Source organism: Choristoneura fumiferana, chromosome 25 (assembly GCF_025370935.1).
Source record: "Choristoneura fumiferana chromosome 25, NRCan_CFum_1, whole genome shotgun sequence".
In the NCBI taxonomy this organism is placed as follows: Eukaryota; Metazoa; Arthropoda; class Insecta; order Lepidoptera; family Tortricidae; genus Choristoneura; species Choristoneura fumiferana.
In genome coordinates, this window is record NC_133496.1 from 11717198 (window position 1) to 11788641 (window position 71444).

Consider the following 71444-nt stretch of genomic DNA (forward strand, 5'->3'; position numbering starts at 1 on the left):
TAGAGAAGAAGACTATCGAAGGATTTTGATTTACTAGATTGATTTAGATACATACTATATCCTACTAATCCTACTAATATTATAAATGTGAAAGTTAGTGAGTGAGTGAGTGAATATGTTTGTTACTTCTTCACGCTGAAACGGCTGGACGGATTTGGATGAAATTTGGCGAAAAGTTAGATAACCTGGATTACAACATAGGATACTTTTTATCCCGATATTCCCATGGGATAGGGATAAAATCTTGAAATAACAACCGCTCAGCTTAGAGTCATGAAAATTGGTATGTAGATAGTTTGACATCTGGAATAACACATAGCCTACTTTTTATTTCGATATTCCCACGAGATAGGATAAAATTTCGAAACTAATAACCGCTGGGCTAGAGTCATGAAATTTGACCATGATTGTTTTTAATGTAATGTCAATGAAAACAACGATTTAATTTTCGGGAATTCCCACGGCAATTTTAAAAATCCCGGTATTTCAGCTGCTGGACCTAATGATTTACGTGTGCGAAGCCGCGGGTAAACACTAGTTGGACGATAAAAGAGTATTATAGTAGAAATTATGTAGATTTCTATTAACTAGTATCATATTTACTGTGGAGTCCATTGTTGGACCAAAAAATCATTTTGAATCACTTCCCTGTGTCTACTCTCATTTCCCTGTCTTGTGTAAATTTAAAAATGCCTCTTCTAAATTATATCGAAAATACAAACTGAGACATGGATGCACAGAAAAACCAGAAAAAAGGGACCAGCGCTGGGAATCGAACCTAGGTCCTCAGCAATCCGTACTGCGTACTATAACCCCTACACCACCGTTGGACAGGAGTCAAGATACAAATTTCTCCTATGCACACATATCTCAGGTTGCCTTTTTCTACTACGCTACTTAAGCAGCAAAAAAATCTAAATTAATTCATATTTTGACTGACCCTTTCAATTCTAAAATACTCCATCATAAACCTTGGGAAAATATACGTCAAAAAATATAAGTGGATATACATGTTTCACCATTTTAAAAATTCTACCCTTAAAGGGGTATAAAAGGGAGTGTAAGTTTGTATGGAAAAAACGTTAGGTATATATATATTTGAAGATATAATTCTAAAACTTCGTGAAAATGCTATTAAACATTTTAAGTTAAAAGGGACATGGAAACATTGTGAATGACTCTTGAACAGGACTAAAAGAATACGTGATTCGCCATTTTTAAAAATTAAACTTAGGGAAAACATTAAATAATGAAATATGAGTAAATTCAAAATATTTATTTACTGCTGATTGAAGTATCTTAAAGAGCTTTCACATCACTAGAGCCAACGTCAGTCAGTCAGTCAGCCAGTCGTCAGTCAAGTGTCAATGTCAGTCACCACATTTGTTTACACAATTGATTTTTTCCATTGAATAGTACCATATACCCATTAATTTTTCAGATATCACCTGCAGAAAACTACAATTCAGTATCGAATCCGGTCATGAACTCTCTGGTGTCACCCACAAAAGTTATTCTCAACGAATCAATACAGAACCCCATTATACCGATGGCGGCTAACATCGCTCTGCCAAACGAAATCCCAGTGTCAAGTTTACCAGTCCCGATGCTAGGTTTGAAAGTACTTGATGAAAATGTTGAGAAAAATGAAGACCAAAGCATGGAGAGCGGTCAGGATAAAAATGATAGCGTAGCGAATGACAGCGTCCTCGAAACGGCCAGTTTTATAGAAGACATGAAGAAGGAGGAAAAGGATGACCAGGATACGATCATCGTTGATGATGAGAAGAATGAGGAGCAGCAGCAGAATGGAGAAATGAGCTTGGGTGGTAAGTGGTGGTTCAGTTTTTTGGCCTGCAGACTGTTACTTTGCTACTCTGCTACGAAGGACATTGGTTCTACTTTGGCAGCGAAGTACTAAGGTAAAATGTATTTTTTTTTTGATGTAGAAAAACAAAGCAACGCATGAATCAAGAAATGGCTTAATTTTTTTGTTATTTCATATTTGCTTTGGACAAAAAAGCATTATTAAATAATCCGTTCCCACCGTGAAAATAGGGAATATTAGTGCAATTTTATCCCGTCAGAGTGCAGCACTAGCACATACCATATGTTTTTTGAGTATCTTAAAAAATGTCCGTAGGATGCCGTAATGTCATATTATTTCAATTATATTTTTGGAAATATAGCTCTATCGCTACTATCGATGTATAGTATATAAAAGCAGAGTATTTTAATACCTATAGTTTCTATAGGTATTAAAATACTCTTTGGTCATGATCCGGCATGGCGACAAAATATAAAGAGAACTGACGTTGTCATGGCGGTTTGTTTACGGTTTGTGCTAGTGTCGCCCCCTGCGCAGAGCTTTGCCTAATATGCCCTATTCGGAACACACCACTACTTCCCAATGCTGCCGACTTGTCTATGAATTATTGTATTAAAGGTGACACATTTGTATTAAATAAATAGGGCACACACATAAGTATTAGTGACAAATGCCAAACCTCGAGTTTGAAGCATATCACACTGAGACAGTATAACCTCCACAATCAAATTAAATAGAGAATGTAGTATTAAATGATATTGTAACGGATAACTCACGTCTTAAACCGAGTTTAGCTCGACATGTTTCGGGCTATTTCGTAGCCCTTCTTCTCAGGAGCACGCGACTCGGCGGCTGCCGCAACACGCACACTACGCGCCACCGCTCTGCTCGCGCGACAATGCGCGAGAGAATGTAGTATAAAAAATCAGATAAAAATCGTAACTTAGGTGTTAACTACTCTATATCGATTATTATCGATTAATCTCTCGATTCGACATTTCCCTACGCTGTCTATTATATGAAGATACTGAGCTGACTGCATGGCAAATCCGAAAGATTCCGAAAAAAAAAAATGACTGGAAAGGATTATTCACTACACTGTATGTATGTTAAGTATCTATGTTTTATGATGATGCTTCTCAACAGATACCCCCCAAACGCTGAGCCCGAGCCGTCCCTCGCTGCCGGAGGCCGAGCCACTAGACGTGGACCCCCCTTCGGCCACCACCACAGACACTGACGTCGTCATGAACGATCAACTCAGCGAGGTAAGATGTATTTTGTTTTTATTTAATGATATTGATAAACCTTCATTGAATGCGTGTTGTGTAGTGATTGTGTAGCGAGTCCTGTTTGATTAGCAATTGAGTAGTTTCCTGGGTAAATAAAATAGTATTCTACTAGCGTTTACCGGCGGCTTCGCACGCGTAAATCATTTGATACAGCAGTTGAATTGACATTCCGTCGTGAAATTACATCGTGGTTTTCATTGACATTAAATTAAAACACCCATGCCAAATTTCATGACTCTAAGCCGAGCGATTGTTATTTCGAGATTTTATCCCTATCCCGTGGGAATATCGGGATAAAAAGTAGCCTATGTGTTATTACAGACGTCCAGCAACCCACATAGCAAATTTCATGACTCTAAGCCCAGTGGTTGTTATTTAGAGATTTTATCCATATCCCGTGGGAATATTGGGATAAAAAGTATCCTATGTTTTTTTCTAGGTTGAAAACTAACTTTTTGCTAAATTTCATCCAAATCCGTCCAGCCGTTTCAGCGTGAAGAAGTAACAAACATACACTCACAAACTCACATTTCTATTATTAGTAGGATTAGTAGGAATAGGAACTAGTAGGATTTAGTCCTGTAATTAGATTATTAGAAAATGTTGGACACGTATGAAGCGCGTCAAAGTTCGGGAGTGGGGGCCTGTGTGTGACGTCACTCCTTAGTAAAAAAATACGTAAGTGTGACGTCACACGGAACTGAACCCGACTATAGGTCCATAATTTTTGCTTAGGTAATTGACAAAAGGAAAAATACGTGTCCGATTTTTTTTTTAAATCGTAACTGACAGAAATTATTATATTTTTAGCACACTATCTAGCCTATTGTGTACTTACTTTGGATAGTTTTTACCTCAACTTCCCAAAAGCCGCCGAAATGCGGAGTATTGCCTTAACTTTTAGAAACAAGAGTGTTACAGTAGGTACAGATTGTAGAAATAAAGTTATTAAAATTATTAAATTTTGAATGCGCCTTGTATAGTGATTGTGTTCGGTTTATTTAGCAACTATTCTTATTTTGTTTTTATTATATGTATTTAGGATAACAACAGGTATAGATGTAAAACTAAGGAATATAATTGGCTGCAACAAAAAGAAAGGCCTATAACAGCTATCCACTACTTACTTAATCTATGCTATCATAGTGGAAATTCTCAAAGCGAGTTACAATTACATTTGAGCCAAGATAACTGTGTGTATGGTTGGTTTTACTCCGGCTTCCCAAAAGCTACCGAAATGAAGAGTGTTAAATGGAACGTTAGGTTTAAAAATATATTAATAAGTGTATTAGTTTGGGGCTAGGTCAATCGGTGTCAAGTGTTCTATTTTTTTTATTGATTGTGTATTTGTTGTTTGATTAGAACGGGTCGATGCAAGTAGAGCCAAGCAACAGTCCGCTAAGCACTGACATGATGGTGGAGTCAGTGGACGCCGCGGAGCCAGCTGACGAGTGAGTGTTCATTGATAAAAACTCTTAAGTTAAAATTTAATTGATCCGTTAACCAGGGATAGTAGTAACTTTTTGTTAGGGAAATTATTTTGGGAATCGGTTCAGTGGGTATAGCTGTTTAACAAATTGTAAGTATCTTTTCAAATTCAAATTGTTTATTCTGTAAATAGGCCGCAATGGGTTCTTTTACACATCATTTTAAACAGCAAGAGTTAGGCCACTAGCGTCATGGGAAAATTAACTTCGTTTGACCTGTACCACTACCATGAGTTTACAGTGACCGTACTCGATAGCGACGGCGTTAATTGTTTGTAGAGGCGCTGTACAATTCTCCATACAAATAATTTACGCCGTCGCTATCGAGTACGGTCACTGTAAACTCATGGTAGTGGTACTGTTGAATGTTCCCATAAACTTACCGGAATTCAAAAATAATACACGTTGTATTTTTATACAACGGAGTTTGCTTTTGATTTTTTTAAAGTTCATTTGATCATTAATTCTAATTCTTAATTCTCTAGCCCTGTCGAAGAATCATCCCTAGATTCGAACGCCCTCACCGAGGACGACTTAGTGTTGCTCTGTGATCTCTTCTACCTGCCCTTCGAGCACGGGTCGCGGGGGCTGCGAATGTTGCACGACTTCCACTGGCTGACGGGTCACGCTGCTGGGATGCTGCCGAGAGGAAACAAGCCTGAGGTTAGAGAATACGCTGTATGGAGGGTACATGGATAGAACATGTCTACTCGTAGTAATGACACTTTAGTATGTGTTATCGCTTTTTTAAGGTTACGAATGATTTTAATTAATTGTCAAATATATTTAGCCGTTTGTAAACTACAAATGTTGAATTCATAATAAGGTAGGTAAATAATGCGGCACGGGCTAAAACTCTTGCGTTTTCCCAGAAATGAGATCAAACGATCGATTGTTTGACCCCGAAAACCCCGACATAGCACTTTGAAATCATTAGTGCCGTTTCCGTTTAAATGTATAAAGGTGCGGTCACACGCAGTCGCTAGTCGCTCGTTTGCAGCGATAAATCTGGTCACGTGACTCCATTTTGCAGGTGATTTTGAATTTCCCGCGACTAAATAAAGTAGCGTCAAGTCGCCGCGTCGAGCAGCAGCGACAAGATGGCTTCTTGAAGGAATGATCTTGGCCTTGGAAGCTGATTTCTTAATCTCATTTAGTAGCAGTCGTGGCAATGGTACAAATAAAAGAAATTGGAGTGAATTAAAAAATAAATAACAGTGTTTTTGCCGAAATTGAAGAGTTTTTTTTTCTAGCGATAAAGCTCAACATTTTCAATTTTATCGCTATACGTCACGTGACCTGATTTGACACTGGAAACGAGCGAGCGTCGAGCGATTTCATGTGGCCGCGCCCTAAGATAAAGAAAATTGGTAAAAAGTAACGCTATTATTAGTACCAAAAAAAACTAGCCAAATCCCTGTTGAACTCGAAAGATCATTAAGACTTTTGTTGCGCTGTACAGGGGACGAGATGAAGACTCGATAGTGTTGTTCGCAGACGAGCGAGTGGCGCCGCCGTCGCAGCCGGTTCGCGTGGTGGGCGGGGCGCGCGCGGCGCCTGCTGCGGCGGCTGGAGGGCTGCGCCAACCGCGAGCTGCACTCCGAGCTGGCGCCCTACGCCTGGGAGCTGGCCGGCGTGCTGGCGCTGCTGGACGGGCTCGTGCGCTGGCTGGGTGAGCAGTTGAGCACACGACGCTCGCGACGGCTATTGAAAGAAAGAAGACGTTTATTCACATTCACAAAGACACACAAATACAACAAAATTAAAAAGAAACATAAATATAAATACACACACGATTTTGTGGGGACAAAAGTGAAACGGCTGGTGACTCAGCATTATGCTAAGGTGTTAAACGCCTGCAGCGCTGATTTTCTGTAGTTTACGCGTGCGAAGCCGCGGGTAAACTCTAGTAAAGTATATTTTTGTTGCAGAGTTGGGCAAGTTTCCGCAGAACATTGCGGCAAATACACAAGGCAGCTACACATGTGAGTATCATAACCATAGACGCTATAGCTCCGAATATTTAACAAGAGAACATAACTTTGTCGATATTCATCCCCTGGTACCAAAGAAATCACATTTTTTCTTAATTCCCACATTATAGAGTTGTTCCGGTTCTTCTTATAGAGTTATTTCGTTGTTCTTGTTTTCATCTTACTTTTGGAAATCTGAAGAATTTGCAGTCACTGTTCTTGTTAGCGTTTTAACTATTCATAAGAACACATCTTGTTAAGACCATATTTGTCATAAAAACAATCAATTTTAATTGCAAAGCAAAACCTTACAATCTGACAGCTCATGATAGCACCATAGGTTTCATTTTTAGCCGCAGCTGTCGCTGTGATCGTTTTGGCTCCCCCCACCACCCGCTTTGCCCTTTGCACTTGCAAATGTCTAATTTGTTAGTACAAAGAAAGCAACAATCCAATAGATCGATTGATTTCCATGCAGGGTTCTCAAAAGGCTGGCGCGAGGCGTTCGAGAGCGGTGCTCAAGAACCGTGGGTGTTCCGAGGCGGACTCACGGCTGATTTGCGGCGGCTTCTTCCAGTCGAATGTAGCGGGGACGCGCTAAGGCCGACTGTGATCCCTAGCGAGCCGCCCCTTACGGTCAGGCCGTATATACCCTCTGATGAGGAAGCGGTAAGTTTTACCACCCGCATCTGTTCTGTACTGCTCAAAAGCAGCTGTTTTAAGTAGCAAGTGGTCTAAGAAGCAACTGGTCTAAGTAGCAAGCGGTCTAAGAAACAACTGGTCTAAGTAGCAAGTGGTCTAAAAAGCTAGTCCTAACCTGTTCTAGTCAGAAACTTGAAAAAACAGCTCCGCTAGCTCCGTCGACTTTATTTAGGTCATAGAATTTAGAATGAACGGAGACCGATTAGATTTATAAACAAAGTGATGCCAACCCATGTTTTGCATTATCTACACGAATATTACAGAGAGAAAAGTTTTGATTGTGTATTTCTTTGTAATGGCAAAATCAAAGACTATTTTAACCGATTTTCAAATATCTTTCACATATGGTAAGAGTTGTCGTCAGCGTGTATCATAGGCTTTTTTTAACCCCCGACGCAAAAAGAGGGGTGTTATAAGTTTGACCGCCATGTGTGTCTGTGTGTGTCTGTCTGTGACACCGTAGCTCTTAAACGGGTGGACCGATTTGAATGCGTTTTTTTTTATTTGATAGCAGGTTTTCTTGCAATAGTTTTTAGACATGTTTTATCAAAATCGGTTCAGCCGTTTTTGAGATATTGACTTTAAAGTGACAAAGTCGGAGGTTTTCCAACTTTTTGTTGGTTAGGTTATTTATTCTAGTGTGCTTTGACTATATAGATTGCCTTAAAAGAAAAGAACCTCTAAGGCAGCGTTTCTTAACCTGTGGTCCGCGGACCCCTGGGGGTCCACGAGTATGTGTATGGGAGTCCGCCGTCTTATCTATAGACATTTGAATTAATGAAAATTGACCTAAATTTATTCCTGTTTTTTTATAAAGCGGGTCCTTGAAATCATGCTTGATTGTCTAGAGGGGTCCGCGGACTGAAAAAGGTTAAGAAACGCTGCTCTAAGGCAAGTTTACACCCATATACTTACTTGAAGCAAGGGCATGTCTACATCAAACAGGATCACGGCCTCCTAAGTCCAGGTCAAACTAGCCTCTTGGTTAAATTCACAAAGTGACTTGTTTGTCTATAGGTATGTGCGATATGTCACAAAACGTGCCGGGACGGTTCCGACTGCAGCGACCTCTTCCCCAGCGACCTTCAAACGTTACCAGCTGATAGGTAAGTACTACTTAATAATATTGTCTAGTAAAGTACCTACACGTAGAGAAACTGAATTTATGTATGCGATTGCGTATAGTGACTATTAAGTACTAATATTAATTTGTAAAGAAAATTTTGACGGTTTTTACCTTGACTTCCCAAAAGTCACCGAAATGTGAAGAGTTAAGTGGGATGCTAAGATTACTATTTGATCCAAATTCGACAGAAATAAGTTCTTACTTATGTTATATCTGCTGTCTGATAGTCTGTTTGTCTGTTACCTCTTCGTGCTTCTCGCTGAACTGATTTAGATTAAATTCGGTATGAAGATAGTTCGAGACTGGGAAAATAGTCGTGGGCTATAGCTAGTAATAATAGATGTTTTGATAAGATTCAGGTGCCGGAAACATGCTGATGTCTATTGTAAAAATGACTTTTTTTCTTAGGTTAGTGCAGCCATTCCTAACGTTAGTGCCAAGTCTATGCATGGTGATTGAAGAGGACGAACAATACGTGAGAGTAGAAGATGGAACAGAAGAAGTTGTTAATGGTGAGTGAATTGCAAACTGGTTAAAGATATTATTATTTTATACAAAACATCAAACACCATAGTATGGAAAGCATTGTATAAGATTATTGTACGTAAAACATAATAATATTAAATTAATATTTAACGCGTGAAAGAGATGTACAGTCAAGGAAACTGAATCTGAAACTTCGCTGTGATTTCTTTGGCAAATGTATGGGATGTCCCCACAAAGGTTCCACCTGGTACGTGATTCAGTTTCCTTGACTGTACATCTCTTTAAATCAATAGTGGACTTATCCCTCAAAGGATCTCTTCCAGTGTTCCAATAAGCGAAGCGCGAAAATACACTATTTACATAACTCTCTAACCTCTATATTCTACTTCCGATTAAACCAAGATTTTGTATTTCCTTGCTCTTTTGCTGTCAGTCTGGAAACTAAAAGAAATTTAGGTCGAGTTTACTTCGTCTAGCTGAATTAAGTTATGCATGTACTCCAAACCACCGACTGGTTAAAATTCCCAATGTCCATCCACGAGTGCATATCGGGGCAGCTCGGTGCCCACTTAAGCCTCTTATCACGGAAATCATTTGTTGAGCAACATTTTTGAATCAACGTGTTCCAGAATTGCTCACTTGCTGAAAGCTCAGCGACACGTTGATTCAACAATGTTGCTCAACAAAGTTTACCATGAATACGGTTTTAAGCAATAAATAGTAGCATAATCTATTTGTTACAGGCGTAAAACCCGGCATAGTGGGTTACGCGTGCGCAGCACTAAACAGCAAAGAGTTCTATAAGAAGCAGGAGGTTGCATGGATACCAGAGATGTGTAAGAAGTATCCCGAACAGCTGACCGAGAGAGAGGACCTAAGTCAGGCTGCTAAGGTGAGTTCAGGATATTTTCACGCGGCTACGGACATGATCGTCAGAGTAGGCAGAGTGAATTTGCCTTTTGTCTTAGTCAATTTATAGTTTGCGGAAAGAAGTAATATCGAGTTGTAGTAACATTCAATATTACTAATAGTTCTCGGGAGAGAAGTAATACCTCCGAAACCTGGGATTATGAAATTTAACTTTAATTTTTGAATGCCGGGATCTTACCAATCTTTTTTGATAATGTTTTTTGATAATAATCTAACTGACGGACTAATTAGATTTAGAGCCGACAGAAATGTTTCTTTCCTTCTAAGTGCTTCTGTTCTGTGGGCAGGAGTGCATCCGGCACTTCCACCAGTTCAGCGCGTCGGAGCGCGCGCCGGAGTGCGTGACGCGCGCGCACCCCGCGCTGCTCACGTGCTGCGTGCTGGCTGCGTGCCGCGACCCGCACGCCGCCGCGCGTCTGCTCACCTGTCTGCTCGCCGCGTTGCGGGCTCACGGTCACTACATTTTTATTATCATCCGATACAGCAGTTGAATTGTAATGCCATAGTGGTTTTTATTGACGTTGCATTAAAAACTAATCATCCTACATTTCTTGACATGACTCTAAGCCCAGCGGTTGTTATTTCGAGATTTTATCTCTATCCCGCACAGATAAATAATGTTCTGCCATCGTATTTTGTTGAAAACTCGTATTTTGTTTTTTTTTTTATTATTATTATCTAAAACCGGGTTTAGACTTGCATGAAAAATCATGCAAGTTGCATTACAATGCGGCGCTCGATGGACCACTACAAACTCGTTGGCTTTACGGCCTCACAATGTAATGCAACTTGCTAAATTTTTCTTACAAGTCTAAACTCTGGTCAAAAGCAACGCGTTCCGTGCCCTCTATGTTGAGGATTGTGTTGCAGGCGCTAGCGGAGTGCACGCATGCATCAACGCCACGGATCATTACCTGCAGCAGTTCTACTCGCGGCTCGGGTTCGCGGAGGTGGCTCGGTCGGGGGCGCGGGTGTTCCTCGCGCGCGCCTTCTAGCGGCCGCGGCCGCGGCTGCCGCGCGCCGTGCTGCTGCGTCGCCGGAGGACCAGGTCGGTGTCGGTTGTGGCTGTGCAAGCTATGTAGACGACTGTGTGATCACTGATCAGGTCGTCGAAATGTCTTCTCGTCTGCTGCAAAGGGGGTGGGGTGTACGGGCCGCTCTCCCTGTCGGTGGCTTTATGGCCGGTTCACTAAATATGACTCCCTACCATCTATACCTACCTCTACCATCTACCACATATCGCTATGCAAAAAACATTTCTGAGTATTAACTAACGAAAGTAAGGCACTTAACAAATAAATTTATTTTTAGGGTACCTCCGATAGACGTAAAGCGGGGATGTTTTTTTTTCTCGACTAACCTTATAGTGTGGGGTATGGTTAGATAGGTATTTTAAAACCACTGAGGGGTTGCCTTAACGATTTTTCGATTCAATGGTCTGTTTGCAAAATATTCAGCTTTAAGTGCAAATTTTCATTATAGTCGAGCGTAAACCCCCATCCCCCCCCCCCAGCCCCTCTAAAATCTAAAATTCTAAACTGTTGGGTGGATAAATTTGAAAAAAATCAGGATGGTAGTAAGTATATCAAATTTGCAAGGAAAATTATAACGGATAACATTGCTTGAGAATTAGTAGTAGTTTTTTCTGCATGTTTTACATTCTATAACTCTCTACTTTGATGATGACTTTAGCCGGTTTATGATTGATATAGTTGGCGAGATCGCGCGGTTTTGTCCGACTTTACAATAATATTAAATGCAGTCTTTTTTCGTTGTTTCAGTTACATCCATGGTTTCAAAGTCTGAACGAGTTCGTTTTTGTATGGTGGTATTTAGTGAGTCTTTTGTATGTATTATCTGACGAAATCAGAAATTGTCTACTGCTCTCAAATGTTGTATGAAAGTTTGAGTCTAAAAATAGAAAAAAAAAAATGTGAGCAATACAAGTTTAAGTAATAAAGAAGTAATGTGTTACATCTATACATGTTTTGTTTAGCGTGCGCGCAATCACAGGCACATTCTCCATCTCAATTTGTCAACGGGTATCGGGTAAAAAGATTGTGATTGCGCGCGCGTTGGACAATGAGGTCATATTTTTTCATTCCGATTTTATATTACTTCTACGGCGGCGATCAGAGAAGCTCCGTATGTAAAACATACCTACATATTAAAAGTAAGTACATGCATTTAGTGGAACATATACACTAGCAAAACTAGTTAGAATAAAGCCAGTAGACAGTACCTACTAAAGAAGCCACGAATACTCCATCCACACTGGGATTCCTACTGCTGGACATAAGCCTCTCACAGTCAACCTCCCACAGGCTGTGGTTCCCACGCGTGCCCAGTGTGGGTTGGAAACTTCACACGCATTGGACTGCTTTGCACGTTTACCATCATCGAAAAGCTTATGGTAAATTTTCGATATAATTACGCTCATAAATTCCAAAACATTTAAAGGCGCTAAACCGGAATCACACTCATAGTCCTCTGTTTGAGCGGCTAAGGTATCTAGGCTACTTCGGTCTTTTCGCGGTTTTGAAATGTTTCGCTAAATATACCACTGTGTACACATATTTGTGATATTGACTGTCATATTTAATTATCTTTTGAAAGCATGCAACCAGTAAAGTAGACTCGATCTTTCATACAACTTGAGATATAATATTATAATAACGGTAATAACGAGTTGTATTTCATTTCATTTGTAATGTATATATGTAAATGTATTTTTTGTTATCGTGAGAAATGAAATTTTTTTTTTTTATTACAACAAATGTAATCTTTTTTTTTTTATTGTTTCGTGTAACTTGACCGTAAGTCTAATAAACAAATTTTAAGGCATCATATAATAATTTTAAATTGAATGTATATGAATGTGCTTGTTAAAGTCAATGTACTGTAGGTGCGTTTCACCACCCATTGATTTGTGCTGTTTCATCCACGATAAACTGTATTGATGGCGTTAATTGAAAAAACAAAACGAAAAGAACATAACCGTCAGATAAATTTAATCCTTGGATATGGTGAATAGTATTATTGTGCTATGGAAAACACGCGAGTTTGTGATATTAACGAGTTCAGAAATGAAGACGACAGTGGCAGTTAGACCAACTGTTCACGCAGACCGTGTGTAATACGCACTACATCGTCATTTGACGGTTCTGTGCACCTTTTTGTCATGCCGTAGAAAAGGACTAAACTGTATCCACGGTGCCGCAATGTTAAGGCGGAAACATACTATTAAAACGCAACTCTATGCCGCGTCGTCGGACGCTTGTTTCTATCTGCACCTGACCATAACAAATATATGGGAGTTATTCGACACACGGAAGGCGTATGCCATCGGTTTAATCGTGGTGGTGAATAACCTATTGTGTTGGCACCTTTATTGTTATGTAGCTCACGCCGTTCTACGCGAGACGCAAGCAAGCTGCACACAAGCGTCAAATGACGATTTGGCGCATATGAAGTGCGGTCTACGTGGACAGGTTTTAGCAACCTTGCAAACGCAAAGTAGGAGGATTTCGCAGCCTATACGGCGTGTATTTTTGTTAAAACCACAAACACTAAGGGCTGTTTCACCATCCAGTGATTAGTGTTAACTGGCGGTTAGGTGTGATGCCGTCTCTATTTATTTTGTTCGAATAGACGGAGACGGCATCACATTTAACCGTCGGTTAACGCTAATCAATGGATGGTGAAACAGCCCCTTAGGGTAGTTAATAAAGGCCCATACTATGCTTTATTTAACAATACGACTTTTTCCCAGATTTAATAAATTAGCACGCAATTAATCACTTTTCTTTTATTCGAAACTTTACAGATCCGCTTATCTTTCATGTCATATCGTAAGCAATATATTACTGGTCGAAAAAAAATTTAAAGTAATTAAGTACGATATTTTTTTGCAATATCGCTTCACGGCACTAAAACCAACGTCTGTTTACTATTTGCGTTTGTATAAAAAATACACGCTGTACACTTCGCAATAGAGTTTATTTTGAACCGATTTATTTGCGCTGTTAATGTATGAAATGGTAATAGTAATTACTAACTTGAATAACGTTAAAAAAGGCGTAGACATAAACAAGGGGGTCATTTAGAGGGACACATTTAGGGGAGGGGGTAAATACGTGTGACAGGAGGGGGGGGGGATGGTCAAAATTCGCGCTCGCGCCTAAAATACCACGTTCCCAGAATACCACGTTTTTCAAAATACTACATTACCTATTTACTACATTTATAGCTTACCAGATTCTCGTTGCCACCACATTACAAAATCGAAGATTACTCAAGGAAGTATTTTTTTTTTTTTTTGGAATGTCTTATTTTGGACATCTGATATAATGGGAATGTATAAGAAACAATAAATAAAAAGGCAATTTAGTATTTTGAAGAATGTGGTAATTTCTGCACGAGCGAAAATTGGTGACGTACTTTATGGATGGCCCTCAATTTTTATGTTTTTTGCTTAGAGTTACGACTCTTAATTTTAATCGCCAATGCTGCCGAGGCTATCGATATTTTTATAACCAAGCCAAGATACTAAAATGACGTTTCATGTGTTACCATTTTTACATATCATAAATAGTGATGTGATGTACCACAAACGGTAATCACCGAAAAGTTTTGACAGATGCCTATATCTATGTTGACGTATAAAGGAGCTCTCTCCGCACAGTCTGCTCAAAATACGCAGACGATGCGGAATTGCAGTGTCGTGCCGTAAACGTCACGACTTTTGGTGCAGAGCATGCGGTAAAGTCCTGACGTTTATGGCACGTCACTGCGATTCCGCACCATTTGCGTTTTTTAAGCAGCGGTGTGGGCACTCCTTAAAATGTTAAGATATGAACGGATCTGTGACGCACTAACACACGTAGGGCACTTGGACAAAAGGTAAAATGGGTCTAATGAAAATGGTACCGTTTAGGAGATAAGTATTTCGACTTTTTGTAGATGTTGATTTAAGTTTCAATTTGATTCTAAGCAAGACCTGCTTAAAAGCTCAATGCTTATGGCTTTCATTTTATTTTTGTTTACATAAAATACTATGTTCTATCGATTATTTGCAATTATGTCGAAAACCGAAATCAGAGAGCAGCACTATTCGTATTGTGCTGGTCACATTATTTTTACATTTGACATTTCATACTATACTGTCACTTTAGTATCTTGGTTAAATAAACAAAGTACCTATAGATAAATAGCTGGACGTCTGGAATAACACAAAGGCTTTCTTTTATCCCGCTAATCCCTTGGAATCGGGATTAAATCTCAAAATGGCAACCATTAAGATTAGAGATATGAAATTTGGCGCGGGTGTTTATTTAAGGTAAACGTCCACTTGTCGGTATCGTACGCATCGGACGCATCCCACGCAACGGATCGTAGTATTCTTTGTATAGAAACTCATATAAGTGCGTTCACCTGTCCGCATCAAATCCGATACAAAGCAACAAATCCGATACGTCCGAAGCGTACGATGCGGATAAGTGGACGCCTACCTTTATTACGCAACGGTAATAAAATCTACGATGTAGTTATCTGGAATTCCTGTGGGAATTTTCGACAAATCTGGGATTTTCAATACAATTAACTGTTAGACCTAATGGTTTACACGTGCGAAGCCGCTGGTAAAGGCTACTATAGTATAAAATAGTATTGTGACGGTCGTTAAATATGCTTATAGGTGTTCCCTTCTTTTGCAGACAATTTCATAGAATTTCGTTTCGCAGAAAATGTTTCATATAATATTTGATCCTTTTAATTTTGTTTCAACGACTATTTACTTGAATGAAACATAGTGATCATTATGTTCGTAAAAAACTTTCATTTTAGGCATGTCAAAGTCGTTTTTATGTAGGTACCTATTTGGTAAGATCGCGAGTGTCCATATCGACGAATACGGGTCACGACTTTCTCACTGAGCTATGAAATATATAGAAAAGTTCCTAGGCGGCGGTAATTGCTTAACATCAGGCGTGGTATAAAAAAAATGGAAGTAGCACAGTGCAATAACGAGCTATATCCATACACACAAATAACATATGTGTACGGCGTTTCAACACTTGGAGGTTAAAGTCATTATGCGAGCGTTTATTCCATATGATTTTCGTGGGCACATTTTTGTTGACTTAATAGAAGATTCTGTTACAGTTTCCTGTTTATTCAGTAGAAATACGTCTAAAAATAATTGAAAATATCATCAAACTCTACACTCACTCTACAGAACATTCATAAAAGAATGTGACCACGAAAATGAGGCGGTTGTATCGTTCGAATGACCGTTGAAGTGTTAATGGTACGTGCTAGTCACGATGGCGAAGTTAAAGACTGAAGCGACTGACTGAGGGTATCACGCGGGACGTAGTTATTGTGATATAATATACAATTATACATTCACGTACGGGCTAGGGCTAAACGCACATTATTAGATTATTCCACGGAAATCAAAACGAGCTAATCGGTGCTAGCCAATAAGGGTATCTTAAGGCACTTGTCCCACCGCCGAGGATGAGCGAGAAGCGAGCAGAGCGAGTAACTAGAAACGAGTGGGCGAGCAGTGAAAAGCGAGTGTTCGAGCACGACGGGCGATTACTCGCTCCACTCGCTCGAGCCGGGCGGCCGCCAAGCTAACAGCGCTGAGCGAGTATCGCTGAGCTAGTTTTACAGCTCAGCAAGTTTTATAGCTCTTGTCGCTGCGACAAAAAATGAAAGAGCGAGTTCTCGCCGGCAGTGTTAACCGCCAGCGATCAACTATTAATATATATGTCTCTTTTACTCACACAGGATCTTATACCTTTTGTTCGTTTCTTGAGCGAGAAAATAGTCGATAGCCAATCGTTTCCTCGCCGGCGGTGAGACAACTGCCTTACAGGCGATATATCGCTAGATGGGGTTAGATCGCGAGGTCCGTTTTGCTTGCGATTGGCTCATTTAGTTCAATGAGAAAGTGGCTATATAATTTTTTTATGGTTTCTCATTTAATTATTTATTTAAACGTGACACACGTGTTTTCAAACGGACCTCACAATATACGCCAACTACGTTGTTAAAGAAACACTTATTCAACCGTCCGGCAAAGGGTTGGAGGAAGGCGGTGGGTAAAGCTGCGGCCACATAAAGTCGCTCGTCGCTCGTTTGCAGCGATAAATCTGGTCACTTGACCCCATTTTGAATTTCCCGCGACTCAAAAAAGTAGCGTCAAGTCGCCGCGTCGAGTAGCAGGTCGCAGGAATGATCTTGGCCTTGGGAGCTGATTCTTAGGGGCTGTTTCACCATCCATTGATTAGTGTTAACTGGCGGTTAGGTGTGATGCCGTCTCTATTTGTTTTGTTCGAATAGACGTAGACGGCATCACATTTAACCGCCGTGTAACCTTAATCTCATTTAGTAGCAGTCGTGGCAGTAGTTCAAATAAAAGAAATTGTAGTGAAGGAAAAAGAATAAGTGTTTTTGCCGAAATTGAAGAGATTTTTTTTTCCAGCGATACAGTTCAACATTTTCAGCTTTATGCGTCACGTGGCCAGATTTGACGTTGAAAGCGAGCGTCGAGCGATTTGCATGTGGCCGCGCCTTTAGTATCGCTAGCTCCGTTTGATGTCCGTTCTGCTTGCGATTGGCTCATTTAGTTATTTAACCAATCACAAACGTGACGTACAGACACATGTCAAAGAGTTTTCTAAAAGACCTCGCAGTACTAACGCAAACAAGTTTTTTTTTTTTTTTTTATTCGACTGGATGGTAAACGAGCAAGTGGGTCTCCTGATGGTAAGAGATCACCACCGCCCATAGACAACTGCAACACCTGGGTATTGCAGATGCGTTGCCAACCTAGAGGCCTATGATGGGATACCTCAAGTGCCAGTAATTCCACCGGCTGTCTTACTCTCCACGCCGAAACACAACAGTGCAAGCACTGCTGCTTCACGGCAGGATTAGCGAGCACGATGGTGGTAGCAATCCGGGCGGACCTTGCACAAGGTCCTACCACCTGCTAAAGAAGAGTTGTTAAAGAAACACCCATTCAACTACAGCTGTCCGTCAAAGGGCGGAAGGAAGGCGGTGGGTATTTCAGACAATGTGCGCCGGGATTTTGGGAAGTTTGGGACGAAGTGGGGAGAAGGGGGGGGGGAAGAACAGTTCATTATTTGTAAAAAAACTAGCTAGCAATCACAATGATATACTGTGTAAAATAACGCAGTTGCGATGCTATGCATAACGTTAAAATTTTAAAGTGTCGTTTCATATTGTTATTCTTCTTTACTCTCTCTGATTTTGTTTATTGTGCAACGCGTCCCTTTCTAACTCTTCTAGTTTGAAAGAGACGCATTATGCGATAAGAGAAAGAAAAGGTGCCGCAAAGATTAAGGCAAAATATTAATCACTATTATTTTTCAATTTAACATCGCTTACGTTATTTTTTTATGAATAATTATATGAAAATTAAATAAATACATAGTATGTAGGTATATTTTTTATATTTCAGAAAGTGTCTACGATATCAGACTATTTTTTAACATAAAATAAATTATAGTTTATGAACGGCCACCACCGAATCCAAATTATGATTTTACCTTGAAATTATGAAACAATCAAATCTCGAAATTATCCATAATTTTTTCAAGTATTGTTTTGCTTTTTAATCCCCGACGCAAAAAGAGGGGTGTTATAGGTTTGACCGCTATGTGTGTCTGTCTGTGGCACCGTAGCTCTTCAAACTGGTGGACCAATTTAAATGCGGTTTTTTTATTTGAAAGCAGGTTTTCTAGCGATGGTTCTTAGACATGCTTCATCAAAATCGGTTTAGCTGTTTTTGAGATATTGAACTTTGAAGTGACAAAGTCGGGGGTTTTCAACTTTTTGTTGGTTAGGTTATTAAAATTATGACTTTAGCCAGATTTCCTATAAATGTACATTTCAACCTGTACTTTAAAACTATCGTAAGTATACATAATGTAGTATGGTTAAGTCATTTTAGTATTAAAGTTAAACTAAAGCCATGACTCCACATGTGCTTCCTAGAAACAAAAAACCGGCCAAGTGTGTGTCGGGCCAAGCGCTGTGTAGGGTTCCGTACTAATTAGGTACAGAAAATATTCAATATTAAGTTTTGATCGAGTATTTTTCAAGGATCTAAATTGATTACTCCATTAATATACATGATTTATGCGAATATTTACAAAGCAATCAGTTTGTATATGTGTTGCAGTGAAATCGCAAAAAACAGAGATTTGAACAAATCACTAAGGGATATGAGCAAATCACGCAGGATTAATGGCGAATTAATTTTATCATTTGTCAAGAAAATCAGTCATTTGATCATATCCCCGAATCTGTTTATTAAAATGACGAAATCAATCAAAAGGCAACTCCTTTTTTCATTTCACCAGAGTTGTTTAGTGGTAAAACAGCTGAAACACGTCAGTGAGTTGACGAAACGAGAGTAATAGTTATTTGTGTCACAAGGGAGCAAAATGGTGTATTTACGGCGAGGGCGTACATTGAATCCAGAATGTAGGGAAGGATTCTACAATAGAATCCTGAGCGTAATGAGGGATGCAAGTGTTAACGCCCAAGATGAAAATAATTTTGCTCCCGAGTGGCTCATACAACTTTTCACACCGAGAGAAAAATGTTATATCTATCAAGGCAAAAACTAACGTTACGTCATTTAATTGAACCAGTTCAGAGATTTGATCAAATCACCTATACCTACTTACCAGTTATACTTAGTAGAGATTTTATCATATCGCTGAATGTGTCTAGTGAAATGATAGAACGAGTGGAATTCGAGTAGCAAATTGAGCTGAGGGTTTAGTAATTAAGGCTGCTGTGATGTCTGGGTGAAGTTTAGTCTGAATTTTATTAGTTCCTCTTTTGTGACACACACAAACAGATTACTCAGACTACTCTTATTACAGATTCTCTTTTACTCTTATTTGCAGATTACTCTATTCAGAAATTTACTATAATAATTCTACAGTACCTAACCATTAGACGCCAGACACAATATTTACGTAGCGTAATAATGTCTAATAGCAGGCCCACTCTTTTGTTAAGACTCTAATTGTCTAATTAGGCTGAGTTTCCACCAAAGATGTGCGAGGATGTGTTCCGAGGAATGTGTTTTTCATTAACCAATAGAAACACTTCTTAAACCTCGCACAGCACATCTCTGTTGGAAACAACTGAGCGTAGCGAGGAGAGGTAAATGAAGCGTTACTAGGTATTTGTTCATGAAAAACACATTGCTCGCAACACATCCTCGCTCATCTCTGACTGAAACGGAAGGATGGACGCATCGAACAATGTATTTGTCTATCTAGACGGCTGAGTTACTTTACTATAGTTGTTATTACAACGCTATGATATTTAAGACATTTAAATTAATGTGATAGGCTAGTTGGCCCTAGTATAGTCAGGTCCATTTGACTACTTTGACATTTGTATCACCTGTGTGATTGGTTAAATAACTGGGCCAATCGCAAGCAAGACTAATGATAAACGTACCTCTCGACGCTAACGCCTCTCAAACCTGAGGGTTGTTCGACGTTTTTAACGCTTCAGTATTAAAATGGCAATTAATATAATATGTAACAAAATCATTGTGCTTATTTTTTGTGTTACGTTTCCTTACGTACCCAATGTGTTATAGCCATACTGAATAATGGCTAATTTGGAATGTAAAGTGTGCCTACTATTTTGAGATGCTGGTGTAGCATTTTGTGCATTTGTAATATCAGAATTACGAAGAAAAAAAGTGACTTCTTTAGCTAAAGTTATAAATGTGTTTATAATAAATTGTCGTGTTTTTAATGAAATTATTTTAATTAAATATTATTTATTTATGTGACGTCTTACGCTTGTCCAATGTAAAGCTGTATATTAAGTGTATCGTTTATTTTTCTTGTTTTGTGCAAACAACAAATGGTGCCGGTCATCGAATGGTTAATCTGAAATAAACATTTATAATTTCATGTTTATTTAATTTTTTAAATTACCCAATACAACTTATTAATAAAAAAAAATAATCTCACACACATTTTGCTAAATAGATCAGTTAATTATATTCTTCAAGAAAACAAAAGATATCAAATAAATTAAATATCTTATCTCTAAATAACTCACGCTTACTTGGGTCAGTCCACTTTTTAGGGTTCCGGAGCCAAAATGGCAAAAACGGAACCCTTATTATAGTTACGCCATGTCTGTCTGTCTGTCCGTCCGCGGCTTTGCTCAGGGACTATCAATTCTAGAAAGCTGTAATTTTGCAAGGATATATAGGTAAACTATTCCGACAAAATAGTACAATTAAAAATTGAAAAACATTTTTTTTTAGTAGTGTGTAGGTAAGTGTAGGTTGTGTATTTGTTGATGTGTATATTTGTTCGTACTAACATAGGCGATAAGGTTTCTCATTGTTACTAACTTGATATGGATAACCTCCGAAATAAAAGATTATTATTATTATTATTATTATTATTTAGGGTACCTCCCATAGGCGTAAAGTGGGGGTGTTTTTTTTTCATCCAACCCTATAGTGTGGGGTATGGTTGGATAGGTCTTTTAAAACCATTAGGGGTTTGCTAAGACGATTTTTCGATTTAGTGATTTGTTTGTGAAATATTCAACTTTAAAGTGCAAATTTTCATTAAAATCGAGCGAGATATGTTTGATGAAATTTAACCAGCACATAAACGTAGATATAGAAAATCAGTTTTTAGAGTTGTCCAGGGGATGTAATCATGGCAAAGAGTTACACCTACACGAAAAAGTTGATCCATCCATGTGTAATTTAATTTTTGATATTTTTATTATTATAAGGCAACAATCAATATCAAGTTTTTCAATAAATGCAAGTTAATTGTAAAATATATTTTTAGTCATTATCAACTGAATTTCTATTGGCAACTGACAGCTCCATCAGCTTTTGTTTTATTTCGGAAATCTGTAAAAAAGAAAATAAATTACATATTGCATTAGTTTTGGCATCCAAACATTAGTGATGGCTCGGTTTGCGTGCTTTGTGTGAGTTCTTACAGCGTGGAGATCGGGGAGCTGTATGAACACACATTTGTTGCAAAATAAGGTGAGCTAGGCTTTTAGTACAAACCTTTTGTATCTCATTCAGCAACACGCGCTGTTCGGTGCGCGGTGTCATGGTTTCCCCGCGCAGTTCGATGGACTCGAGGTTTTCGAACAGCTGTTTTATGCGCATGGCTAGATTCACGTCACTGTTGCCTTTCCTGGGCACCGTAGGCTTTGCCCTGTCACAAAATAAGTAAGTATAAGTATTACAGGTCACAGCTCATTAGATCCACCCGGCACCCGATCAGCACCGCCTCGCCGCGAGCGGTTAGTAGGTATTCTTTACATGGTTTTGTATGGGCATGCGCTCACTACATCAACTCCGTAGCGTCACCGGATCGCCTCGCTCGCTCGTGTCCACGCGCGGACGGCGAGTAGACCACTCGGTGGAAGCTCGCTTCTCGTACGCTTCCCACCCTCATTTCATAATAGATTACTCGGAAATTCGAAGTCCATTCGTTGTCAACGCGGCGTCCACCCGTGGACCACCTAAAGTCGAGGCGGTGATGGTCGGGGGTGGCTCTAATGAGCCGCGACCTATATTCTTATACCGAAGAAATTTGAAATGTGCCGTCCCGCTCACACAATTTTTTAAAACGCTTAATTTATTAAGACAGTCAGTGGGACGGTATGACACAAAATTTGAATTGTAGATCGAATGCCCTCTGACTTAACAAAAAAAAAATAATGAGGATGTACCTCCCCTACACGTAAAGCGGTAAGTAATGTTTTTTTTTCTCGTCTCAAACCACAATGTGAGCTATCGTTGGATTTAAAAAAAAACATTGCAAGGTTGCTAAGATCATTTCGATTTAGGGATCCGTTTTTTATGGCTTTAAGTGCCGTTTATTTGCCTAAAGAGGGCAGAATATTTTTCAAGGAAAACCGAAGGATGGGATGTGGAATTTCGTCCAGCAGCGAAAATCCTGCTTAAGCTAGCCAGGAGAAAAAGGCCTAACCTGCGAATAATCTTCTTTCTGTATTTATCCGGGAGGTCTTTCTCAATGTCCTCTCTAGTCAGCAAGGTCATATACTCCGGGTTTGTGTCATACGGGTAGTTTTTAGGGCACATCTTGTAGGAACCCTTAGCTAGCTGCTTGCAGTCGCGATAGCTTCGACGCCACTGCCTGAGGAGCTCCGCGTTTCTACAATAGGATTTTTATTCATAATTGCTGTATAAGTGTGGTTAAAGTGTTAAGACTTAGATCTGATACTGATTTTTAAAAAACCGCGTTTTGGTGACACGCGTTTTAAGAACAAGTTGCAGGTGGTAGGACCTTGAGCAAGGTCCACCCGGATTATGCTACCACCATCTTGCTCGCTAATCCTGCCGTGAAGCAGCACTGTTGTTTCGGCGTGGAGAGTAAGACAGCCGGTGGAATTACTGGCACTTGAGGTATCCCATCTTAGGCCGCTCTAGGTTGGCAACCCATCTGCAATATCCCGTGTTGCAGATGTTTATGGGCGGTGGCGATCTCTTACCATCAGGAGACCCACTTGCTCGTTTGCCATCCAGTCGAATAAAAAAAAAAGAACCAAAAGATCTGTTGAAGAGGATTGATTATGTTTAAGTGGAGTAGGGTGAATTTGCGTAAAGAGTCGCGTGTCGCACAAAAATAGCTGTCTTACACGTGTGCTTGTGCAGTAGCAGAGTAAAATAATTTTTATGTCAATGGTAAAGTTACTTTCTCTCCTGTATGATTTTCTCCCTCGTCGCCAGCAGCTCCTTATGCTTCTTCACTGCCACATCCCTGAAGAAGCTTCGCTTCATCTTCGCTTCTTGCTCGCTCTTACTGCGCGCCAAGAGTGGCTTCAGGTACTTAGCGCTCTGCGTTTTTGGCGGGAAACTGGTGCGGCTCTCGGCCAATCTTGGGCATTTACCTTCAACAGATTTAACTGATACAATATCAGTTGTATGGCAGCTCGCAATACTCCTGGCCCGTGTTTGGATTGAAAATCGAAGTTCGTATCGTACCGTCCCTCTCGCTCTCATATTAAATAGTAATATAAGTGTCAGAGGGACCGCACGACACGAACTTCGAGTTTCGAGTTTCATAGTAGCCCCGCTGTTATAGACCCGGAGATGGTGACACAAAATATTAAATGTTTGATTTTAAATGGTTGAATTGTTTTTTTTTTTCTAGTTAATGTATTCGCGTCGGTATGGCGGGCTGTAAGTCACACCGGAGAAGTATGGCATTACGCTACCACCTACTTCTTTTTTTATCGACTATCGGAAAATACAAGCATTCTTGTAGAACAAATCGTTCGACACTCGTTACTTATCCGACACGTTCGATTAACGCCCACGCGATTGGGCCGCTGGTACCAGCACTATGACCATCATTTTTTTTTGTTATTCCGTAATTAGACCCCTGAAGAACCGCCATACTGGTACCAAATGATCTAATATTTTGTGTCACCATCTCCGGGTCTATTTAGAGCGATACGCCGTTAGGAACAAGACCATACAACGCGTGTGGTTACGGGCTACACACAGACATAGGCGCCAGCATGATTATTTCCAGAGAGGTGCATTGCCAAATTGCCATTGACAGTTTTCTCTTCAGGCAGGTCATGCCTGGGGAGCGAACGTATTTTCTATAGGCTTGGACAAGTGCACTCCATTACGTTCTCTTACCGGCGTCCACGAAACAAGAAGCCATAAGCACTGGTGCACAATGAGCAGTGTCGACCCTAGGGTTGAGTGACTGGATAAGAGAAGGAGTAGAGTGAAATTCTCCTGATCAAAGGCCAAGAGCTGCCGCTTTGTACCTAATCACGTAAATGATGATTAAGGAAATATAGGCAAACCATTTGACTCCTTAGGGTGCTCTTAGGGAAGTGAAATTGCACATTTTTACCTTTGTACTTTAAATAATACTCTTCAATTTCCGATCCGCCGTCCTTGTCGTTGAATTTCACAGACAACGTTTTATTATTTTCAAATTTATCCTGATCGATCACCGAATTGTAACTACGAATAGATTGACCGAAGAGACTGGCTGGAAATGCACCGCTTGTGCTGGCCGCGTCTTCGGACAATTCCGATTGAGACTGAGACTGGTTGAACATTCCGTCTAAATGTTTCGCGTGTAGAAATGCCATGACTTTGGCTGTTCCAGCTCTTATTATTTCCATTGGCGGATACAATATTGGATTCCCGTCTAATTGCAGAACTTTTAAATGAATCACTGTTCCAAGTTCATTCGGCAATGAAGTTATACTGTTATTTTGAAGTAGCAGATGGGTTAAGCAAGGGTGGCCTTCTATGGACTTTGGGATATCCATTAATTGGTTGTCTCTTATGTCAAGCCACCTTAGATTCGGCAAGGATGGAAAGAAATCATCAGGCAGACTTAAAATGCTGTTGTTTTGTAGGTAAATCATCTGAAATTATAAAAAATAGGTTTTCTGGAGCTATAAATAGGTATTTTGCTACCTTTATTCAGTTGAATAGGTTAAATGCTGACTTGAAATCTGATAGGTAAGGCACGAAGGTCGATGATAATATAGCTCTGTCTGCACAGCAAAATCTGTCAGCACAGCAAAAATAAAAGGAAGTAGGTACCTACATATACTCCCGCATTTTTTAACAGAAACTTATTTTTAGTCATAAAAAAATGAACTTACGCATAGTAACATATTGCTGATGGGAGGAACAGCGTGCAGACCTTGAGACGAAAGATCCAAAGAATTTTCCTCACTGATTGTCTCGTCATAAATATTACTAGGCAGAGATCGAGTAGTTGATACCTCAGACATATTGTGATAATCTGAAGAGAAGTGTTATTTTATTTCTAATCTTAAAATTCTTGTTTAGTCAATATAATCTCGTAGCAAATTGACAATTTCAAAAATGGCGCCTAATGTTTGAGTCACTTAATTAAACGCTTTTTGTAGCAGCCACGCCTTCATAAGCCCTAGCGGGAAAACCGTTACTTGCACTTGACTGTTTTAGGCGCGAACGTGCATCGAATCGAAACGTGTATCGGGCCGATACTATCACTATCGGCATAAGCCATAGACAATCAATTAGGGACGTGTAACACGCTGTAATAAATTAGATTTTTAAAACGACTTCAAATAATGGTGTTTCATAATTTACTTGAAATATGTAAATAAAAAAAACACATGTATAGAAAAGATAAAGGCAACAAAATATACTAAGAAATAGGTAAGTATTAATTGTCATACGGAATTCTACTTGCTTTGTAAAATTGATAATATTATACGTGTTTAAATAAATTACTGAACTACCAATTTCAGTATAGTATTCAGTACAGCGAGACGCAACCTTCAAATTAGAGATATTATAATCGATACTAAAAAGAATCGATAAATATAAAATGTCAAAAGGCACATGGCTGAATTCAGTTGCGTCAGTCAACAGTGGCACGACACTATTCCAGTTGCAAGATGGCGAACGTGCGGGATAGTGACACATCTTTGTGGCTCCATAATAAACTCGGAATATCGAATGATTCTTGGACAACAGGTTCTATTTGTACACAGTTAAATGCAGAAGTTTTAAAGAATATCAAGGATTGTTTTCCAGATTTGCAAACACAAGTGAAATTAAAATTATTGTTGAGTTTCTTTCATATCCCGCGCAGAAATGTTGAGGAGGTATGTAACTTTTCTCTCTTTGATGTTCTATGGTTTTGCGTGCTTTATATTGTATCTTTTATCCCTTTCTGTGACATTCGATTTGAGCAAGAAAAAAAGAGATGCACAACAAGCATGTATGTGGTAGTTTTGTTGTCATATCGTAATTTTATTACCTTTATTGAAATGTTTTGAAATAATAGCTTTCTAAACCATTAGCATGGTTATGTGTTTAATAAATACGATTGGTTTGTTGCGCAAATTTATTAAATACCAGAAAATCGTTGATAATAGACCTCGAATATTGTACTGTTGCATTTTTTATCGTTTCTATTATTGTTACATTGGACAATGTTTAATAATAAATAAACAAAATGTTCGTTAGAAAATCGAGCTGGCGCGTAATTCATTAATTCAGTTCTCAATTTCTCTAGATAATTATAACCTTTTAATAATAGGTATGTCAGTTCCTTACTTCCAGTCCGTATACTATACATCTCAAGGCCTTGGCAATTTGTACAACAACCGTGTCCGCATGCATTTGAGTACCTACGTCTTGTGAATGCAACTATTTGTTCACACAATACCACCTTATATTTATTTGTCATAAATCCATGTTACATGTTCACTGTTTACATACTTTACATAATTGTACATTGACATTACAATATGCTTAGTGCTAAATATAAAGGTATTATTGTTTGAGTTCAATTCTAAAGTTTACCTTTATGGGCATTTAAGGACTTGCCACTGTATTTGTGTTGTGCTGTGGTCCAATTAACATCATAGTAAATTAATGAATTTAAAGGAAAGACTATCACAGCCTAGTAGGATTTACTAGTTAATTAGTAATGGTCCATCAAAATTATAGCATATTTTCCAAATATTAGTACTCAACTCTTCACTCTCTTGGCCAGTTTTTTTATCCTCCTAATGCCCAGAGTCCTTTTTAAAGGACTTATTGTAATTTGAACTTCAAACTCTCTCATAAATTACATAAGTTTGATGATCATATATCAAAAATTTGTCTTGTGCGTTAGGTTATGATACATTTGTAAATAAAACGGTTTTGTTCCATATATAGGATAATATTGCTATAATAGTAAAATGATTATAAAAAAGTAATTCTAGTAAAACATTAAGGTGTTACTGAATTGAATGGCTCACTTTAACTCTGGTTCTCACTGACTCCACAGATTATTTCCTTGAATATATTATTTAAATTACTTGAAATATATTATTTAAATTTCAGTGGAAAAATGAGCTGGAAGAGATCATTGAAGTGGCAGCCGTGGACTCAGACCTCTGGGTGGCAATGCTGGCTGAGGTCCTCAAGACCTTTCCGTCAGCGGGCACCCTCAACACCGAGATAGCAGAGTTTGACGAGACCCGGCCCATATTCAGTGACATGATCGGAGAGCTCAGGAAAGCTCTAGCGAAACACTCCGAGCTTGGATTACTGCCATTAGAGTGCCTATATTTAAATAAGAATGCCTTAGTGTCTGTGGTGAGTAATTAAGATTAAATTTGCGAAAACTTTGAGAAACCTGGCCAAATTTAGTCAAGGGGGCTACACGCTATCCTGGGACCTCCTCAAGAACGGGACAATAGAAGTTCAAAAAAATGACCAAGTCATAATGGGTCAGTCAACAACTTTAATTTTTTTTAGTGGCTTTAGGGACGTGCTTTGTTGTCTTAAACATGTGCGTTCAAAATGTATGAATAATTATGACAGCGGCCTAGGGTGAAAGTCACAGTGACGCATATAAGCGTCGGTGGCAGTGAATGCGTTAAAGTTTTAAGTAAGAGGGTAAAGTAAGGGGAAGCTTTCACAACATAATTTTTATTGTTTCATTTTTATGCAGTCATAATGTAATTTATGGGAATTATGGAAATGCTGGAATTCTAATTCAATCTAATACTTCCGAATTTACTTTACGCGAGCGATGCCGCGGGGCTTTGTTAGTACATTCTAACACAGGATAATAGACGATTAATTATTTTCAGGTTGGCCAACAAGCTAACCCAGTCAAACATTTCACATTGAAACGCAAGCCGAAATCTGTGGCTCTGAGAAGCGAGCTGCTGGCAAAAGCTGCGGAAGTGCAGGCCAACCAGAAGAAACCGCTCGCGCCTACTGTGCCTGTCAGAAGCCGAGGCATGCCTCGGAAGATGACTGATACCAGTGAGTTCACGGCTGTGCCGTATTTAGTAGAGATGGGCCGAACATGGTTTTCACCGAATATGAATATTCGGCTGAATGTTTGGTAAAACTTTTACCGAACCGAATATTCGGTATAATTGATTCCTAAGTAGGAACTAGAAATATGATCCATTTTTTTTTAATGTAATTAAATCAATTTAATTTAACTCTTGATTAAAACAAAAGACTTGCTTAATTACTCACAATAAAAATCTAATCGATAGATTATTTTATTATAAAGATCATCTTTATATTTTGATTTGTATTAATAACCATCTTTTTTATCTGCTGTTAAGGTAATTTTCCACCGGCGAGGCGAGTCGAGACGGGGCGAGACGAGAATTGAAATTTGTATGGCTACGCCCGTGGCGGCCCGCGGCGGCTCGTGCGTGGCGGGCGCGGGAGATTGCATACAAATTTAAATTCTCGCATCGTCTCGTGTCGCCTCGCCGGTGGAAAATCATCATTACTGGAAATAAACCTACAGTGACAACAAAAACATAAAGCCTTAACACTCAACTCACACATGGCTCAATACAGTAAAAATGAACTCTTGTGGTGTGGCAGCTCCGCTGAAGGGTCTCCCGTCGCGCTGGGCGGGGCGCGCGGCGCCGGCGGCGGCAGTGCGCGTGGCGCCCGCGCGCCCCCCGCCCCGCGCCCGCGCCCGCGCCGGCATCAAGCTGCTCGACATCGCCGACCAGCCCATGGCGCACGCGCACGCCAAGAGGCGCCGCAAGAACGGTCAGTCACTCGACGTCTCTTATACATTTGCTGTCATTCGGTGCACCAAATGACAGTAAATCCTCTTATGTTATAATACTAGCTGACCCGGCGAACTTCGTACCGCCGTATTTATGTAATGTTGTAATTTGTTTTTTAATTTATTCTATTCTATTCGATTTCTACAATACGGTATTTCACTATTTTGTATATGTTTTATAAATTAAAACTACACAATGCCTGTTATTGAATAGAAAAACAATTTTTAAGCTACCTTTACAAATAACAAAGTTATACAGGTTTGAAATTCAAGATTAGACAGAGAAAGACATACTGGCATATGACGTCACACGCCAGTACCGCCATACTTGCTGCATAGAGAAAATCGTTTGAGAAAGAGACAGAAATATAGATTTTTCAAAAAATAACTATAAATCCAATTTTCAACCGATTTAAATTTTCTCTTCGCTAAACACTATCTGTTTATCTATATTTTCATAATAATATTAAGATATGGCAAAATCAGGAGTTGTCAAATACCGTATTATTTTTTAATTGATTTTTCAAAGGATCAATTATGTAAATACAGATATAGATGTTGCAAATTTTCTAACCAGAAAACCAACCTTTTTATGTAATCGTAATTCAATTATAAACTTTAATCCCCAGTTTCACCCCTTCAGGGGTGGAATTATAGAAAACGCTAAAATACACGTGTTTCTTAATCTCTAATTGTTAGCTTAAAAATAAAGTATACTTTTAGCTTCAAAAATGACGGACCTCCATACTTTCAAACCCGTTTTCACTCCCTAACGGATTGAATTTCGGAAAATTCTTTCTTCCGCTTGATGACAGCTGGTGTAATGAGAACGTTTGTTGAACAGAGCTGGAAGAGTCTGCAAGCAAGAAGCCAGCGCCGGGCGCGCCGCCCTCGCCGCCGCCTGACTACGCGCGCTCGCTTAACAATTACCAGATGCCCAAGCAGGAGGAGACGCCGCCTGGTAAGGCCTCGCACACCAATACCACTCAAAGCTACCGTCCCTCTCGCTCTTGTATTAAATAGTATAAGTGTCAGAGGGACCGCACTACACGAACTTCGAGTTTAGAGTTTCGTAATAGCCCTGCAGGTGTGGATCAAAAATATCGATACATGAACTCTAATACCATAATAATAGTGTATGTGCCGATATTTTTAACCACCTTGGCCGCTCCGAAGTATGCGATGGCGACTGTACATAACAGATTTCCGTCGTGTTTTGATCGCATAAGTTCTAATTGATACTAAATAGTAGTTCCATGTTTAGTTGATATACAAATGTTGGGAATATCAGACTTTTCCTGATGGTAATTCAGTATGCACTATTCACTGTATCTGTACATTACCTTTACATCGTGTTATTTTTTATTTCCGTTAACTTTAACCTCATACCGCTTAAATATGCAATAGAATGTACACAATAAGTTTGAGGGAATTACGGATTTATGATTATGACAATGTACACATTAAAGTAAAATTTATCATGTGTACGTCAATGTTACTCTTCAAGTGTGTCAATTTTGTTTTAAGGCGCCAGGCGCCTGCTTCCTTTAGCTTGTCACAAATCCTGCCCATGAGATCTTTTACAGTGCACTGTGAACTTAATATAATTTTATTATTAACCCATTTCCAGGGCCCGCGAATTTTGATACGCCAGCACAAAATTAGTCACAGTTTTATGTTATTTACCTTTGCGTGGTTAATTCAAAAACGCATAATATTTTTAACGACTTCAAGTTATTTTGTACTATTGTGAATTTAGTAAGGTCGAATATTTGTGCACATTTATGTGGTCGCTATATGCACTATGCCTGGAAAAGGGTTAGGCGTATTTCGAGAAGTTTCTATCAATGAACTGACCCAACTGCTGTTGGCATTAACGGAGATATAAAAAGCACAGTCTATAGAGGTGTTTAAAATGGAATGCTCAAATTTATCAGCAGTATTAGCAAGCAGCGCCACAAACGGCAGTGTCCTTGTGACCGTGTCCTCACGTACCGTTTCCCTGCAGCAGGGCCGGCGACGGAGGCTCCGGCGTCGCCGCGGCCGGCGCGCGAGCCGTCGCCCGCCGAGCCCGCGGGGGAGCGCCCGCCGCCGCGTCCCAGCCCCATACTGGTCCAACAGGTAAGTGTCTGCTGCATTACAACGTCTATACGGATCAATATTTACTTTCGAATCTTGGTTTTTCCCAAATGTTCCCAACTGTTTTTAGGGTTTTGTGTGTGCGATGAATAACAGACTTAGGGTATCCCCAAACCTATCAACGCGGAAATAGCTTTAACCAATCAAAAAACTCTGTACGTCTACGCAATAAGACTTACAACTAGGATGACCATGATCATTCTGTTCGTTTATTCGCATTGAAAGAAACTAAATTTTCATAGGGTCTCCCCACATCTAGAGATGCGGAATCGGCTTCAGCCGACCAAAAAGCGCTTTATGTCCACGCAATAAGAGCGAAAAAGACGTCTCCCCGTCGGCAGCCGGAGTCGATCGACGTGTTCTTCGCTCTTATTGCGTAGACATAAAGAGTTTTTTGATTGGCTAAATCCGATTCCGCGTCGATACTTTTGGGGAGACCCTTATAAAGCAAAGCCAATGAGACAAGTTATACTTAATTCTTGTCTAATACACCATTATTAGTATATCGCTCCCTTTTTCTCTCATGTCATAATTTCGTTAGCCTTATTTAGTGACGTTATATGATTGTGTCAGGGCACGGGCGCGAAGCCGATCGTGATCGGTCAGCAAGGCAAGCTGCTGATCGCGGGGCAGACGGGCGCCAAGCCGCTGCTGCTGTCCGCGCCCGCGCTGCTCAACACCTCCGCCGTGCTGCTGCAGCCCGGGGGGAAGGCCGTGCTGCTGCAGAACATCAAGCCGGTAGGTAAAGGGGGGGGGGGCACACACACACACACACGACCCCACACAGACACACACAGACCATCGAACAAGGTACAATTTTATTATACCATGAAAATATGTTAAAACGATGTATCTGCGTAGTTACAGTTACATAATTATGTAAGTCTTAAACTGCACAGGCGATCTAAAATTCCAGGTTTGAATCGTGTTTAAATAAATTCTGAGCGTAGCGAGCGTTTCAAAGCATCATACTTTGAATAACTTTTCTGCCAAGTGAAACATTTTTTTTACCTCGCTACAGCAAGAAAACATACGTGACTTGATTTCTTTGTGTGCAGGTGACGCAAACCGTGGTACAGGCCCGAGCTCCCGCGCCTGCGCTGATCGCCCCACCACCACAGGTAAACATAAAAACAAAATTATTAAAAAAAAACATTGTTTTATTCAAAGATTCATCTGATTGTTGCAATAAAAAAAATGCTATTAATAACTATGAGTGAAGTCCGTTCGTGATTGGCTTATCTGCGAGGATATGTTACGACTCGCAACTTGCGAGGAATGTGTTTTTATGAACCAATATAGAAACGCTTCATTTACCTATCCTTGTTCCGCTCAGCTGTTTTCACTAGATCATTGCCGTGCAATAGGTGAATGAAGCGTTTCTATTGGTTCATGAAAAAATTTTTAACAGAAAAGTAAAACAAACTCCACAAAAAAAAAAAAAATGGAACAGACTACAAAATCCTTGAAAGTATTTTACTAGCACTAGGTACCTACTAGCTCGAAGTCGGTGCTTCAGCACGAGCCAGCAGGAATGGAACAATAGTCGTCTACCTCGCCTACATACATACTATGGGTTTCAATCTATCCTAATGGTGGTATTGTGTGTCGTTGCCAGCAGGTGCAGCTGAGCCAGCCGGCGGCGCCCGCGCCCGCGCCCGCGCCCGCGCCCGCGCCGCCCGCGCAGCCCCTGCTGCCGCGTAGGGGGCTCTCGCTCACGGTCAGTACCGCCACGCCGCCACGCCGCCACGCCGCGCCAGCCCGATCACTTCCCCAAACTTGTTTGTTCCTCGTAGCAAAATTCCCAGTGGCATTTTTCACCACTAGCATTTGTTTTCGTTCACGTTTCATTCGCCGTCGTCATTGAACTACTTGAACAAAAATGCTATTATAGTTGGGAAAAATGCGAATGGGAAATTTGCTAGACGGAACAAACAAGCTTGGGAAAGTGATCTAGCTACTCCACGATTTTTAAACATATTAATAAACATACCTTGTTTATTAAGACGCTTATTATACAACGTGTCAACGCTTCTACAAAGACCGAGTTCCTTCTCAAAAATATTTCAATACTGTAAATTATTTGATTAGATTAATAAAAACACCGTCGCTTCACACTGTTAACGAATTTTAATGTTGTTTATGATGTGTTTGCCTATAATTGGATCATATTATACCATTAGATTCTATTGTAAGTTTTATAGTGTTGTATTTGTTGTAGTCGATTTACGCGTAAATATGTACGTGAACAACCATCTAACTAAACTATTGCTTACATAAGATATAAACACACTTTATAAAAAAAAAAAACCACTACGCATGTTTTATTCTAACCCTCTAAAGTGACGGAACACTGGCATGGTTCTTGTTACTTTGATCTCTAGGGCATAATTATGTTACTGACGGTCTGCACGTGTGTTGTTACAGCGTGAACAAATGCTGGAAGCTCAAGACATGTTCCGGAACGCAAACCGCGTGACGCGCCCCGAGAAGGCGCTCATACTCGGCTTCATGGCCGGTTCTAGAGGTGATTTGACTATTCATTACATTACATTATTATTATTATTATTGTTAGCCTATTCTGTCCCACTGCTGAGCAAAGGCCTCCCCCCAATACTTCCACTGCTCTCTGTCCCCTGCATACAAGGGCCAGTCCTTCAAGAAGAAGTCCAGTTCATCCCGCCATCGCCGCCTAGGTCTGCCAGGTCGGCTTTTCGAGTTGGTGGGCATCCACTCGGTGGTTGTTATTACATTACATACGATACAATTTTATTATTCATACTATAGCCTCTTTCTCCCTCTCTTCTCCCTCTTTTGAAGATCCAGAGTACAAATTTTTTAACATACGTCTAAGCAAGTGTACATTTTTCATGATTTGACAATAAGTTTCAAAGTCGGATGTTCAAAGTTTTACCATTGACGGACTGAGACCATTTGAGACTCGAGGCGGCAAGGCCGAATTATCCCTCCCCCCAGTCTTAGAAGTGGATGTACAGTCAAAGACATAAACATTGAACGTTACCAAGACGACACAAATATCTATAATATACATCTTTATGCAGTTAACCATAAGGTCGACGTATATTTGATTATTTGTATATTGCTGTGCCCTAACAGGGTAAATGTTGAACGTTCATACTTTTTAAGATCTTATCACAACATTTAGCGCAATAAAGACTTTGAGTTTGAGTTTGATGGTATGAATGTATAGATATTTATGCCCTAGGCTGTACAGTCAAGTGCAAATATATCGATACGGCTAAATTTACAAAACTATTTATACACAACCTTAATGTTAAATGCATAAAGTCGTGTATACATATTTTTGTAACTTTGGCCGAGTCGATATCTTTGCACTTGACTGTACCTAACATGTTACTGTGGAGCCTCCCCCAACCTGGAGAAAAGAGAAACTTTTTTCGTTCTGTGATTCGTCAAATAAAACCTTTTTTTAATAATTGATGGTATCAAAACCGTTTTTTCTTCCAGATAACCCGTGTCCAAACCTAGGCAACATAGTAACAATAAAACTGTCAGAAAACATCGAAAACGTTCTACAATCAGACGACACCTACCTCACAATGCTCTCAGAAATGCACTTCCAAATGAACTACAACAACGGCCAGTGGACGCGGCTTAAAAAATACCGACATATAGACGGAATGGTGCCTCAAAAAATACCTCCCGGCTCTACGGTCATCTCCGCCAATAACCAGCAGCCGGTCGTCTCGATAGCCAATCAGAGTGTGAGTTAAGATTAGGTTATTTTTAGGTGTTGTTGTTTTTGGACGCTGTGTGGTTTTGTGGTCGAAGGCACGCTCAAACGACCGTCGAATCTTAACCGTTATTCTTTATCTGTGTTAGTTCATTTTTAAGAGTTAAGGATGCTTCCTTGAATTAAAAATAGAATATGATGTATTGTTATTTATTTCGCCGCGGACGAACAAAACGAGACTGTATGATGCAGTAACTTGTATATAGCTCTCGCATAAAGGTCTAGGAAAAAGTTTTCTATGTTATATTATACTAGAAAAAGAATCCTTGTACGTTTTTTTTTTGCTTAAATAGAACTGTATTTTAAAACGAATAATTTCCTGCGACGTCAACACACACTAGTACAGTCGCCATCAGATATTTCGGAGCGGCCAAGGTGGTCAAAAATATCGGGACATGCACTCTATTGTTATGGTATTAGAGTTTATTTTTCGATATTTTTGATCACCTTCCTTGAAATATCTGATGGCGAATGTACAATGTATGTACATGTTACAAATTATAAAGATAATTTTATTGCCTGGATTTATTGAATTGTTAATTTTTTTAATCTTAAAGTTGATAATATGTTAATATCTCAGAAATGCACTGAGCCAAATAAAGCGCGTACATGTATCACATGTATGTAAATTCAATGCAAAATAATGTACTGATTCTTTCAGTTTATTGCATTCCAGATAATTAAAGAACTCTCGATGTTTATAAGCTTCGAGTATTACCCAAACAATCGTCAACATTTACCACATTAAAAGAATATCAATTAGTACGGAGTTTTTTTAAGTTTAATTCCACCATGATCTCGCCAACAAAATCACACCGTATTATTGTTAAAACGTTTCTTTATTATGTAAAGCTAGTAAGTACTTTTAAAATTATATAATTATGTAAACACGAACCTGTAGTGATTTTAAACAGCTTTTGCGAATATTTACGTAGCCAGTTCATCTTTGCTTGTTTAAAGAAGTAAATACGGTTAATAATATTAAATCTTCGAGAAAAGATAACAGAAAACAACGGAAAAATAAAGCTAGTGTCGTCCCGACGTCATCATGTAGGGGGCTATACCTTCCGCCGCCTAACTTAGCCTAAGAGTTCATTGCCACGACTAGTACCACAAAAACTATAAAGGTATAATTCCAATAATTGAATAGGCACTATACCGGTATAGTGATACCGTTAAGCGATTCGAACACAATCCGGGAGTAACGTAAAGACGTCGCATAAAAAATATTTCTCAAAAATGCGTCAAGACTGAGTATTCAGTAATGAACTTTTAGGCAGATTTATATGGTGCGTGGTATACAATATAGAGATCCCTCTCTAGGCAGATGTTATGTCTGGGGACCGAAGTCCGAAGGAAGAGCGTCAGCAATTGTATTTACTATGCGTCCGAGTTGATTAACTTCGATGGATGCAGGATGTTGGAGTTTCTTAATCGACATGTTACAAACCCACTTCCCAACTCGCGTGAACCATAAACATTTCAACATTTCAAAGAAGCAAACGATCAAGCAAGCTTGCAAGTGAGCATGCTTCGCTCGCGTGAACCATAAACATTTCAAAAAGAAGGCAATGAAGACATCATGCAAATGAGCATGTAAACAAGCATGCAAGCAAGCATGCAAACAACAGATCAAGCAAGCGTATTCCCAAATGTGCAATAAATAGTGGAAGCAAGCATGCATTTAAGACTGTATAAAGCATGCAAGCAAGCATGCAATCAAGCATGCAAGCAAGCATACAGGCTGTCATTCAAGCAAGCATGCATCTAAGCAAACTTGCAATTGAGCATTCTTTGCTCGCGTGAACCATAAATACTTCAAATAATCAAACAAGCATGCAAGAGAGCATGTAAGTAAGCATGCAATCAACCCTGTATTTTGTTTGGAATGATATTAGAAATCAGTTCCTTCATTGACATACAATTTGTAGGGCTGCAACCCCGTGCCACCCTTGAAGTATGAATGATTGATTCGAAGTTATAATGGTTAGTAACAAGAGACTTTATAATTGATAATTCTTATGAATTAAAAAATCATTTTGGACTTCCAATGTGATGCGACTCGTAGCAGTTTTATCATACGATGAAATCGCAGCGCTGCGTCGAGCGAGCGACGGCCAATTAGGACAGCGTCTTAGTACCTAGTCGTTCATCGCATCTCCTCGCGTATTATCCAACTACATCCTATTTTTCTTTGTATAATTTTGTCTTCATGTTGTTTGTTGCAAATTGGAATTAATATAAGCCTAGTCTTGATGCGATTGTTTGTTAGTTCATTTAAAACAGCCCTAAAATCTGCGATTTAGAATAATTTTAATAGTTTAGTTCATCGTACAGTCAACAGTACATCGGAGTTGAGATGTTCGACAATATGACGAAATTGTTGACCACCTTGTCGTCTAAGTACATGGCGTTGTAAAATTGTTTCGAGATGATTTAGCTAGCGGTTGGGTAAGTTCGGCTGAACACTATAAATTCCGATGGTTTTTTTTTCGGATTTTCCAAATACTTTGATGAAATATCAGGAATTGATTTTACAACTCCTTGCATATCCAGGGGTCTACCACGCAGTCCTTTCGTGTCACTGAGCGACAAACAAGCAAACTGTTTGAGTAGTCCCCTCGATGTTGACTGCACAAGTGCTTGCTAGTTTGTTTAGTACTAAGTTTCGTACTAAGTCGTTTAGTTGTAATATTCGTGCGTACTTTGCTGTGAAAAGTATTTTTTCAAATTGTTAATGTTTTGAGAGTGTTTGTTGTTCATGTGAAACAATGTCAAAAACAGATAAGTTGTCAGGGCCGAAATAAAGTCGTAACTCCATAAGTGAAATCCTGCAACCCTTATTGTATTTAGGAACGCGGTTTTTGGTGTCAGCGCGTGATATGATCAGGGTTTTCGCGCGTCAATGTAAACATGAAGCCATAACAAGTTAACTCGACTTGAAATGTTTTATATTGCAAGTGTCAAATTTTATATCGGCTTATTTTCCTTAGGGCTTGTTTTTTAACGGCCTCCTATGCAATTGTAGATTCAGGACTTTTGTAATTCTAAATAATGGAAATTGATATGAAAAGGCTGAGATATGTGTGTTTTTGTGAAACAATCAGTGTGACCAGACAATAGTAGTAACAACACGGTCTGCATAAACTGCCCTTTCTAGCTTATATCTTATTATAGCTCATTCGTCTATGTCTAGTTAGTTAGACAAGGCAAGACGCGGCCAATATTTGACAAATATACAATACAATCAGAATGGTAATGTCGCTCGGGGCTTTTCGGTATTCTTCGTTTTGCTGAAGATTCAAATGAGAAAGAAAAAGGACCGCTCTTTTGTTTCGAGTTTCGAGTAAATTTAAGTATAATACACACATCTAACACGTCAAGTTTAAATAAAACCTTGTAAAAACGGGTAAACAAGCCATTTTACTACTGCCGATATTTTAATAAATAAATTATAAACTTTTTTAGTCTCCGTTTAGTATTATTACTGTTGTCTGGCCACCTCATTAAACTTAATTTAACTTTATACGGCTTCTGATAAATAGACAAAAAATACAGATTTAGTGCATGCATTAAAGGTAGTTTTCCATCGTATTTTATCGCAAAAGTTCGTATTTATCGTGCTCTCTCAATAAGGGTTTTCACAGAAGTGAAATATCGCTAGATGGCGTTAGGATCGCGAGGTCCGTTTGACGTTTGCTCGTGATTGGTTAAATAACTAAATGAGCCAATCGCAGGCAAACGTCAAACGGATTTCACGATACTAACGCCATCTATCGATATTTTGCCTCTGAAAACCCTCATTAACTTGGGTATCCATCGTACAACTTTCGACATTCGACTCTAAATAATAAAGTTCCATATTAACTATGAAAAAGTCACTCATTCAATGCAATAATTGATTGACACTGAGTGCTGTCTTATTCCGCTTGAGATCCGACTTTTCTCGATGGAAATTCATTGTGCACTATATTTGTATTTCAGTTAGAATCATGTTGTGAACGCGGAGGAATAATGGCAAGGGGCTTTTGTTTTATTATAAGTAATTAGATTATAGCAGTTTTTTTCCCAGATATTTGAATTATGAGTAAATTGTACATTTTATGTTATTGTAAGTGTTTGAGCTGCGCCCCTGCCCCGCTTGTATTTCGTATCTAGTTAGTTTATGTTCGATGTTTTTTCTATAAATATTTAATACACAGTGTATATAGTAGATAGTACAAAAATATTAAATAAAAAATATTTAAAATAAGCTACCGAAGTTTATTTTATTTGATTGTAGGCACTGTTGCTTGTCTAAACCTTCAAGTGTTTTGGTAAAGATTAGTGTATTAAATTGAATGGTACAGTCGCCATCAGATATTTCGGAGCGGCCAAGGTAGTCAAAAATATTGGAGCATGGACTCTATTCTCAAGGCATTAGAGTTCATGCTTCGATATTTTTGATCACCTTGGCTGCATCACCAATGCGTGCGTAAATATCTGATACGTCTCTATTTTTAGGACGGGTAAGACGTGTCAGATATTTTGCACGCTCCGCTGTGTCAACTGCAAAGATATTCTACACGGTCAAAGTTATAAAAATATGAGTAAGTACACGGCTTTATAGATAGACCAACGTTCAGAAGCCCATTTCACGAAGTTACAAGTTACTATTTACAAGCGGTAGTCTCTTTTCAATACATATTGTTAAACAAAGACAACCGCGTGTGTAACTGGTCGTGAAATAGGGCACAGATCGTCCATGTATTTTGTAAGTTTGGCCGTATCAATCTTTTTCTGACTGTACTTAGATATCTTTACGCAACGTACAGTCGCCATTAGATATTAAGGAGCGGCCAAGGTGGTGAAAATATCGGAACATGCACTCTATTACGGTATTTATTAGAGTTCAGGTTTTGATATATTTGATCACCTTGGCCGCTCCGAAATATCTGGTGGCGCTTATACCTACTAACTTTATTTATAAGTGAAATATCGCTAGATGGCGTTAGTATCGAGAGATCCGTTTAACGTTAGGGTGGTTTTACAGTGACGCTTATGCCAGCGCGGTTGGTAAGCGCGGCCCGTAAAACTATAAACGATCAAGCGGACCGAACGCTAAACTATGTAACGATCCAAGAGGCGCACAGCTCGTGGCCCGCGACGCTTACCAAACGCGCTGGCGTAAGCGTCACTGTAACACCACCCTTACAGTCTTCCTTGCGATTGGCTCACTTAGTTATTTAACCAATCACAAACGTGACACAATCACAAATGTCAAAGTTGTCAAACGAGCCCCACGATACAACGTTTGAGCCCCAAGGTATCGATAACATTATCTATCTGATCATACTTTTGTAATACTAAAACATCTATGACATACTTTTGACATTTCAGACTGTCATTTTAGTATCTTCATTTCAGGGATAGACCATAAGTTTTAGTATCACAAGATTATATTTTGCATGAGAAGTTCTGTGGTCACGCGAAGCTTAGCAAAGCCCAGTTTTACACAAATGTGAACGAGGCTTAAGGTAAATATCTTTTCTTTTTTTTTTTTTTTTTTTTATTTGAAACGGGCAACGTACAAATTTGTCACATTAGCCCATAGGGCAAAACATTAACTAACCAGGGAAAAAAATTACATCTCACAATTGATAATAACTAATTCCTTGTCACATCAGCCAACCTGAAAAGCATTAACGCCATATCTGAGGCCGGCTGAGCTAAAATACCTACAAACATACCCGTGTCATACTTGCTCAGGTTGGCTGCTGCAACCAACGCCTCCCTCACAGCACGATTCCGAACACATTCCACCAATAAATGTTGGACATCTTCTGTCGCCGTGTTGTGTTGTGATGCTCTCTGTCTCTCTAAAGCTTTGATGTGACACAAGCCGTCACAACACACCGCACCAGATAAATATGAACGCAACCATATAAAATGTATGAAACCGATACCGTTCTGATGCTTCGCGACACAAACGTCGCGTTTTGGGATTTTATCTCGATCCAAAATTCCAATACGCCCAAATAATTTCCAACGGAGCGTGCAAAAATATATGCAATGTCCTACCGGCTCTAGAAATAGAGTCGTAGGTATAGCAGATATGTTGACTTTATTTCTGCTACCTACTTGAACCAGACTTCAACCGTCCCCAATGTGGCATGAAACCTTAAACAACTAAGTAAAAGTGTAAGTATAATTATAATTATTTATTTATTACTGATAGTGGATTTTTTCGATGCCGTCGGTGTTATGGAGCCCGTATCGATTTGCTTCCTGTACATATCCACAATGGGCAGACATCTTGAAAGCACTGAAAACGAATGTTATGTTATTACGAATCTACAAAGGCTTAAAGGAACCAGAGATGTGCGAGGAATGTGTTTTTCATAAACCAATAGAAACTGTTCATTTGTTTGTACATATCTTTGCACAGCCAGCACATCTCTGGATTCTAGAGGAAACAGATGAGCGGAGCGAAGCTAGGTAATTCGAGCGTTTCTATTGGTTTATGAAAAACATATTCCTCGCTCATCTCTGGTGGAAACGGAGCCTAAAGTTGAAAAGGAGGGGAATTATGATACATATTCCAGGTAACAATAACCTAACCGACAAAAAGTTGGAAAATCCCCGACATTGTCACTTCAAAGTTCAATATCTCAAAAACGACCGAAGCTATCTTGACAAAACATCTCTAAGAACCATCGCTAGAAATCCTGCATCAAAAATAAAAAAAACCGCATTCAAATCGGTCCACCCGTTTAAGAGCTACAGTGCCACAGACACACGTAGCGGTCAAACTTATAACACCCCTTTTTACCGTCGGGGTTTAAAAATAGCCCGTAATGGGGGAAACGTTCCCAACATTGAGCGTCCTATGGCTGATATGATGATGAGGCCTGCTAGCTCACCGAAGAAGAAAGCCACTTCGATGAGGAAGTCGACGATGCACCACATGTCTTCGTGCTTCATGCGCAGCAGCACGTCCAGGATGGACACCGCGAAGCCCAGCACTATGAAGCCCAGCGTGTACCACACGTAGATCTGGATCAGGGACGGGTTCTCCTGGGGAACAAATTATAGCATTAGGGTCTTCATAACTAACTAAAGCGAGCGAAGCGTCTCCTAAGCTAAGCTAAGCGGCTGTCTATTCTCTACTCTACATTCTTATGAAATTAGTTTTAAGATTGTTTTGGGTCTCAAATGTAAAAGACAGACTTATCTCCCCCCCCCCTCCCTTCTCATTGCAACGGGTAAGTTTAAAGCGACAGAGGATATAATGAAAAAGAGAAAATACTTATCAAGTTTTGCCGAAAATTTAGGTCCGGGGCTTTCCAGGCTTTTTGTAAAATCGCTCTTGTACGGAGCCTCTAGTTATTAGTTGTATATAATTATGCCTTTACCAGCAGTAAGGTACAAGTATACAAGTGAGTAGGAGACGCTCCAATAGATAGATCGTTCTCTAGGCAGGTTTTATGTCTGGGGACCGAAGTCCGAAGGAAGATCGTCGGAAATTGTATATCGCTGCTTATTTACAAAAGGGACACAACTCAAAAAATCTAAAAGTTCTAAAAAACTTTAAAAGAACTAAAATAAAACACGATAACGATAACGAACGAACGATAAGAGAACTTTGTTATTTTTTTATCTGTGTCCCTTTTGGTATATAAGCAACGATATATGCGTCCGAGTTGAGAAACTTCGACAGTGCGAAGGTTGCAGTTTCAATACTTACTCACTAGATGGCACTAGGAGTCGCTACAGTCCACGTGCTCCCGCGCCGCGCAGCACTCGCACCCTCGCAGCGGTCCGCGAACAGCGCGTCAATCACCTTCGCCACTAGATGGCGCTAGGAGTCGGTACACAAGGTTAGGGAGGCTCAAGCTCACAATGGTGGAGGCGATGATGAGTAGCAGGTTAGCAACTTGGAACAGCGAGCGCAGCAGCCCGCGCAACGAGTCCACGTGCTCGCGCGCCGCGCAGCACTCGCAGCGGTCCGCGAACAGCGCGTCGATCACCGTCGCCACCTGACGGAGGAAGTCAGATACGATTACAGTGCTTCTCATGGACGCCGGGATGGGAGCGCAAGGGGGTGCACTTGCACCCCCCTGGCGTAGAAGAAAATATATAAAACTAGTCGTTACCTCGTTACTCCGTCTGCGTAGAACTCGGTTATCGCTATCCCGCGGGAACTATGCAATTCTCCGAGATAAAAACTATCCTATGTCCTTCCCCGGGACTTAAACTATCTCTAGGTTTACCGAATTTCGTTTAAATTGGTTCAGCGGTTTAGACGTGATGAAGTAACAAACAAACACTTGCAAACTTACGCATTTATAATATTAGTGTGACAAGACTAAGATACAGAATGAAACCTATAAATGCATCTCCCTCTATGCAGATACGAGATGCAATGTACCCTTCTGAAAATAATCCTGCTGGCGCGCTGGTGCTTCAGGTTTCTTAGTTAGGCCGCGGCCACATGAAATCGCTCGACGCTCGCACAGTATATATATAAGTTAAAGGAAAGTTGTTATATTGTGTCATATGTTATATATGTACTGTGACGCTCGTTTCCAGTGTCAATTCTGGTCACGTGACATATAGCGATAACCTGAAAATGTTGAGCTTTATCGCAAGGAAAAAAACCTCTTCATTTTCGGCAAAAACACTTATTTTTTTTTCATTAACTGCAATTTATTTTATTGGTACCACTGGCACGACTGCTACTAAATGAGATTAAGAAATCAGCTTCCAAGGCCAAGATCATTCCTTCAAGAAGCCATCTTGTCGCTGCTGCTCGACGCGGCGACTTGACGCTACTTTATTGAGTCGCGGGAAATTCAAACCTTCAAAATGGGGTCACGTGACCAGATTCATCGCTGCAATCGAGCGACAAGCGACTGCATGTGGGGGCACCTTTAGTGGTGCTTGTGCCAAGCGCAAGACCAAGCTTGGTTCCACGCCCTATACTACTAGAACTAGAACTCGGTGGCCCCTTAAAGACAAGGAGCAAAATTCATCCTTTTGTTTACTTCACAAACAAGTCTTGCGATTTTGTCACCTTTCAAATTTGCATCCTTGCTCCTCGCGCGTTGTATGTCAACGTAAATAAAATCTCCGTAAAAGTTAAACGTCGTTAGAAGCGGAGGCAGAGGTCCGATTTCATGCAGAAGTTCTGCGGTAACGAGGCGGAGGGGCAGTATAACCATAATTACAACCCACCGCGCCGCTACGTGTTCGCGTCAAGATCGCTCACCCAAGAAGCCGCGTTAGAGGACTATAGCGTACCAAACTGATGATTGATATCAGGACCACAGCGGGCTTGGTGGCGAGGCTGCAGAAACAAGGCCCGCCGGTCGCGCACCACCCAACGTCGCATTCATCTGCCATCGTAATGCGGAGCTATGGAAAATGCATGTTTGGAGGTTAGATGACATGTGTCAAGGGATTTTTTTATAAACGCCATAGATGTGAGGCTTTAGAAATTGTGCGTTCAAAGTTGTTGGTTTTCCGTTGATTTTGTTTCCTTACCTTTACGCGTCTGCAGGGCTACTACGAAACTCGAAACTCGAAGTTGGTGTCGTGCGGTCCCTCTGACACTTACACTATTTAATACGAGAGCGAGAGGGACCGCACGACACGAACTTCGAGTTTCGAGTTTCGTAGTAGCCTTGCTGTGGCGGATGGGCAAACCACGCGAGCCAATAAAAAAATAATTGTGGTTACCTAAAATAATTCATCCCACTTGTAAATGCGAAAGTTTATAACTATTTGTTTTTTCCATCTTCACGTCTAAATCGCAGAACCGATTTAGATGAAATTCGGTATACAGACAGTTTGAGTCCCGGGAAGGACATCCCGGAAAATTGTAAAGTTCCTGCAGGATAAAGATAAACGAATTCTACCCGGGCGGAGTCGCGGGCAACAGCCAGTGCGACTATAAAAAGTAGCTTGGTGATGAACTCCTTTTTACTCGCGTTTGCTCTAAAGCTTGCTTCTTCCAGTCCAAAGAGTATAAGTACTATAGTCGATTTAAACTGACATGAGCTTCTATGGGTGTGTAGATGAAAGACAGGGTTGGTATTGCCATGTCGGTATTATCCAAGCCGGTAATGAGTGACACCTGTCAAAACGATCGAGTTGGATCGAGATCGAATCAAAGACCATCAAAGACACATAAATTATTTTTTAATTCTGGACTATGGAACAACCCGTAACCGACCGGACTGTTGTAATTTGGCGGTAGAGAAAACTCTTTCATTTTTTTAAATTATTTGATGCTAGTTAAAAATCTGATATTTTTTTTGTTATAGGCTATAACTTATAGCTCCAATTTGTTATATATTTAATGTACCTATGTATAATTGGGTAAATTTTTATTTTGTTGTCGTTTTTAGGGTTCCGGAGCCAAAATGGCATAAATGGAACCCTTATAGTTTCGCCATGTCTGTCTGTCTGTCCGTCCGTCCGCGGCTTTGCTCAGGGACTATCAATGCTAGAAAGCTGTAATTTTGCACGGATATATATGTAAACTATGCCGACAAAATGGTACAATAAAAAACTAAAAATAATTTTTTTAGGGTTCCTCCCATAGACGTAAAGTGGGGGTGATTTTTTTTCTCATCCAACCCTATAGTGTGGGGTATCGTTGGATAGGTCTTTTAAAACCATTAGGGGTTTGCTAAGACGATTTTTCAACTTTAAAGTGAAAATTTTCATTAAAATCGAGCGCTCGCCCCTTTTAAAATCTAAACCGGTGGGTGGAAAAATTTGAAAAAATTCAGGATGGTAGTAAAGTATATTATCAAACTTTCAAGGAAAACAATAACGGCTAAGTTTGCTTGAGAATTATTAGTAGTTTAAGAGTAAATAGCAGCCTAAGGTATAAAATATACCTAAACTTGGAAGATTCCGTATAAAATACGAAATCCTTAGAAAAATATTACTAAATTTTTTCGTAATGGCTACGGAACCCTATTTTGGGCGTGTCCGACACGCTCTTGGCCGTTTTTTTTTAAATTATTTGATGCTACTTAAAAATCTGATATTTTATTCTATTATAGCCCCAATTGATTATATATTTAATGTACCTAATGTATAATTGGGTCAATATTTATTTTGTTGTCGTTTTTTATTTTTTATTTTGAGTTTCTCATTTTATACTAAATTTTCAGTTTAGTTACGAAATTTCCATACATTTTGTGTTACTCAATGGAATAATTTGTAGGACATAGTGTGTAATTGGGCTTAACATAGTCAGAATAAGCAACTTTACCAATTCACCAAAGAACGATATCGACAAGAGAATAAAAATTGGCCCATTTATGCTAGCCTCTTTTTAACCGACTTCAAAGTAGGAGGTTCTATGTTCCAATGTTTGCATTTTTTTTACACGTGATATGGACGTGATTTGAAATTCTGACAAAACAGAAAGAAGTTGACGCGATTAATTTATTATTTGTGGTGAGATGGTGGCATAGTACTTATACTCTTTGGATGGTGGTCAGGTATGTGACATGTGACACTGATATATCAAGCAGCTAAAAACACTACAAATTACTTGTATACAGTAAAGTTAAACATGCAGAAAGTAATAATCGATGTTCTATTGATATTTTTTATCGTGTTTACGCTAAGTACACGTTGCTTCGCTTATTTAGAGGATCCTATAGATTACGGAATAAGTAAGCTTAATGTTTTTCTACTCCGTATGTTTTTATCAAGTTTTATAAAGTTTTATGATAAGTATTTACATCCCCCAAAATATCGCAGTTTTGCTCTTTTTACTTAGTATAGAGTAACTTACATTCTAATTAGTTATAATATAGACATTGGCTCATTCACATTAATTAACGCATTTAATAATTTAGATTATGAAGATCCCACGGAGCAGTCGTACATTCCGATTAAGCTCATGCCTCACGAACTAACAGAAGCCATGGACTTGTTCCAATTCACAGCCGACAGAGCCAGAAAACAGGTCCGAGACGGCATCCTCACCCAAGAAGAAACCCTAAATGTACAAGTCTTCATGTCCCAGGTACTCGACGACATCTTAGACTTTGTCCAGGACCCCAACAATGCCTATAACTTCCTAAACGCACAGGGTTTCGACAAAATTGTGACCAGAAACTTAGGAGTGCCCTTTGACGTCCTGCGAGGCCGGCTACTAGTTCTAATTAAAACTTTGTTCGACGTCGCGCCGACGACAACCAAAACTGTCATCCCTCTGGGGATATTAGATAAACTGGTGGATATCTTCGAACAGGACGACAGCTTGATGATCAAATTTCAGGCTATGGAAATCATGTCCATCTGGTTGCCAAATAACGTGCAAGCGCAGGAGCGCGTGATGAAACAAAGAGGTTTGGAACCTTTCTACAAACAGATATCTAAGCTAGACGTTCCTTCGATCACTATGATCTTGAAACTCTTCAACAATATTATAACCGAGCACATGACAGCGAGGAATAAGAAAATACAGAAGAGCAAAGTCGATTATACGACTTTGAAACGGTACCAGAGAATCGCTTTGATCGAGAGAATGTCTACGCCGGCGGTATGCAATGGTTTGCTAAATATATTGGCGGATATTTGGCCATTTGCGACGGAGGGAAACGATACTTTGCCCCTGGTCGTCGATCTGATTCAGAACATCAAACCTCACTGCTATAAAGTATTTAAAGGCAGATCGAAAGCGATAGCTTTGATTAGTCAAATTTTAAGCTACTTGAGAGATCCGACTCAGCACGCATATTTTGAAAGTTTGAATTTGAATGTGACAGAAGTGAATAATAGTTTAACTGATTTTGTTGAGAATATAAAAGCCATACCGCGCTTCGAACTCTGAAAGTGCCTTCGTAGGTAAGTTTTACCCTGTATAGTTTTAATTAATTAATTACGTTTTTCATTATTTATTCTAACTTACATTTAATGTGAAAAGTGACAATAAATTATTGTAGATTATTTTTTATTGTTTATTTATTTACCTATCTTCCTTAAACACAATAGATACAAGACAACACAACTACTTATAAAAATAATACACTGCTAGACAGTCCAGAAATCATAAATTTTGATTTATAATTAAGATTTTTTAATTAGGTTCAATAAAAATCTTCAAATATTAAGAGTAGAAACTAAGCGGAAGATTTTTTTTATTATGGAAATAAACAGATTAAATTTTAAGTTAAATTTTTTTTTAGTTGTAGAGATTAAACGCGTTGACATTTCTCTGGTAACTACTCGTACATATTTAATTAAGTATTTTATAAGGGTTGATTGTTAAAGTAACATGATTCTCGACGAATCGACACTTTTAGCTTACTTACTTATACCTCGGCTCAACTCAATATATCGAATCAAAGTAAAAACGTATTATTTGTAAGTAATTCTCAAATCATTCACACCAAATTTAAGATTACTTTAATTGTATACTTTTAAAATCGCACCGTAATTTTTTGATAACTTTTCTAAAGTGCAACGAGTACACGTGCTTATAAATAACTAACTTTTGCCTGCATCTTACCGAATTCGGTTATCACACGTTATTTTCTCGGGTACTGTGCATTTTTTCGGGATAAAAAGTAGCCTATGTCACTCTCGGGCCATAAACTATCTCTATGCCAAAAATCACGCCGATCCGTCGCTCCGTTTCGACGTGAAAGACGGACAAACATACAAACACACACTTTCGCATTTATAATATTAGTATGGATTTGCACAAGCAACAAATCAACACAAATAACCATCGTCGTCAACATTTGATCCATAAATCAGTGGCCAACAATGGCTCTCTACAGGGCATTGTGGAACGCTACCCCGGTTGCGGTTTGATAGACCACACGTATTCGGTTATTGTGAAGATTAGTATTGAGGGATGCGTTTTAATTCATTATTTGATGTTGAATTGGTATCCAACTATATATCTTATATCTCCAAACTAAATTCATCTAAATCGATTTAGCTGTTGAGAACTTAAAGGCAGCGGACAGAGAGACAGACAATTAATTTCGCATTATGTGATAAACATTGCTTTAGTTAGACGAATAAAATTATTGAACTGAAACAATTAATTTGCTCACCCGCGACCGTATGATAGCTAGCGTTTATGCAAGATATGTGTGTTCATGCAGTTCCTCCACCTTCACACTGTAAGAACACACATTTCTTGCGTAAACGTAGCTATCACAAAGCCGAGTTTAGACTTGCAAGAAAAATCGTGCAAGTTGCATTACATTGCGAAGCCGTAAAGCCAACGAGTTTGTATTGGTCAATCGAGTGGTGAGCAAAGTAGGTATGTACCTACCCAATTGTTTTAGTTTATTGATTAAGACCTCCGCAAAATAACACCTGCTTTAATAAATTAAATCAAATTAGTTACTATGATAAGGTTTCATGTGGTCCAAGAATCAGACTGGTTGATTGTACAGTCTAGGAAACCGAATCACGTATTAGTGTGCTACTAATGGCATGTTGACATCCCATACCTACATCTATCAAAAAAATCATGGCGAAATTTATTACGAAAGGTTCCACCCTGGTACGTGTTTCAGTTTCCTCATCTTTCCCATCAACCAAATATTTGGTCTACCACCCTAAAGTTGATAATCGTTTGCATGTAATTCTTAGAACAATAATGCCATAGACGTGTCTGTCAACTTGAAAGTTCGACTTTAGCAACATATTCGTTTGATAGGAATTTGTTTAAAAATTGATAAACTACTTATTTGGCTGATGGTACCTACCTATTAAGGTTTAAAGTAGCGGCATAGTGTAAGCGTGTAACATTCTTTAATTAATAGGTACACTGTGGCGAAGGTAAGGGAGCGATTGAATGAACCACAATCTATCCAGTAAAATTAAATGATTTCACTATCATAATAATGGTAACAATATCCCCTCACGTTGATCAATGCTGCTATCATTACCGCCGCTGCCGGTAGACACACATTGTAGTCTTGACGACATATCCAGCGCGACGGGTGGTCGCCATTTTGTTTTGCGGTTTCCGTTTCGTTTCATTCAAGTTCGGAAGTTGCATCATTAGTGAATTGATTGATTTAATGTGTTGATATTAGCGCAAGAAGGATTTCTTTCGATTTTAATGGAATTTTACTGCGGTCGAAGTGAATAAGATGTGTAAGGAATTCGTGATGGATATTTCAGCTTTATTATTTGACAAAGAGAAGGTCAATGTAATGTCGTATTAGGAGCTTAAAGGATTGGTAGAGAGGCGTATCAATGGCGATTACCTTCTTTGTTTTTTACATAATACTGATCGTGATTGACCCCTATCTCACCTGGTGTTAAATATAGATGAGGCCAAAGGTATATCTCATTGGTTCAGTAACTCTACCGGCATGAGCAAGGGTCTTAAAGTTACCAGTTAAGTCTCTGTGTTTCATGCATAATAAAGAGTAAATTTGTGGGTAGGGACTATTGTATGTTTAATACATACCTGCACTTTATTTACAGTCCACCAATGAGTCTAGTAAGAGGATTGAAAGAAAGGAAGACAATTTTTATTCGGCATTTAACAAAGCCGTACAAACAAGTTACCTACACAATAACCTATTACTTAGAGCCAAAAAGGATGGCAGTTCAGCAATGCTAATGTGCAGTCAGCTACGTTGTTGTTGTTTCTTTAAAAAAATATGGCTCTGTCCATCGGAGGACAATTTTGCCAGTGTCTAGTAGTTTTTGCCGTTGTACGGTAAAAAAAATCTAGTAAACGAAATATGAGAGGTAATGGTGGATGAACGATGACAGCGCGTCAGCTACGTTAAATATGCCACAGCGGCACGTGTAAAAATATCTGACACGTCCTACCTGGCAATAGTAATAGAGTCGTATTAGATATTAATGCACGCTTTGTATCAGATATTGGTGCTGGTGATTGTACCGAACCACAGCGCTGATTTACAGGTGCAGTCAAAATATACATTAAAAACAAGTTCATACATAACTATTTGACACGTTGAAAAATATATAACACTTTCCGATTATGTGCTGTCTGGTAGAGATTCTGTAAAGCGTTAATTTCGCTTTTGTAACATCACATGAATGTTATTATTTGACAAGGAAATTATTTTTACATTTTAACCGATACTAAAATGTAAATTATAGTTATATGATTCTATATTATGTACTAACTACCTACTTTACAACATCGCCAATCAACTAACGTATAAGCCCAACGGGCCAACGAGCGAGCGTGGTAGAGCGCAGAGGCGGGAGATTGTTCAAAAAAGAGAAACAGAACTTGCTCGTTTGCCATCCAGTCGAATTAAAAAAAACAGAACAAGAAATTAGCAACAATAACAACACAAACAATGCTGTTGTTTGCGTATGTATTATACAGTCGTTTTGTGTCGCGCTTCAAAACAAATTGGATATCCACCGGATTTACATAAGTATGCCTTTTTTGAAGTCGGTTAAAAAAGTCGAAAAATGGTTTGAACGACTTAAAGCGAACAACTTAAATCTTTACGAGTACGAACAGTGCAAGTTAAATAAAAGCCAGTTAAAATATAAATCGTGGGAGTTATCGTAAGGTGCAAACTCGCCACACCTGTAGCTCATAATCGATTGAGCAATCACAAAAATCGTATCAAATCGATCATGTCGTGCCCCAAAAAACAATTTAAAAGCGCGCACTTGTCTATGACACAAATGCAGTGCGACAATTTTTTAAAACTTAAAGGTAGCAAGTGCCATAAATCGCTTGGGTATTTTGGGTACAGACATATTATACGGTTTTGGATGAATCCGTGGGAATATAAAATAGTAACTTTTTGGTGTTCGAATGCGTATTGTGAGGCAGTAGCGGTAATAATCCTATTTGCATTGTTGGCGAACTTTAACGATTTCTTTGTAGAATGTAGAGTGACCACGGTAATTTTAAAACGGGACTAATGAAGATATCCGTCATTTTTAGTTTTAATTTTTATTTAGCTATTTTAAGTTAGTTTTAGTCATGTTATGTTATTTTATACTTAGTCCCTGTTTTTATGCCCACTGTTATTTTTAATTAAATTAATTGGCCAAATGTTACATGGACATAAACTACTTTAAAAAAATGGGATAACTCCGTTCCAATTCCGGGATTCCGTTAAACAGTTTTTGTGTGATTGTGAATAACAACCACCCAAATTATTTTTCGTAATATTAGTAGCATTAGCTATATATTCTCTTGTAAGTAAATAGATTTATCCAGAAATTGTTTTATGTTTTAGTTAGGCAATATTGGAGTGGCATAAACATTATAATTATTACGGCGACACGCTACTGTTAAGCATCATCATTGAGAAGTAATTCAGAAAATAATTTAACATTTTAGCTTGTGTGCGGGGAAATAAAAACTTAAACTTAAAGATGAAACATAGACAATACATGTCATTCCAAACTTCAGTATCTCAAAAACGGCTGAACTGATCACGTAAATAAAACTGCATTGAAATCGGGTCATCCGTTAGAGAATTACGATACCACATACAGACAGACAAACATTGGCGTCAAACTAATAACGCTCTTCTTTTGCGTCGGGGATTAAAAAGACGCATTTCACACAACACAACACAAAATAATATATATATATATATTTTCTCAATTTATTTAAATAAAAAATGCAAATACATTGTACCTTAAATTAAATGTTCGCCAAACTGTGAGACAGTTTGTTGGCGTTGCGCTCAATCAAATCTTAAACTACGACAAGTTAGGTACTTTACACTAAGATAACAAAAAAATAATACCAATACGGCATACGATAACTACAAACTTTTATGTAATCAAAGGCTAGTCCCGCTAACGCTTGTATCATGGTCAGTTAGTCCCTTTCTCGCATTGCACCTAATATTTTCAACACTATGTAAGTCAGGTAGCAGTTTCCGCGCAGGCGTGACAGAACGGCCCTTGTGGCACTGTTACTGGCCATTAGTAATACAATGACACAAGTAATTAGGGTTTGATGGTTTTGTTTAGCTTTACAGACTGACCAACTAATCTGTGAATCAGACCAAGCAATACAACACTTTATACAATGGAATACACTAACTCTTCATTGCACACCAACACTTAGCAAGCGTACAGAAAAAAGGTAGGTATAACACAGAGACTATATCAACAACATTAAAACTTTTTTCGATTCACAGATTAGTTAGTCAGCCTGTATGTTACCTAGTCGCTGTTAATATGACTTGAAAGAAATAAATATTTGTTAAAAAAAAACATTTTTTTTGTACAACCTTTTTTTCTCTGACAGTACTTTTTATTGGCTTCCATTAGTCCATGTCCATAACATAGGTAATTGCAAGTTAAAAAAAGCTTGCAATTTTTTTTTGGTGAAAGACTTTTTTAAATCGGTTCAGTAAATAAATACTCAATTAAATATTTTCTCTCTATGTGTGAGTAGGTAAGTCTGAGTGTAAAAATATCTGACACGTCCTCCCGGCTCTAGAAATAAAGTCGTATCAGATATTTGCACGCTTTCTTGCGTCAGATATTGTGCTGGTTGACTGTTCAGTCAAGAATATTATAGGTACCTGTCTGAACAGCCTTAGCGGCAAATACAATATCGACTTCATGGTAAGTGGCATAAAGGTGTATAGATATTTTTGATGTCTTATTTACGGACATTACGGACATAATATTATGTAGTTCTATGTTATGACCTTGACTATACCCGTGATCATGATTCATGTAACTGCGTCGACATATCGGAAACTCATTAAAGGTAGAAGTACCTTATCACGGTCTAAATAAAAAAATACATTTTATAAACATAAACAAGTTCCATTGAACTGTTTAACCCATTAACCATTGTTAAAGTTCCAAATTGGCATTGATCACGCATGTAAACTAAGTATAGCCTAGCTCTCTCTTTCTGAGAGCCTCCGCTAGAGCACAACAGTGCGAAATAGTATTGCTCAATCTTTACAAAAAGCGCGATTCCCAGATATTCTTACAAACCTCCGCCTCCCAAACAAAGCTATGTTTACACTATCTGTCATTAATATCATTCGTTCATTTCATTCATTCACTCACCTGCTGAATGAAAAGCCCAGAACAAAGTATCGTAAGTCAGATACGCGCAATAAATTATCCATTCAACAAATTTGTTCGGATTGTAGGCGGGTATCGCTTAAATAAATAAAATCGGGACTTAAGTTTGTCTACAGAATTAATGTTCCCGTCTTCGTAGATGTGTATAAATGGTAGATTGGTCACTTTACGTTTAGTTCAAAAAATACGGCGACCCGCTTGCAGTAGTCGGATTGATTTGATATCCTTACTATCCTTACTAATATACTAATATATACTAATATACTAATTACTAATATTACTAATTTACTAATATTTACTAATTACTAATTTACTATTTACTAATATACTAATAATACTAATATACTATATACTAATATACTAATATATACTAATATACTAATATATACTAATATACTAATATATACTAATATACTAATTACTAATATACTAATATATACTAATAATATTATAAATGCGAAAGTAACTCTGTCTGTCTGTCTGTCTGCCTGTTACGCTTTCACGTCGAAACCACTGAACCGATTTTGATGAAATTTGGTATAAGTATTTTGAACCCGATCAACATAGGATACTTTTATTCCGGTAGAGGGCGCCACCGCGCGATAACCTAGATCCGCGCAGACGAAGTCGCGGGCTTAAGCTAGTTTGTTATAAATGTTGGTTGGATGACAATGCAAGTAACTACAGTCATCATAAAGTACAGTCAGCAAAATTACTATACCCAGTGACCGTATTGTCTAATGCCCGGGTATTACGTATTACAAAAAAAAGTGGTGAAAACCATTGTGATTCCAAGTGTGTTAGACAAAAAGGCTTGAGGGGGGTTACTACGAAATACGAAATTCGAAGTTATCGTACCGTCCTTCTCACTCTCGTACCTATTAAATAATATTAAGTGACAGCGGGACGGCAAGATACGAAGTTCCAATTTTGCAATTCCTTAAAGGGCCAGTTCTTGAAGGCACACCGCCGACGGGTTTTGATCCCGCTTTTGTCCCATCTATTCCTGACATTACATCTACGGGTCCGTTTTTTGGCTAGGTCCCTGTCCGTTGACCGCTTTTTACAAGCTTAGTCGACGTGGGAACAGTGAAACTAATAATAAAATATCGCGACATTTTGTAAAGCCAACTTTTTATGTCAACCGGGCGATTTGTTTAATTTTTGAACTAACAGCGATGCCTGTGTTATGCCTGAATTAAGTCTTGTACTTAATATTACGTCTGGTCTTCTAATTTTTCGCCGAAAACATTTTTACCAAATGAATCATTTCCCAACTCTCATATTATGGACGAATGTTTTTTTGTGGGAACTGTAAGTACCAACTAGGATTGTATAATGTACATTACTGTAGAGGCCGGCAACCCTAGCAGAGCTACTACGAAACTTGAAACTCGAAGTTCGTATCGTACCGTCCCTCTCGCTCTCGTATTAAATAGTATAAGTGTCAAAGGGACCGCACGACACGAACTTCCAGTTTCAAGTTTCGTAGTAGCCCTGCGGGTTCCGGCCGAGGCTTGTATAGTGTTTTTCTCAAACATTACATGAAATAAAATAAATAAAACAAGAAATTAAGCTGGCGGGACGCTAGTCTGGTCGCCCTGTTGTGTGGCTGCTGGCGCGGTGGCTGCGGGTGGTGGTGCTGGGCGTGGGCCACGTGCGTGTCGCAGAGCGCGCGTCGAATGAAACAAAAGACGGTCGCATTGCCGGCCAGCGGCCTGCAAGGTTGTATGAAATCTCTTTGCAGGCCGCTAGAGTGACTGCGCGCACGCAGCTGAGCCACAGCGCCTGCAGCGCGATACTTCTCGGCTTAATTTAATTTTATTCCAATATTTTTCTTATGCTTTCCCGCCTTTTTTCATTAAAAATAAACTGCAGGTGTATTTTTCCACCGAAAACACCACAAGGTGTTTCAGACCCAATTGAAAAAGTCCGGAGTTCCAACAAAATATCTGATAGCGGCCATTAGACTTGGCTGTATACCACTTGTGTCCATGGCCTTTTTACCTTTTTTAAAAAAATTGTGACTGATTGCAGGCGCGCTAATTCATTATTGTCGAGCTAGCGCGCCTGCAATCTATTCAACTTTTTAATTTTTCGCTGACCATAAACTATGCACTTCACCTTCCGATATGTAAAGAATAATGTCAAATTTTACGGTCATTTTTGAGAAAATCTAGTATTCTCCCCTGTGGCATTGTGCCCAAGTCGGTGTGTCTGCCATGCCACTTAAATCTTCACACCCAAACCGATTAGCCGAATCAGATGAACTTTGGTATGGAAGTAGTTTGAGACCCTGGGTAGGACATAAAACAGTTTTTAGCCGGAAAAATTGCATATAGTTCCCGCGGGATACTGTTTAACGAATTCTTCGCAGACGTACTCGCGGACAACAGGTAAAGATGTGTTTGAAGATTTTGAACAAATGAAAAGTGCTCGCATATTCCTTATTGATGTAAAACAATATATACTATTCTAGTACTAGGTCCTAAAAGTCGGAAAGGCACATTTGCACATTCGATTGTTTTACTTTTATGGAGCAATTTCATTATTTTTGGCATCTAGGTATTAGTAAATTGACTATCTTGACTATTATTCTTGACCTAGTCCCAAAAAAATATGAGCATAAAGTGTTATTGTAAATGAAACGTCCAATAAACATAAATTATACGCAGACTTCACGCAGAGCGCAATGACAATATCTGTAGGGCTGCTACGAATCTCGAAACTCGAAGTTCGTATCGTACCGTCCCTCTCGCTCTCGTATTAAATAGTATAAGTGTCAGAGGGACCGCACGACACGAACTTCGAGTTTCGAGTTTCGTAGTAGCCCTGCAGTCGCAAAATAATCACGAAAAAAAGACAAATTTGGAGCAAAGGCCGCATGCTGCGAACGGACTTCCGAGTTGTCAATGTGCACAATTCCTTATATTTAGGGCAGGAGTCCAATGTGGACGTGGGAAATTTTCTAATTTGTATGAAACCGCCTTACGTTGATGATGTGAGATCGCCATAATTTATTACTTTATTAGCGCTGTCACCGCGTGGGGGCGCCTTCTATCGTCTTAAGATTAAAACGGGAATTTGTAAGAATCTAGCGATAAAGAGAAGATATAAAAAAATAAGGGCACTCAGATAATTAATTTTAGAAAATGCATTATTCGCTGTGGAGTTTCTTTAATGGAACTATTGCGATTCCTTTTTCGCTTCGTAACTTTACAAGTCCCTTCCTACTACGCGACGCGACGCTTAATTGTAATGAGTTTAACTAGTGCGAAAAAATAGCCATTATGGAACCTTATCATAATTATCACAATGAAATGTTTGAGACACATTTGATTGACGATTATTGTGTTAATGTTAATGTGTATCAGAGTATACTTACACGACGGTGGCGGTAGTGCCATTATACTCATAAATCAACGGACATATGTTCCTAGAGCTGATTTTACTAATATTTGATTGTACAGACAAGTTGACGTTTCAAATTAGAAAAATGACTCAATTTTCCAAATTCGTTAATTAATGGCCAGCCTCAGGTAAAAAACATTAAAAATACAACCGAATCGAGCATCTCGTTTGTTCAAATCGGTTGAAAAATCAGCGTCCCATAAAAGGTATACGGAAACTACTTACAATATCGATTAATAACGAATGACCGACTGGCACAAAGTCAACTTTATAAAACTAATTGTAACTTAAACATTTCTGGAAATTCCATTCTGATCACAAGTGTGCTTTCTCACACAATGAGTCGAGTCAAAATATTTCACGACAAATTGGTATTTTTTTTTAGTACACCGGAAGTCCGCACTCGACGCGATTTTGCGCAATTGAATGGATTGATGAATCGATATTTATGACATTGGGCTTTTGGAGGCAATACGATTGTTATTGTATTTGTAAAATGTATTTAGGAAGAAGTCAAGATATTTTTTAATCTATCCATGTCCGGAGAGCGTTGGATTCAATTGGTAGTTTTAAATTTATGAGCTCTATCTAAGTGTTATGTGAAAACGGAATTATCGTGTGAAGGAAATGAGTATCGTATTATAAGAAGTTTAAAGAACTTAATAAAAAAACAATAAATAAAAACAACAAAAAACCCGACTGCCTAAGAAAATACTTAAAAGAATAAAACAAGTCTAGTGGGCTAGAACTTTGTTAAGTAGCTAACTTAAAGTTCAACAGTTGGGACCCATTAGGTAAGAATTTTTGAGCTTCATGATTTAAATGGGTCCCGACTGTTGAACTTTAAGTTAGCTACTTAACAAAGTTCTAGCCCACTGGACTTGTTTTTTATTCTTTTTAGTATTTTTAAGGCAGTCGGGTTTTTTTTTTATTTTATTTTTTATTAAGTTCTTTAAACTTTTGTTTATTGTTTATTGCAGGTGGTAGGACCTTGTGCAAGGTCCGCCCGGATTGCTACCACCATCTTGCTCGCTAATCCTGCCGTGAAGCAGCAGTGCTTGCACTGTTGTGTTTCGGCGTGGAGAGTAAGACAGCCGGTGAAATTACTGGCACTTGAGGTATCCCATCTTAGGCCTCTAGATTGACAACGAATCTGCAATACCCCTGGTGTTGCAGATGTTTATGGGCGGTGGTGATCTCTTACCATCAGGAGACCCACTTGCTCGTTTGCCATCCAGTCGAATAAAAAAAAATTTTTTGATCGAAATTCAAAATGGTCAATTCAAGTGGACGATTTTCCGTTTGCACCGAATGACAGTAAACCGCTTCATTTACCTACCTTCGTGCAGCACACTATTGGTTCATGAAAAAAATATTAAATTCTCTCTGGTGGAAAAGCAGCCTTAGTAAATCACTAGATCTAAGTGACTTGAAATTTTACAAACATATTTCTTGAGATCATAAACGTTGACCTATGGTCTCTCAAGTACTAGTAGAGGATCGTGGATTCAAACCCGGCGCCCACACCTCTGAGTTTTCATAATTGGAGACGTATCTGAATATCGAAAATTAATATCATCATCTAATTTATTGAATCAGGCGTTACTTTGCGGAGGTCCATATCAATGAACTAAAATAATTCCTTCTCAGATACGATAGCTAAGCTATGCAAAATTGCGTGTTCATGCAGTTCCTCCACCTCATGTAGAAACACACAAATACAAATCTTACCAAACTACAACATGAATGCAAACACACACACAAACTACAGAAATTTAGAATGCATGAGATAATTAGATACAACAGTATGGGTCTATTATTAATGAGCAGGTAATTAGTTTCATCTCCCTTGCTACGGTTGATCTAATTCAGCAATGTAGTTAATAAACATGCCTGACAGTAAATATAAAAAAAGTAGTTTTGAAGGACGGTTAAAATTTTTTATTAATAATTTGTGATTTGTTTGTTTCATAAAACGTATGTGGTACTTGGGAGTACAGTGACAAGTTAAAACGGTGGTTGTGGTTCGTAGTCTAACAATGTAGATGGTGACGTTGTGCTCTGAAGATGAGCTCTGTTTGAGTTCGAAACGCGTCAGTGTAGTGTGGTGGTGGTGATAGATGGTTTGTGTGATTTGTGTGTTCTTACAATGTGGATGAGGAACTGCATGAACACGCATATTTTGCATAAGCTTAGCTATCGTAAGGTCGCGGGTGAGCAAGGAAATTATTTTAGTTCATTAATATCATCATCATCCCAGCCTATATACGTCCCACTGCTGGGCACAGGCCTCCTCTCAGAACAAGAGGGCTTGGGCCATAGTTCCCACGCGGGCCCAGTGCGGATTGGGAAAATTAATATATCTAATGTTAAAAAGTCGACGGTCAAAATATCGAAAGTAGGTTAGGTTCGATATTTTGACCGTCGATATTTCAATTTTCGATATTGAGATGCGTGCCCGCGATATTAAGTAAGTACCATGAGCTTTACAGTGAATAAAAACATCTGCACAAACCTGCGAGAAGCTGAAACATTTCAATGGTGTGTGTGTGTGTGTGTGTGTGTGTGTGTGTGTGTGAGTTTCCAATCCGCAATGGCCCGCGTGCTGCTCATTCTGAGAGGAGACCTTGAAATCGAAGTTGGTATCGCACCGTCCCTTTCACTCGCGTATTAAATGACAAACGTCAGTGATACTGCAATGCTGCGTAATTAACAATGGCTAATGCCGTGTAACCAACAACAATAACAAATTTGAGATTTCGCAGCTGGTGTATATAAAGTTATAAACACAAAAATATTTTCTTTTTAACGCTCTCCTGAAAAAAAAATGCAACTGTTGGTTAAGCGGCATACTTAGCCATTTTAAGTTATGTGGCCGGCATTACAGTACAGTGTCACGTCATTGGCGATGGGTGTTATCTAAGTGTTGTATCATGATTGAACTTTTTCAAAAATTTACTTTATATATTTTAGTAATAAAAGAAATATGTCTAAAAAAGCCGTGGTGGCCTAGTGGTTTGACCAATCGCCTCTCAAACAGAGGGTCGTGGGTTCAAACCCCGGCTCGCACCTCTGAGTTTTTCGAAATTCATGTGAGGAATTGCATTTAAAATTTACCACGAGCTTTGCGGTGAAGGAAAACATCGTGAGGAAACCTGCACAAACCTGCGAAGCAATTCAATGGTGTGTGTGAAGTTCCCAATCCGCACTGGGCCCGCGTGGGAACTATGGCCCAAGCCCTCTTGTTCTGAGAGGAGGCCTGTGCCCAGCAGTGGGACGTATATAGGCTGGGAATGATGAAGAAATATGTCACATTGTATTCAACACTGAAATGAAATACATATGAACAAATAATACAACAAATGTCTTGAAAATATTTTTTATTTCGTGTTATAAAAATATGTCAACATTTCGCACGCAAATAATCTAATAATTTATCTATTCTTAAAAAATATTAGGTGTATTCACAACTCTTATTCTAATTTTGAACTACCTATTTACAATAAATTTCTAAAAATATAAACTCGGATATAGCAAACATCGTTATATTTTAATGGCTTACAATCAATGATTTACGACAACGCTTCACATAGAATGGGTACCAAAAATTATTTAAGTAGTTTAATTTTGTGGAAACATAGTTATTTGCATCAATTTTAAAATGAACCATTGTTAATATTTTGTAAAGCAGGAAAAGTGTAACAGAGTATTGCGCATTATCCTCTTTACCTTACTAACTTAGCCAAGTTGAAAAACCCTCGGCATTGTCATTTCGATGAAACAAATTTAAATACAATCGCAAGAAAACTCGCTTTCACGTGAAAAAACACATCTAAATCGGCCCACTCGTTTGAGACCTACGATGCCACAGACAGACACATTGGCATCAGACTTATAAAACCCCTCTTTTTGCATCTGAGGTTAAAAAAATCCGTTAAATTACCCCAAAGCATCTTGTCAGAAACCATACAAGTAAGGGTACCCCGCAGCCATATGAGGCACGGCAGAGAGCGGCACGAACACTGGCATCATTCGCTCCGCCTGTATATAATGCGTCCTCGTGTGCTTCTTCAGATGGTCCCGCCGCCCGAACTTCTTCCCACAAGTGGGGCAAGGGAACGGCCTCACACCTGAATGTATCCTTTTATGCCTCGTCAGCTCCTCGTTCCTCGTAAAAGTCTTGCCACAATTCTTCTCGTCACATTTATAAGGCCGCTCACCTGTATGTATACGTATGTGTCCTTTCAGTTGCCCGTTATTGGAAAATCCCACATGGCAATGCGGACATTTATATTTCTTCGGCCGTTGCTTTCTGGCGTTTAGGAGTTTTGCCTCATTCTCTTGCTGGAGGATTCTGGCGTATTCCAGCTCCATAGCGTAGCCTTGTGCTAGGGATTCTAGGAGTAGGGGGTCCGTTGGAGGTACGCCTAGCGCTTGCGCGATGTCTGCCGACGGAAGGTAGTCAGGGACGTAAGTATTGTAAACCGGAGCGGATAAGTTTTGCGGTACATTAGGATAGTGCTGTTTAGGGATGGAAGACACTTCTGGTTCAACTGGAGATGCGATATTTTCAGTTTTAACTTGAGGTTTTTCTTCCTGTAAAAGCCTGTCGCAACACAGGCTTAAGCTTGCTACTGGTGATTCGATTGGAGCGCCCAAATGAACGGCAGAAAGGTTCGTTTTTTTATCCTCAATTTCGGCAGTTGTCGTGGAAACTGTAGCGTCCTGGTGCACGTTTGTATCCTTTTTCTTAAAAGTACCGCGAATTTTTCGCAATCGATTTTCTCTTTTCTCTTCTTGTAATTTTCTCTTGCTTGACTTAGGAGTTATATTGGTCGTAGTTTTATCAAAGTTCGTCTCTTGTGAATCTATTTTCTTGCTATCACTCACGTCCCACGGCCGAAACAATCTCGAGTAGTTCTGTTGCACAGAAAACATTTTTGCAAAAATAACAAACGGCGAAATAAAGAAGGGTGTCTTCACACGCGTCCAAAGTCACAGACTGAGACCCTGCTCGATTTCAACAAGTTTTATATACATTCCTTTAACAATAAATTTAATAAAAGCGCCCAAAAGCGGAGGGATAACTGATGCCATTGAATGGTCGAAAGAGACGAAATATTTTTCAATTGTTGCTCACTTGAGATCCAATTTTTTTTTTGATTATGGGTCTGTCCGCTTGGCGGCAATCTGAGCTTTGCGCTTTGGGACGGTGGATTGTTTTTGGGATGTTTTTCGTCGGGAGTTTATGGTGTTTCGGTTGCGTAGGGTGTCATAGTGTTTGAGATAGGGGTGTGTATTGTTATTTATGTTGATTTTTGTGCGAGGTCCGGGGGCGGGCCTGGGGGCCGGCGCTGAGTTCTCCCCGCAGCTGCGGCTTGTTGTTTTAATGGTTACTCCGGCCGCTGCTCCCTTACAATTTACGGCGTACATACGCCTATGTGTATGGATGCGTTGTCAATGTTAGCGGTTTATGGGAGACTTAACAATTCTTCCCCTCGCCAGCGCCGGGAAATGTCGCGATTAATTTTCGGATGGCTGTTAAAAGAAGCTTCTGGGGGATTTTTGTAATTCGTTATATTGCCAATAAATTAATTTTCATTTATGGCTTTTTCATCTATTTTTGCTAACGTTAAAAGACTGCGAAAAAGTTTTTTAGTTAACTTAAAAAAGAGTACCTATGTGTATTTCAAACTCTGTACTTTTCAATTCGTAAAGATCGGAGCGAATATTTAAGTTTTATACAATTTTCTAACTCTGTTATTTTTATTTCGCTTGGTCTTTTAAAAAGTCGACCAATTCTTGACAAAAAGCCACAAAACCGTCACCAAGACGGCAAATGGATGGTACGTATCAATCTAAACAAACCGAATTACAATATTCCCAACAATAGTTTTGATTGCTGCCTATTATTGGTCTCTGAACGAAATTCGGAATCGACGCGATCTGTCAAATTTTGGCGGCAATCGATCACGGCTTGCGTCAAACGTTTTTATTTTACACATGTACGTACGTTTACAAAGTTTGTTTGCGCACAAAAAGTAGGTTTTTGAATGTTTTTGCTGCTTTATATTGTGATGTCGTGAGAAAAGTTTTTTTTAAAGGAAGTCAATACAGATTGAAAAAACAAACTAAATCTGCGGCCGAGAGACGGTTTGCAAAACTTTTTACTCAGTGTCCAGTAAAAATTGAAATTCATGCAGTTCCTCCACCTCCAACCTGTAAGAACACACACAAATCACACAAACCCATCTATCACCATCACCAGACTACACTGACCGAACTCAACCAGAGCTCATCTTCAGAGCAACACAACCTACCCATGCTACCCGAAGTTAGACTAACAAGCCACAACAAACGTTTAATTTGTAACTGTAACTACCAAGTACCCAACTATTTTTTTTCTCAAATAAAATTACCCACAAAATATTAATTAATTTTAATTGACATATAAAACTACCCTGAATTTGTATCTACTTACTGTTAAGGCGTGTTATATTTATCCTTACTGTTATTGCCAAAATTAGACCGAAGCCGAAGAATTAGACTTACGTAGAAGATACAAAATTTACCTGTTCATTAATAATAGACCCCATACTCATAATAAGAAATTCTTTTAGTTCATTGATTTGGAACTCTGCAAAGTAACGCCTGATTCTATAAATTATTCCTTTAGTTGTTCTTTGTCGATCTTACAGAACTAAATAATTATGTCGGTCCATAAACGTCCCATTTCAGACCACCTCTTCCATTCTTAGTGCAAAGAAAAGAATCTAAATAAAAATTAATGAAAAAGAATATAATTGAGATCGAGAGCAAGTGTAACAGCAGCATCGAGCATCACTCTGTCCAAATCTCGCTCTCATGCCCAATAACATACTTTTTCTTTCCTGTTTATTCGAAACTAGAAGCACTACAGTAGGTACACTTTGTGAGAGCACTCAATCAAAAGTTCGATCGCTCAAGCCCCGTTCTTACCTCAAAATTAAAAAAATAATTGTAACGGTCTTTTTGAAATTCGAACGGTCGCGAAACTTTATCAAAGACTTGCCTGCCTCTTTGAGAGGCTACGACGTCGTGAGGTGATCAATCTATCTTGGATATAATGGAATTGTAAAATGAAGGGCATAGATACTTGATTTTGGAGTAAATACGTAACGGAAATAATTGAGCGGCCAAATGGTTTTGTGCTGGCCTGTTGTAATGTAGTTCAGTGCCTACACTAGAATGGACGTAAAGCATCATCCTTTTGCTTACTTATTTAGATACACATCTCAAGTTTCAAGTGGATTTCATTGACCGTTGAAGAGTTCCGTCTTGCGAAGACGATCCCGATGCCGTAGCACCCGAATTTTACTACCAGAGGCGCTACTACAAAATCCGAAAATCGAAGTACGTATCGTACCGTCCTGCTGACACGCTAATATTATTTAATACTAGAGTGAGAGAGACGGTACGATACGAACTTCGATTTTCGAATTTTGTATAATCCTTCAGATTATTGTACAGTCACCAGCACCAATGTCTGACGCAACAAGCGTGCATAAATATCTGATACGACTCTATTTCTAGGACCGGAAGGACGTGTCAGATATTTTTGCACGCTCCGCTGTGGCAGATATTAATGCTGGTGACTGTACCTAATACCTATTATGACCAAACTTAAGGTCGATAATAGTTTGCTAATTTTGATGCCACAAAGAACAATTCCAGGCCTCACCTATATATATTTTTTTTATATCACGTCGGTGGCAGACAGGCATGCGGCCCGCTTTACGTTGCGGCGCTGGATTGACCACTACAAACTCGTTGGCTTTACGGCCTCGCAATGTAATGCAACTTGCACGATTTTTCTTGCAAGTCTAAACTTGGCTTAAAGTAATTTGAAACCGCGTTCAAAACCTCTCAAAATCCATTTGTTACATATCGATAAATCTCGCCAAAGAACCCTTAATACACTCCGAATTCGTTCTAAATGCCTTAATTTCTTTATAAAATACGTATAAATCTTAAATATAAAGCATTCTAGTATCGAGGTATCTTTCGCCCGAGTTTAAGTTAACGCGTGACAACTTTATATCTTTTTTTAAAAGGTCTTTTTGGGCAGCGTTTTGTGGTCGACAATTACTACGCTTGTCCTGAATGAGGTGAATTTGTGAATGGGCCTAGTTGTAGGTGTATCTAGAGGGTGTTTCGAAACATAATATTATGATCATTCGTTTTTTTTTTTCAAGTAATGCTGGTCAGTAACAACTCTTGATATACCTACATAAGAATCTTTGATTTTTTAAGAAATACAAGCATGAAACTGAGTAGTACCAATATCGACACAACAAGCGTGCATAAATATCTGATACGACTCTATTTTTAGGGCCGAAGACGTGAGTATTTTTGCACACTCCGCTGTGGCAGATATTAATGATGGTGACTGTACTGAAGTCGGTATTAGGATTGACATTGAAGTATGGGTACGATCTATGATGTTATTAGAGTGATCAGTGTGTAGTGTAACCAATTTAAATATAGCTCTGGCTATCTTTTTTGGTATTCTAGTCGAGTTGATTTAAATAATTCATAGTTTCTTTATGTTTCAATTTAATCTTTCATGTGTAGTATATAAAAAGTTGTCCTAAGGTATGGATAAGTATTTTGTTTAAAGCATTTAATATACCAGAGGCGTGACGACTTCTGCCATTATTGTTAAGAAAATAATAAAAACGTTTTGCATGTTTTTTGGTTTTTTATTCGTGTAATAATATAGGTATCTATTTTATCACAGTTACATGAGTAATTTTCATTAACACTTACTCTGTGTTTTAATTGAACCTACAACGAAATAAATCTAGTATTTTTTTATTACATTATTTTCTGTTTAGTTTCTTCCGCTAAGCAGCGACTTTATTACGGTAGGTAAGAGGTCGTAAGAAAGTTGCTGTTTAACAGATAGAAGATAAATAGATAATGGTATTGTTATAATAACATTATTTATCTTTATGAACCTAACAAAAAATAAAAAAAATTACGTTATTTCCACGAACAATTACATAATACACAATCTGAACATAATTTACGTCATTTTGAAGTACTACATAAGTGCCAGTTTTTTTTTATTTGACTGGATGGCAAACGAGCAGTGGGTCTCCTGATGGTTTGCGATCATTATTACATTAATACAATTAAGATAGCTTAAGACGGCAAGCGATGCCGAGCAGATTTGTCAACTTTCAATTTTATAAGCCTAAAAACCTACAAATCCGAAATACTTTCGCCCTATAATAAAATTCGTCCTGTATATCATTCGCGATACCCTGTGTGGTCCAATCTCATTCACCGCTCACTTATCGCTACCTCATGAGCAACAAGAACAACGCCGGCCATAAATCCAAGATGGCTGACACGCTTTGTTCTCATTCATTCATCGGCTAGACGAGGTGACGCCACCCGCACAATGAGAGCTATTTGGGTCATATTTAAAACTTTTAATTTATTGATTGTTGAAGATACTTAATACGGGCGCAGTGGAATGTATGCGATGGTTTTTGCGATGTGGAGTGGGTGCTCAGAAAATATGAAGATAGTATAGTTCCCGTTCCCGCTAGTACCGCGGATTCGCTTGTTAACCTTTAGAGTTGTACCCTGTACAGTTGAATTGAAATTCTTGGATTTTACTAAATTTACATGGGAATTCCCAACAATGAAATAGTGGATTTCATTAAAATTGTGTTTAAAACGCTGCGCCATCAATGCCATCATTTCTCTATAGCTGTGGAAATTTTGTGATTATTCCCGGGCTGGGCCGGGTGTATGTACCTATATCCGTTCATTTCGCAACTAACGTTTGGCAACCTGATTAATTTCGCAAACTCTAAAACTGTAAATATTTCAGGATTTATTTCAGTGCCATTGTGTAGAACCCTTTAGGGTAAGGTTATGTTAGTTTTATTGGTTTTATAATAAAAATCCTGAAATATAGTTTCTGAAATATTAAAGAGTTGTGAAATGAATTAGGTTGCCAAACGTTTGTTGCGGAACACTAGTGAACCCTATGTTATTCTAGATATCCATTGCAGCTATCTACACACCAGTTTGAATCCAAATGCGTTCAGCCGTTTTAGAGTGAAGGAGTAGCAAACATACATACACCTTTCGCATTGGTGACATTTAAAAGAGCGCCTTGTGGCATACTTGCGGAACGTTTTTAGGGTTCCGGAGCCAAAATAGCAAAAACGGAACCCTTATAGTTTCGCCATTTTTGTCTGTCTGTCTGTCTGTCTGTCCGTCCGTCCGCGGCTTTGATCAGGTAATATCAATGCTAGAAAGCTGTAATTTTGCACGAATATGTATGTAAACTATGCCGACGAAATGGTGTTACAACAAAAAATAATTTTTTTTTAGTGTACCTCCCATAGACGTAAAGTGGGGGTGATTTTTTTTTCTCATCCAACCTTGAAGTGGGGGGTTGCTAAAACGATTTTTCGATTCAGTGATCTGTTTGCAAAATATTCAACTTTAAAGTGCAAATTTTCATTAAAATCGAGCGTCCCCCCCCCTCTAAAATCTAAACCGGTGGGTGGAAAATTTAGAAATAGTTCAGAATGGTAGTGAGTATATCAAAATTTCAAGGAAAACTATAAAGGCTAAGTTTGCTTGACAATTTTAGTAGTTTAAGATTCAATAGCAGCCTAAGGTATAAAATATACCTGAACTTGGAAGATTCAGTAGGTATAAAATACGAAATCCTTATAAAAAATACTTAATTTTTTTGTAATGGCTACGAAACCCTATTTTGGGCGTGTCCGACATGCTCTTGGCCGATTTTTAATAGGTATACTTAGTCGTTTTAAAAAACACCAGCTTGGTGATCCATCAATCTTAAACCCTTGCCGATGTAGACAAATTGAGACGGAGCGGTCACGAGAGTTCATTTGTGTTGTAGGTATTTAACTTCTACGACCAATATTTTGGTAATCGATAGGGTTCTCGCTATCCAATTAGCAATTGGATACAAAAGGGGAGAATCAAAAAGAAAGAGTTGTGACAACGTGGAACAAAAAAATTGGTTTAGGTGAGTAAATCGTCTAAACATGGTTTATTGGTATGGAAACCACAAAGCGTGCATAAAATATACTGATATGACTCTATTTCTCGGGCCGGTAGAACGTGTTAGATAATATTGCACGCTCTGCTGAGCTGCTGACGCAATTAATAATAATGTAATAATAATTTATTCATTCAGACAACTTGTGGCTACAGAGATAGACAGAGGTTTTCTCATAATTATTGCGTGTGGGTAATCCACGTTTGGCTCTGCAAAACCCACCCACATTTACCGATTTTGCATGTTGTGTGAGATAGCAATAGTTTATATGTCTGTTTCATGTTCCCTAGTTTAGTTTCGTATATAAGTAGGCTCATATCGTATTAAAGTTGCTACAAACCTGAAGCATTCTTTCATTTGGCTTTACATCCTCTGCCACGGTACACGTACCTCAACAGTGGTGACCCCGACTTGATCCAAAATTTTTGTTAGTATTTCCTTAAGACTATGTTAGTAATTAATGCAGGTGAATTTACGGCGCTAGGCGGCCTCTTATCTAACGGTCTCATCCAGGCATCCATTACAATATAAAGAAGAAACGGAGGATACAGGATGTGGTGCATGCTTACCCCCTTATTCATAAAACTTAACAAGTCTGTGTTAACTAACAAATGCTTTGTCCCTTTCTAACAAATACAAATGTCGAAGTGACAGATAAGGACAAACAAATTTTAGCGGCATTTTAACTAAAATAGGTTTGATTGTCGTTTATGAATAAGGGGGTTAGTGTTTAAATGAATATTTAATAATTTGAATTAAGAATTTTAAAAATATACCAACCAGACAAGTGAATGTTCGATTGTCATTGCACAGTGGACGGTGAGTTTTGAGAACCTATGACTTAGACCATGTCGAACGACCCCGTGTATCTCGTTTTAAATCCAAGTAATAATACTTAACCCCTGCGTCGTCCCCTTTGGCTCCTCCCCCGGGATCGATCTGTTCAATGGGGATAAACTAGGGTTAACTGATCATTTTAAGTTGCGCCTCTATTGCACATCGCTTCGATTTTAAGTGCAACTTGTATTGATTTAATAGTTTTTTTAAACAAACATTAACACATTTGCAACCATACCATCTATTTCGCTACGCGCTTCGCTCGTAACCAACCGCTGTCAGCGTTTTCCCACTTTATGCCGAATACTGACTAAGTACAAACAGAGAGTCGATTATAGGGTTCATGGCACTGATTGTGTTAAACGACTTCAAAAGTGAATGAAATATTTAACCTTTTGTATGCGAGAGACAAGAGCTAGGGCAAGACGTTGTCAAGAGCCGTGCCTAGGTCAATATTGGTCATTCATTAGTCACTACCATCCCCCATTTATTAGCACAACGGAAAACAGTCGCAAGTATTCTGATCGCGCTAGATTTAGCATCGGTACTTATTGTCTTTAGTTTTCATAAAAATTAACCCTGAACATCACTTCTTTACTTTTCTCTATGATCAGCCAAATATGCGGTCTACCACCCTACTCGTAAAGTTAATAAGCGTTTGCATGTCATAAAACAATAATGCCAATAGACGTGTCTGTCAACTTGAAAGTTCGACTTTAGCGACATATTAATTTGATAGGAACTTGTTTAAAAATTGATAGACCACTAATTTGGCTGATGGTAATGAATTATATATTTATTTTAAGAAATTGCGTTTTCGCAATAATCTACGATTTTGAGGCCAAGAAAAGGAGGAAATCCTGGACATAATTCTATAACTGTAGGTAATTTTCGTTTTCTATGATACAAAGTATACCTAGTTCTAGTTAAAATAAAAAGAAATTTGTACAAACTAAATAATTAAAAGTCAAGAATTCAAAATGCTTTATTGCAGACCAGGGTCCATAGTTTGTTAATAATACGAGTACATTAGTCTTATTTTCTAAGGATTAGTATCATATTCTATATTAATCATCAATATACAAACTCAAAAAATTCCAATAAATTAAATTTAATTAAATGTCAAATACTACTACTAGATCCATGTTCTTGAATGACCCTCAAAGAATCATCATCGTTATCAGCCAGAAGACGTCCACTATTAAACAAAAGCCTCCCCCTTAGAACGCTTTATTCAACGACATGTCGCGACTTGTATGCACCTTTTACCTACCTACAACTCTCACGGCACATCACCACCTAGTGGGAGGCCTGCTGTTTCGTCTTTCGGTTCATGGGCGCCACTCGAGGACCTTTCTCCCCCAACGAATACAAAAAAAAATACGAAAAAATTAAGTAATATTTTTCTAAGGATTTCGTATTTTATACGGAATCTTCCAAGTTTAGGTATATTTTATACCTTAGGCTGCTATTTAAGAGTCAAACTACTAATAATTCTCAAGCAAACTTAGCCGTTATAGTTTTCCTTGAAAGTTTGATATGCTTACTACCATCCTGAATTTTTTTTAAAATTTCCGCCCACCGTTTTAGATTTTAGAGGGGGGGGGGGGACGCTCGATTTTAATAAAAAATTG

General features: G+C 38.9%; 6 protein-coding genes across 7 annotated transcripts in view; 3 read left to right on the forward strand and 3 right to left on the reverse strand.

The window, feature by feature from the left end:
- Positions 1 to 12013, forward strand: part of Oga (O-GlcNAcase) — a 26126-nt gene extending 14113 nt beyond the window's left edge. Inside the window, exons 14-26 of the mRNA XM_074106962.1 lie at positions 1442 to 1829; positions 2975 to 3096; positions 4483 to 4571; positions 5093 to 5270; positions 6105 to 6279; positions 6539 to 6592; positions 7059 to 7249; positions 8300 to 8388; positions 8817 to 8920; positions 9638 to 9786; positions 10112 to 10277; positions 10695 to 10872; positions 11606 to 12013. Coding sequence (XP_073963063.1) covers positions 1442 to 1829; positions 2975 to 3096; positions 4483 to 4571; positions 5093 to 5270; positions 6105 to 6279; positions 6539 to 6592; positions 7059 to 7249; positions 8300 to 8388; positions 8817 to 8920; positions 9638 to 9786; positions 10112 to 10277; positions 10695 to 10819 — 1830 coding nt within the window. The 3' untranslated portion in view covers positions 10820 to 10872; positions 11606 to 12013. The remainder of the gene's footprint in view (positions 1 to 1441; positions 1830 to 2974; positions 3097 to 4482; positions 4572 to 5092; positions 5271 to 6104; positions 6280 to 6538; positions 6593 to 7058; positions 7250 to 8299; positions 8389 to 8816; positions 8921 to 9637; positions 9787 to 10111; positions 10278 to 10694; positions 10873 to 11605) is intronic.
- Positions 12014 to 21568: 9555 nt separating this feature from the next.
- On the reverse strand, positions 21569 to 25820 carry LOC141442323 (uncharacterized). Its single transcript, XM_074107284.1, has 6 exons — positions 25554 to 25820; positions 24785 to 25310; positions 23606 to 23801; positions 22880 to 23065; positions 21946 to 22099; positions 21569 to 21780 (listed from the first exon to the last, which is right to left on the reverse strand). The coding sequence occupies exons 1-6, from the start codon at positions 25683 to 25685 to the stop codon at positions 21712 to 21714; spliced, it is 1263 nt and encodes a 420-aa protein (XP_073963385.1). The 5' UTR covers positions 25686 to 25820; the 3' UTR covers positions 21569 to 21711.
- Positions 25821 to 26324: 504 nt separating this feature from the next.
- Nelf-A (Negative elongation factor A) lies at positions 26325 to 39661 on the forward strand. 2 transcript variants are annotated; one of them, XM_074107095.1, is made up of 11 exons: positions 26325 to 26549; positions 27781 to 28035; positions 28536 to 28713; positions 29299 to 29472; positions 30336 to 30452; positions 31500 to 31612; positions 32204 to 32368; positions 32689 to 32751; positions 33249 to 33350; positions 34058 to 34157; positions 35120 to 39661. In XM_074107095.1, exons 1-11 carry the CDS (start codon positions 26340 to 26342, stop codon positions 35383 to 35385), a joined length of 1743 nt encoding a protein of 580 aa, XP_073963196.1. In that variant the 5' UTR covers positions 26325 to 26339; the 3' UTR covers positions 35386 to 39661. The 2 variants fall into 2 exon arrangements, with proteins under 2 accessions (XP_073963196.1, XP_073963197.1); XM_074107096.1 differs by having other exon boundaries at positions 31503 to 31612.
- A 1944-nt stretch (positions 39662 to 41605) lies between these two features.
- LOC141442058 (uncharacterized) lies at positions 41606 to 44835 on the reverse strand. Its single transcript, XM_074106963.1, has 4 exons — positions 44688 to 44835; positions 43286 to 43423; positions 42308 to 42461; positions 41606 to 41709 (listed from the first exon to the last, which is right to left on the reverse strand). Exons 1-4 carry the CDS (start codon positions 44787 to 44789, stop codon positions 41606 to 41608), a joined length of 498 nt encoding a protein of 165 aa, XP_073963064.1. The 5' UTR covers positions 44790 to 44835.
- Positions 44836 to 46936: 2101 nt separating this feature from the next.
- LOC141442388 (uncharacterized) lies at positions 46937 to 48249 on the forward strand. The gene is made up of 2 exons (XM_074107353.1): positions 46937 to 47083; positions 47270 to 48249. Exons 1-2 carry the CDS (start codon positions 46981 to 46983, stop codon positions 48247 to 48249), a joined length of 1083 nt encoding a protein of 360 aa, XP_073963454.1. The 5' UTR covers positions 46937 to 46980.
- Positions 48250 to 61295: 13046 nt separating this feature from the next.
- hkb (zinc finger transcription factor huckebein) lies at positions 61296 to 62862 on the reverse strand. The gene has a single exon (XM_074107268.1). The coding sequence runs from the start codon at positions 62811 to 62813 to the stop codon at positions 61833 to 61835; it is 981 nt and encodes a 326-aa protein (XP_073963369.1). The 5' UTR covers positions 62814 to 62862; the 3' UTR covers positions 61296 to 61832.
- Between the last annotated feature and the right edge of the window lie 8582 nt (positions 62863 to 71444).

Coding starts and splice junctions, on each gene's coding strand:
- LOC141442323 (XM_074107284.1), bottom strand. CDS start 25,685: ATGTCTGAGGTATCAACTACTCGATCTCTGCCTAGTAATATTTATGAC. Junction 25,311..25,553: donor TCAGCAATATGTTACTATGC/GTAAGTTCATTT, acceptor TTATAATTTCAG/ATGATTTACCTACAAAACAA. Junction 23,802..24,784: donor GTATTATTTAAAGTACAAAG/GTAAAAATGTGC, acceptor AATCTGTTGAAG/GTAAATGCCCAAGATTGGCC.
- Nelf-A (XM_074107095.1), top strand. CDS start 26,340: ATGGCGAACGTGCGGGATAGTGACACATCTTTGTGGCTCCATAATAAA. Junction 26,550..27,780: donor CGCGCAGAAATGTTGAGGAG/GTATGTAACTTT, acceptor TTTAAATTTCAG/TGGAAAAATGAGCTGGAAGA. Junction 28,036..28,535: donor AGAATGCCTTAGTGTCTGTG/GTGAGTAATTAA, acceptor AATTATTTTCAG/GTTGGCCAACAAGCTAACCC.
- LOC141442058 (XM_074106963.1), bottom strand. CDS start 44,789: ATGGCAGATGAATGCGACGTTGGGTGGTGCGCGACCGGCGGGCCTTGT. Junction 42,462..43,285: donor TCATCATCGCCTCCACCATT/GTGAGCTTGAGC, acceptor TTTGTTCCCCAG/GAGAACCCGTCCCTGATCCA. Junction 41,710..42,307: donor CGAAGTGGCTTTCTTCTTCG/GTGAGCTAGCAG, acceptor ATTCGTTTTCAG/TGCTTTCAAGATGTCTGCCC.
- LOC141442388 (XM_074107353.1), top strand. CDS start 46,981: ATGCAGAAAGTAATAATCGATGTTCTATTGATATTTTTTATCGTGTTT. Junction 47,084..47,269: donor TCCTATAGATTACGGAATAA/GTAAGCTTAATG, acceptor TTAATAATTTAG/ATTATGAAGATCCCACGGAG.
- hkb (XM_074107268.1), bottom strand. CDS start 62,813: ATGTTTTCTGTGCAACAGAACTACTCGAGATTGTTTCGGCCGTGGGAC.